This window comes from Thunnus thynnus, chromosome 8 (genome assembly GCF_963924715.1).
Source record: "Thunnus thynnus chromosome 8, fThuThy2.1, whole genome shotgun sequence".
Classification (NCBI taxonomy): Eukaryota; Metazoa; Chordata; class Actinopteri; order Scombriformes; family Scombridae; genus Thunnus; species Thunnus thynnus.
In genome coordinates, this window is record NC_089524.1 from 506,552 (window position 1) to 570,584 (window position 64,033).

The 64,033-nt window shown below is 43.4% G+C and overlaps 3 protein-coding genes across 5 annotated transcripts in view; all 3 read right to left on the reverse strand.

The window, feature by feature from the left end:
- The window catches only part of vcam1b (vascular cell adhesion molecule 1b), a 17,996-nt gene extending 10,033 nt beyond the window's left edge, over positions 1-7,963 (reverse strand). The window contains exons 1-5 of one of the 2 annotated variants that reach the window (XM_067595984.1): positions 7,617-7,963; positions 4,114-4,410; positions 3,478-3,780; positions 1,333-1,593; positions 849-1,118 (exon numbers count right to left, since the gene is read on the reverse strand). In XM_067595984.1, coding sequence (XP_067452085.1) covers positions 849-1,118; positions 1,333-1,593; positions 3,478-3,780; positions 4,114-4,410; positions 7,617-7,662 — 1,177 coding nt within the window. In that variant the 5' untranslated portion in view covers positions 7,663-7,963. The remainder of the gene's footprint in view (positions 1-848; positions 1,119-1,332; positions 1,594-3,477; positions 3,781-4,113; positions 4,411-7,616) is intronic. The other variant, XM_067595982.1, reaches the window with a different exon arrangement.
- A 3,309-nt stretch (positions 7,964-11,272) lies between these two features.
- Positions 11,273-25,646, reverse strand: LOC137188490 (uncharacterized). The gene is made up of 11 exons (XM_067598145.1): positions 25,357-25,646; positions 24,905-25,206; positions 24,143-24,403; positions 23,422-23,928; positions 18,465-18,623; positions 18,095-18,273; positions 17,053-17,962; positions 16,467-16,763; positions 15,831-16,133; positions 13,921-14,181; positions 11,273-13,706 (listed from the first exon to the last, which is right to left on the reverse strand). The coding sequence occupies exons 3-11, from the start codon at positions 24,360-24,362 to the stop codon at positions 13,198-13,200; spliced, it is 3,345 nt and encodes a 1,114-aa protein (XP_067454246.1). The 5' UTR covers positions 24,363-24,403; positions 24,905-25,206; positions 25,357-25,646; the 3' UTR covers positions 11,273-13,197.
- Positions 25,647-32,128: 6,482 nt separating this feature from the next.
- cdc14ab (cell division cycle 14Ab) lies at positions 32,129-60,111 on the reverse strand. 2 transcript variants are annotated; one of them, XM_067595985.1, is made up of 16 exons: positions 59,668-60,111; positions 57,111-57,201; positions 56,946-57,021; positions 53,357-53,449; positions 51,517-51,596; positions 46,845-46,911; positions 45,763-45,825; positions 45,067-45,154; positions 43,951-44,181; positions 41,885-42,023; positions 39,586-39,772; positions 37,409-37,509; positions 37,178-37,225; positions 36,884-37,012; positions 36,087-36,435; positions 32,129-32,327 (listed from the first exon to the last, which is right to left on the reverse strand). In XM_067595985.1, exons 1-16 carry the CDS (start codon positions 59,762-59,764, stop codon positions 32,298-32,300), a joined length of 1,869 nt encoding a protein of 622 aa, XP_067452086.1. In that variant the 5' UTR covers positions 59,765-60,111; the 3' UTR covers positions 32,129-32,297. The 2 variants fall into 2 exon arrangements, with proteins under 2 accessions (XP_067452086.1, XP_067452087.1); XM_067595986.1 differs by lacking the exon at positions 36,087-36,435 and having other exon boundaries at positions 59,668-60,110.
- Positions 60,112-64,033: the final 3,922 nt, after the last annotated feature.

The window sequence follows — 64,033 nt, forward strand, 5'->3', positions numbered from 1 at the left end:
GGGGTAGCTGATCATGAGAACAGTGTTCTAAACCACTGAGCCAAAAGACATTCCCAGTAATGAGAGGAAAAAATCTCCATTTTGATGATGAAAATGTATTTGTCTCAAACTAGAGCTAGTTTAACATGAGAATGAATGATATGTGTAAAAAGTGTTTGAAGGAAGAGAGAATCTATGTGAAGTCCTATGTGAAATGTATTTACATTGTGAGAGAGAGGAGGCTTGTGGCAACATACTGAGGCAAGATATGTGCTTGAGGAGTTAAAATTGTGGAAGTGATAGCTGTTCAGAAAAACATTTCTGGTCTAAAATTATCCGTGCTCTCCACTGTGCCTGATCACATGACACACTGCTGAGTCTGCAAAACCCCTGACTTTGGGCTTAAATTGCTGAAAAACTACAAAAGATATCACTATACAATCTGATAACTTTGAAAGTTCAAAGTTTTGTGAACATTTTACAGTTTGAATGGCGTCTGTACGATAAGGGACTTCCGAGCATTTGAGTGTCAAAGTGACCAAGGTTCCAACTCAGTTGGACGGTTCGTCTCATAGACTGCCATTATAAATTTTAATGTTTTAAAAAATTATATAAAATCGCTGAAACATGTTACATTTCGGAAAAATACAAGCACACATCTGCTGAATGAGTTGCACAGATTGACAGTTGAATGGTTTTTATAGCACAAAGTATGCAGCAGTTGAAACGCGGCAAAAAACGTACGGAAGACGGAATAAGAATAAAGACTGAGAAGAACAATGTGTGATTACTTCCAGCAATCACACAATAAACTATAAAACCTGAAAGCAAAAGTGTAAACATAGAAAATCCTTGTGGGCCTAACTGACCTCTGACAGTGATGGGTCTGGTTATCAGTTGGACTCCGTACTGGTTGGAGGCTTCACACTGGTAGTGGGCGGAGTCTTCCAGCTGGGCGGAGGAGAGGCTGAAGGAGAGCGAGGAGGAGGAGGGGTCGGTCCTCTGAAGCTCCACCCCCTCTCTCCTCAGCACCAGCGTGGTGGGTGGAGCTCCGTCTGAGCGGCAGGTAATCGTCACCTGCTGACCCTCCACCACCTCCTCACCTGGACTCACTGACATGGAGGTGTTGGTGGGCGGAGCTGTGGGAGCGACGGACAAACACAACAAAACGTTTAACTGTTGTTTATTTCTGCTGTTATATTTATATGTATATTTACTTCATAAAATGTACAAAACACCAGAGAGACAATAAGGACAATAAGACACCGTCAGGACTGTGGTTTGGTGCCTTGCTCAGCGGTCCTGTGGCAGCGACTGCAGAGATTGTAAATGAAACAGGAGCTTCACTCTCACCATGAACGGTGACCTCCAGCGCGGCGGTCTGGTTTCCCTCTGTGTTTGCTGCCTCGCAGTCGTACCAGCCGGCCTGCGACGGACTCACCGCCGTCAGGACGAGTTCTGGGCCTTGACCCCGCGTCAGAGACCCTCCGTCTGCCGTCCTGAAGCTCCAGGTGACGAGCGGCTCCGGGTTTCCCTCCGCTGAACAGTTGAGAGTGAGCGTCGAGCCGGCCATCACCGTCACAGAGTCTGATATCGCCGTGACAACAGGAGCATCTGCAGAGGATGATGATGATGATGATGATACAGTTCATTATATACAGACACCAACTCATCAAGAACATTTTCAGATTTTTTGCCAAAATTTCTGACTTTTTTCTGTGACGTTTGTTCGAGAGCGAAATGCCAAACAAAAATGAGCAAAAATGCAGAAATTTTAATGATTCCATGTTAACAACCATCTTGACCTCACATGATATAATTGATGATATTTTTGGGTGTTTTACTTTTTTGCTGTTTGGATAAAATATTTGAGGATGTCACCTTATAATCTGGGAAACTGTCCCTGTTTCCTGATGTTTTAACGATTAATTGATTAATCCAGAAAATGTTCCAGTCGGGTTCAACAAACTCTCTGATCAAACAAACTAAATCTCTGGTTTCAGTCTGATTATGTGTCGACTTTACTTCAGACCTGCAGACTGAGACTCGCTGATCTATCTAAAATGGGATCAGATTATATGGACTCATCAGCTGGTTTTGTGTTAATGTTTTTATGTTGTTGAGTCTGGTTGTTCCAGATGTGCACATATAAACACTTTATATGGACTGTAGGAACTGATGCTACTGCACTACATCTCAGAGGGAAATACTGTACTTTCTACTCCACTCTTCATAAAGATCTTCTTCATGTGGTGTTGTGATGATGATGATGATGATGATGGAGAGCGCTGTCTAACATGTCAGCTGGGTTGAGATCTGGTGACTGTGAAGGTCATAACATGTGATTCACATCATTTAATCCTCATCAAACCATCCTGGAAGAGACCACTCCCATCAGGATAGACATGTTTCAATATAGGATAAAGCTGATCACTCACAACTACTTTGTATTGATTAGCAGTGACCCTTCCCTCTAAGGGCACAAGTGGACCCAAACCATGCCAGCATAACAGAGCCCCCAGACCCCCTCACTGTAGGGGTCCAGCATTCAGACCTGGACCAGACCCCCTCACTGTAGGGGTCCAGCATTCAGACCTGGACCAGTTCTCTTGGTGGCGAATCAGGTGAAGGACTCATCTGATCATATCAGTGTGTTCCACGTCTCTGTAGACCAGAACCTGGACGGATTTTGTATATTCATCTTTGTAATGATACTATAATATCTCTCTATGTAAATATATTCTAGCTGACAGTCTGATCACGTCCTGCATCGACGCTCTCAGTCACATATCACACGTCATCACATGACCCTGTTTACTGACGTCTTTCCCGCAGATCTAAACGCAGACGTCACTTCAGTCACTGTTCTTATCGACAGACGAGCCAGCCGAGCGTCTTTGTGACTGAAGCTGCTGCCGTCCGCCCCAACAATCAACCCTCGTTCAGCCGCTCACATCTTTTCCTCTCGTCACCTCGATACCAGATCAGAATCAGCTGGATGTTTATACAAGTCACAGAGCATCACTGGATGTTCATAACTTCATTACTGGAGCAGCGCAGCTGTGTGGAAACATCTTCTACTCTCATTTATTCAGGTTTTTCTTTTAATTTGTCACCGTCTGCATATTAAGCTTATAAATAGAAGAAAGAGTTATAGATTAAACCAGCAGTTCCCAAACTGTTTGTCTTGTATCTCCTGTGTGTAGCTGAGGCTCTTTGTCACGTTATAGATGTTTGAGATGTTGAGCAGTTCCACCAAATAAATAACCGTCTGATGCCCAAAGAGGTCAAACTTCCCAATATTTCACAAAAAAACAAATTTACAGAAAACTCAATTAATCAGACTTTGTTTTTTCTTCTTTCCTCTCAGCTGGTTTCATGAATCCGTCACAGCGACGCCTTTCTGCAAAACCAGTAACTTTTACTGCTTTTAGTAAATTTAGCTGCTAAAACAAACTGTTTGTACTTTTACTTGTAATGGATTATTTCCAGACTCACAGAGCAGGTTCAGGGGGACGCTGGTCTCTCTGGTCTGGTCCTCAGGAGGTAGGTCCAGGCCCAGCGAGGCCCTGCAGGTGATGTTGGCTCCTGAGTCGGCTTTCAGAGGCCTGAATGTGTACATAGACCGGAACGAGCTGGAGCCAGACTCGTTCGTGTCGTCTTGCAGGACGGCGTCTCCTCGCAGCCAGCGGAGGGTCAGCAGGTCGGGGGGGTGAATATCAGGCACCTGGCAGCTCAGGGTCGACTCCGTCCCCAGCCTCAGGCGGTCCTGACCTGTGATCACCGGGGCTGATGGGAAAGCTGGACGCCACAGAGACACAGAGACATGCAGTGATTGGTCCAAAGGTCTTTCAGGTGTTTCAGGTGTGTTTCAGGTCTTTCAGGTGTTTCAGGTGTGTTTCAGGTCTTTCAGGTCTTTTCAGGTGTGTTTCAGGTGTGTTTTAGGTGTGTTTTAGGTGTGTCTCAGATGTTTTATGTGTTTCAGGTGTGTTTCAGGTGTTTTAGGTGTTTTTTAGGTGTGTTTCGGGTATTTCAGGTGTTTCAGGTGTGTTTCAGGTGTTTTTTAGGTGTGTTTTAGATGTTTCAGGTGTGTTTCAGGTGTTTTAGGTGTTTTAGGTGTGCGTATGAACTTACAGTAAACCTGTATGAACCTTCTGCTCTCTTTGTATTCTCCACAGTAGACTTTACACAGCAGATTTCCGCCATTTTCTATCATCACAGGGTCAAAGGTCACCACAGAGTGCGAACTGTTGGTGTTGATGGTGGCGGTGAGCGGTCGGTCCTCAAGCAGAGTCCAGGTGATGTGTGGTATCGTGGAACAGTCGTGAACCGCACAGACCAGCTGCTCACGCTCACCCAGCCTGAACAGAGGCCTTTTGGGAAAAATCTCAACACGTAGAGCCTGAACGCAACACGATGACATCAGCAGAGCTGTGGAGATAAACAACAACAACAAGACTGAGACTGCAGTAAACAACAACAACAACAGACGGAGGAGGGAAGTATTGACGACACGCTGCAGATAAATCTAGAATATTACAGAAAACTCAGATCTGTTTTGATCTGATTATTTTATTTAGCAAGAATCAATCAGACTGATCAGATTAATGATCAATGATACTCAAACCAGCAGCTGCTGATTCTGACAGTTCTGTTGTTTATTAATAATCATCATCATCATAACAACAACAACAAAAATCATAATAATGACAGAAAACACTTAACAGTGTTTCCCCTATAATAGTACAGGCCTGGCGGGCCACTGGCCAATGAGAACCCCCGCCAGGACAACAAGAACCCCCGCCAGGACAGCGAGAACCCCTGCCAGGACAGCAAGAACCCCAACCAGGACAGTGAGAACCCCAACCAGGACAACAAGAACCCCCGCCAGGACAACGAGAACCCCAACCAGGACAACGAGAACCCCCGCCAGGACAACGAGAACCCCAACCAGGACAACAAGAACCCCCGCCAGGACAACGAGAACCCCAACCAGGACAACGAGAACCCCCGCCAGGACAACGAGAACCCCAACCAGGACAACAAGAACCCCCGCCAGGACAACGAGAACCCCAACCAGGACAACGAGAACCCCCGCCAGGACAACGAGAACCCCAACCAGGACAACGAGAACCCCAACCAGGACAACGAGAACCCCCGCCAGGACAACGAGAACCCCCGCCAGGACAACAAGAACCCCCGCCAGGACAACGAGAACCCCAACCAGGACAACAAGAACCCCCGCCAGGACAACGAGAACCCCCGTCAGGACAACAAGAACCCCCGTCAGGACAGCGAGAACCCCCGCCAGGACAACAAGAACCCCAACCAGGACAATGAGAACCCCCGCCAGGACAATGAGAACCCCAACCAGGACAACAAGAACCCCTGCCAGGACAGCGAGAACCCCCGCCAGGACAACGAGAACCCCCGCCAGGACAGCGAGAACCCCAACCAGGACAACGAGAACCCCAACCAGGACAACGAGAACCCCCGTCAGGACAACAAGAACCCCCGTCAGGACAGCAAGAACCCCAACCAGGACAATGAGAACCTCCGTCAGGACAGCGAGAACCCCCGCCAGGACAGTGAGAACCCCCGCCAAGACAACGAGAACCTCCGCCAGGACAGCGAGAACCCCCGTCAGGACGGCGAGAACCCCCGCCAGGACAACGAGAACCCCCGCCAGGACAACGAGAACCTCTGCCAGGACAACGAGAACCCCCGCCAGGACAACGAGAACCCCAACCAGGACAACGAGAACCTCCGTCAGGACAGCGAGAACCCCCGCCAGGACAGTGAGAACCCCCGCCAAGACAACGAGAACCTCTGCCAGGACAGCGAGAACCCCCGTCAGGCCAACAAGAACCCCCGCCAGGACAACGAGAACCCCCGTCACGACAACAAGAACCCCCGTCAGGACAGAAAACACTTAACAGTGTTTCCCCTATAATAGTACAGGCCTGGCGGGCCGCTGGCCAATGAGAACCCCCGCCAGGACAACGAGAACCCCTGCCAGGCCGACGAGAACCTGCGCCAGGACGACGAGAACCTCCGTCAGGCCAACCAGAACCCCCATCAGGACGACGAGAACCCCCGCCAGGACGATGAGAACCCCTGCCAGGCCGACGAGAACCCCCATCAGGCCAGAAAATATTTTTTTAAATGCCAAAAATAACCTAAATAATCAAATATCCATTCATTCAGAAATAAATGGCGTTTGAAAACGCACTAAACCTCGGGGAAACACTGCTTAAAAACACAATAAAAATCAACAACAAATCAAATGTTCTTAAACAATAACAAACACTTCGAGGAGGATGAGTAGGAGGAGGAGGAGGAATAGGAGGAGGAGGAGGAGGAGGAGGAGGAGGAATAGGAGGAGGAGGAGGAGGAGGAGGAGGAGGAGGAATAGGAGGAAGAGGAGGAAGAGGAGGAAGAGGAGGAAGAGGAGGAGGAGGAGCATCTTGCTGAATCAAAGCCCGGTATTTCATAGGGGCCAAACTTTTTATACATTTTCAAACACCCTATTGGATAATTACATCATCTGTCACATGTATTGTTACCTGTTTGCGGCGCCATCTTGTGGTTAAATCAAAACAAATGAATCCAGCCAAGAGAACAAACAACAAATCAAATTCCAGTTTCATTTCCAACCAATTGTATCAAAGTTAAATAATAACAGTTAAACAGGTTCTTCAAACATGGTTTAACTAATCCAGGCTAACATGCTAACATGCTAACGTGCTGCTATCAGGCTAAAATAATCCTGTTAACTCTCCTGCAGCTAATTTGGTTCTTTGAAGGCAGTTTGAGGATTGATTATTGATCCTGGATGAAGTTATTTTGTATAAACCATGATCAGCATTCATATGATTGGCTGAATGCTGATCATGTGACTGCCATTAAACGAGGTTAGTGTGTTGGGAATCCTCCCAGCATGCACTGGGGCAACAGATTCATGGACAGAAGTCTGATTTTCTGTGTTCCTGCTTTTATTTTGTTCTACATTCAGCTCCACAATGTTTCCTCACTTTCATCACACACAATGAAACCTTTTAAACACTTAAAGTACGTTTAACTGTTTAAACGACCTTCAGCAAAGTGAGTTCTGCAGTTCATTATTAATAAGTTTTAAATTAAACGTCTGTAGGTCCTTTAACAGTCAGAATCTTTTTTTCAGGTTGCATTACTGCTGAACTCTTTACTGCAGGTTGTGTTACTGCATGAACAGCGAGCAGGTTTGAGGTTAACTGGGACTTCAGGGCGAATTCTCTCTAAAGAATCTAACAGATCTGCAGCTCTTTCAATCTGACAAAAGGTGAAAAACAAACAGTAAGAAATAAAATCCAGAGTTTCTCAGCCTGACATATTTATAATCAATACAAACTAAATGAGAAGGTTGTGAAATACAGACTCTGTCCTGTGCTGAAAGAATGTAAAAACACCTTTTTTTGTACATAAACAGTCTTTTTGTTTTGTTTTAATAAAGATCAGGTTTGTCTGATTATTATTATATAATGAGTCCAGCATGCAGCACATGTTCACGATGACAACATGACAGCAGAACATGTGAAGATCAATAACAGTAATAATAATAATAATAATAATAATAATAATAATAATAATAATCTTACCTGCGAGCAGCTGAATAAACGTCCTGCAGACAGACGGTAGAGACATTTTCAGCCCTCAGAGGATTAAAGGAATGAAAGATGAATAAATGAAAGATGAATAAATGAAGGATGAATAAATGAAGGATGAATAAAGGTCACAGCAGCGTTTTCTTTGTTTCTTTGCGTTTCAGTCTTTCAAGCAGAAAATCAGCTCGACACCAAAAACTGAGTCTGTGAATCCTCTGAAAGCAAAACGCCTCCTGATCTGTAACTGCTGGTCTGTCTCTCTTTATGTCTCTCTCTCTCTCTCTGTCTCTCTTTATGTCTCTCTCTCTCTCTCTGTTTCTCTTTATGTGTCTCTCTCTCTCTCTGTTTCTCTTTATGTCTCTCTCTCTGTGTGTCAGTCTGCAGACCACAGCGCCCTCTGCAGGACAGACACAACACCTCAGCAGGGGTTTGAGACTGCACTGTAAAACTCTTTCTTACTTTCTCTTTCATTCTTTATCATTTTCCATCTTCCTCTTTCATCATCTTTCTCTTTAGTTTCAGCTCCACACTGAAGGATCCTTTAAATCACATTAAACAACATTTAATGGAGCAGAAACATTTTTACATTTGGTCATTGGAGACTCAAAGAGCCGCAGTGCAAAGAAAAAGATTGTTAGACATCATGTTCTGTTGTTTGTTTTATATATATAATTATTAAAGAAAGAAACACTGAAAGTAGACAAGTGCAGAAGAAATATCATAAAAACAGAAACTAAAGATGAAAAGTTATAAGAATTAAAAGCAGAAAGACATCTGGAAACCACTGGTTTCATCTTTAACAATGTGTTGTATTTTAAAAGCTTGTTATATTATCCATTGTGTCAAATCTTCATCTGAAAAGTAACTAAAGCTGTCAAATAAATGTAGTGGAGTAGAAAGTACAATATTTCCCTCTGAAATGTAGAAAGTAGCATCACATGGAAATACTCAAGTAAAATACAAGTACCTCAAACTGTACCTGAGTGCAGTACTTAATTACTTTCCACCACTGATGATGAGTGAACGTGAGTTGTGGGTAAAAAACATTTGAACAGACCAGAAGACCTGAAAACAGCCTGACAGTCTACAGCTAACATGCTAACAGTTAGCTGTTAGCATGTTCTTCAGGTTTCTGAATCTTTGACCTCTGATTGGTTGTTTGTTTGATGGATTGATTGATTGATTAGTCTACAGAGTGTGTGATAACAGACTGAGTGACTCACAGTCTCTGTAAACTGTTATTGATCCTGATCTTATTGATCAGCTTGATGATGACATGATGACTCAGTGTCGGGTCACTGTGAGGTCAGACGCTGCCGATGGCATGGAGTCACGCGACCACCTTCACTGACAGATACAAACCGACTCCGACATCTCAGCCTGTGTGTGTTTTACCTGACGTTTCTCCTGACGACCTCAGATCTGCTGAATTTAAATACGTCTGTTCTTGAACCTGTTTAAAGGACGACTTCCCAGTGTTCCCAGTGTTCCCAGTGTGTTAAACCAGCAGTCAGGTGGCTGTAATCATTCCTCCTGTTCATACTGGATATTAAAAGATCCTTCAAATGTGCTTTCAATGGAAGTGATGGAGGATAAAATCCACAGTGTGTCCACACAGTCATTTAAAAGTCTGTGTGAAGCTTCTATTCAGCTTCAGCAGTCTGAGTTAGTCATATCAAGTGGATATCTGACACATTTACAGTCTTTTTAGCATCAAATTCCCTCTTTGTGTTTCCTCGGACAGTGTTTCCCTGTTGAGCTGCAGGTGGAAGTATAGTAACAAAAAGAGGAACTTTGGCACTAAAAAGACTGTAACGTTGAAAGATATCTACTTGATTTGACTCATTTGGACGCTGAAGCTTCATATTAGCTTCAGACTGTGGATTTTGTCCTCCATCACTTCCATTGTAAGGTCATTATGAAGGGATCTTCTAATGGTCAGTATGAACAGGAGGAATGATTACAGCAAGAAACACAGCTTTAATGTTCATTTGATGACTGACTGTTGGTTTAATGACACGCTTGATAAACTGTGAACTTGTACTTTAATCGTCCACATGCTCGTTCTGTTTTTATGATTTTATCCAAATGTTATTTATTTTATTCCAACATCTAGTATTTAGTATACTTAAGAATAAAACCCCTTCTAGAGAGTTACAGAAATAAAAGTATAGATGCAAACATCCATGAAGTCAGACAAACATTGATGCCATTGATGTCCGGGGTGCAGACACCCTCTCTATGTTTAAGAGTAGGCTGAAAACTTTCCTTTTTGATAAAGCTTATAGTTAGGGCCGACCAGGCTCGCCTTGGATCAGCCCTTAGTTATGCTGCTATAGGCCTAGACTGCTGGGGGACTTCCCATGATGCACTGAGGTCCTCTCTCCTCCTCCTCCTCTCCATCTGTATGCATTCATGTAACATCAATGCATGTCACTAACTTTGCTTCTTCCCCAGAGTTTTTTTGTGCTTTCTCATCTCACAGGAAACCCTGGGTTCTGGGCCGAGCCTTCGCGGTCCTGTTGGCGTCCTTCCCTGACTTCTGCTGTGTCATTGTTGTTATGATTGTTGTTATGATTGTTGTTATGATTGTTGCTATCCTGTCCCCCCCCCCTCTTTCTTTCTCTTTCTCAACCCAACCAGTCAAAGCAGATGGCCGCCCACGGTTCTCAGCCTTTAAGTGTTTCTGCTGACTGGTTTACGGTAGATTGTAGACTCAATAATACTGTTGTTTCCCTTGTAAAGTGTCAGATCTCAGAAATGAACAAAGGTTTCATGCTGTTCCATAGTGAAAGAAAGATAGTTAGTAGTAGAATTTATATATTTCAGAAAGTCAAACAGCTCCTCCGTCTCCTCCACAGACATCGTTAATACTCTGTATAACTGATTTATTCTTATAATGTTTAAAGTTTTGTGACTTTATAGATCAGATTCCTGTTTTTCATAGTTTCTTTATTGTCGTTGGATTATATTTCAGCTCTGATGTTGACAAAGATAACTTTCTGTTATATTACAGTTCAAACAACGTTAACCTCTGGTTTCATCACCTTCATCAGAAACAACCACAGACGATATGAAGAAACTTTCAGCCAAACTTCTTGATATGAAGTCATGATGTTCTTGTTCTTTATGTTGCTGTTAGTGCAGCAAACATCAGTCTGTATATAAACACTGTTACGCCCTCTCTGCCCAGTCTGCCCAGTCTGCCCAGTCTGCTGTCTGTTGTTCCTGCAGGTACTGGAGGTGAGTGAGGCAGCATCAGGAACACCTGGAGCTCTGGGTGCCTCTTCAAAAACCCTTTGTAGTGCAGTTGCTGGTCTCCTCCCTGAGACTCCTTTTGGCTTTTGGGTTGATATTTGACTTGTTTTTTTGCACCATACATCACTACATTCACACACTGTTCCAGTCATGCACTCACCTACACGACTGACCTCACTGACTACACACGCCATCGTTAGGTCGGGTTCTAGGTTACTTTCTTTTATTTAAATAAATTGGTTATTAATTGGCTGTGTTGTGTGCGTCTCCCTTCTTTGTCATGACTGTGCGGCCTGGTTCGTGACAACACACACACACACATACACACACACACACACACACACACACACACACACACATATATATAAATAATAAAACAACAAAACAAAGTGTGAGAAGAATCATTATTTTATTATATTTGTTGTTATTGCTCAGACAGAAACGTTCCGTCAGTTACAAGAAAATAATCTACAAGTTATTTTTTAACTTTTCCTTCAATAAAAGACTCAGTGAGACGTTAAATACACAAACAACAAATCAACAAGTTCACGAACATATTGATCACCTGGACGGACCTCTGATGATGCGTCTGAGGACAGAAACATTCAAACATGTTTAAGGCACTTCAGAGCACGTATGTTACTATGATACACGTGTTTATTCAAACATACATTCATTAAACTGCAGGAAGCCGCTCGACGTCTGCTGAAATATTTCAGTTTGATTTCTTCTGTTGGAGCAAAATAATGATTGATTCTGGTCCCTGCAGCTGTGATTGGTCTGTAAAAGCTCTGTGACACGTATGTGACATTATGACACATGTAATGTTACATACAGTACAGACCAAAAGTTTGGACACACCTTCTCATTCAATGAGTTTCCTTTCTTTTCATGACTATTGACATTGTAGATTCACACTGAAGGCATCAAAACTATGAATTAACACATGTGGAAATATGTACTTAACAAAAAAGTGTAAAACAACTGAAAATACGCCTTATATTCTAGTTTCTTCAAAGTAGCCACCTTTTGCTCTGATTACTGCTTTGCACACACTCTGCATTCTCTTGATGAGCTTCAAGAGGTAGTCACCTGAAATGGTTTTCACTTCACAGGTGTGCCCTGTCAGGTTTAATAAGTGGGATTTCTTGCCTTATAAATGGGGTTGGGACCATCAGTTGTGTTGTGCAGAAGTCAGGTGGATACACAGCTGATAGTCCTACTGAATAGACTGTTAGAATTTGTATTATGGCAAGAAAAAAGCAGCTAAGTAAAGAAAAACGAGTGGCCATCATTACTTTAAGAACTGAAGGTCAGTCAGTCCGAAAAATTGGGAAAACTTTGAAAGTGTCCCCAAGTGCAGTCGCAAAAACCATCAAGCGCTACAAAGAAACTGGCTCACATGAGGACCGCCCCAGGAAAGGAAGACCAAGAGTCACCTCTGCTGCGGAGGATAAGTTCATCCGAGTCACCAGCCTCAGACATCGCAGGTTAACAGCAGCTCAGATTAGAGACCAGGTCAATGCCACACAGAGTTCTAGCAGCAGACACATCTCTAGAACAACTGTTAAGAGGAGACTGTGTGAATCAGGCCTTCATGGTAGAATAGCTGCTAGGAAACCACTGCTAAGGACAGGCAACAAGCAGAAGAGACTTGTTTGGGCTAAAGAACACAAGGAATGGACATTAAACCAGTGGAAATCTGTGCTTTGGTCTGATGAGTCCAAATTTGAGATCTTTGGTTCCAACCACCGTGTCTTTGTGCGACGCAGAAAAGGTGAACAGATGGACTCTACATGTCTGGTTCCCACCGTGAAGCATGGAGGAGGAGGTGTGATGGTGTGGGGGTGCTTTGCTGGTGACACTGTTGGGGATTTATTCCAAATTGAAGGCATACTGAACCAGCATGGCTACCACAGCATCTTGCAGCGGCATGCTATTCCATCCGGTTTGGGTTTAGTTGGACCATCATTTATTTTTCAACAAGACAATGACCCCAAACACACCTCCAGGCTGTGTAAGGGCTATTTGACCAAGAAGGAGAGTGATGGGATGCTGCGCCAGATGACCTGGCCTCCACAGTCACCGGACCTGAACCCAATCGAGATGGTTTGGGGTGAGGTGGACCGCAGAGTGAAGGCAAAAGGGCCAACAAGTGCTAAGCATCTCTGGGAACTCCTTCAAGACTGTTGGAAGGACTTCCGAGCAGTTGAGTGTCAAAGTGACCAAGGTTCCAACTCAGTTGGACGGTTTGTCCCATAGACTGCCATTATAAATTTTAATGTTTTAAAAAATTATATAAAATCGCTGAAACATGTTACATTTCGGAAAAATACAAGCACACATCTGCCGAATGAGTTGCATAGATTGATGTTTGAATGGTTTTTATAGCACAAAGTATGCAGCAGTTGAAACATGGCAAAAAACGTATGGAAGACGGAATAAGAATAAAGACTGAGAAGAACAATGTGTGATTACTTCCAGCAATCACACAATAAACTATAAAACCTGAAAGCAAAAGTGTAAACATAGAAAATCCTTGTGGGCCTAACTGACCTCTGACAGTGACGGGTCTGGTCATCAGTTGGACTCCATACTGGTTGGAGGCTTCACACTGGTAGTGGGCGGAGTCTTCCAGCTGGGCGGAGGAGAGGCTGAAGGAGAGCGAGGAGGAGGAGGGGTCGGTCCTATGAAGCTCCGCTCCCTCTCTCCTCAGCACCAGCGTGGTGGGTGGAGCTCCGTCTGAGCGGCAGGTAATCGTCACCTGCTGACCCTCCACCACCTCCTCACCTGGACTCACTGACATGGAGGTGTTGGTGGGCGGAGCTGTGGGAGCGATGGACAAACACAACAAAACGTTTAACTGTTGTTTATTTCTGCTGTTATATTTATATATATATTTACTTCATAAAATGTACAAAACACCAGAGAGACAATAAGGATAATAAAACACCGTCAGGACTGTGGTTTGGTGCCTTGCTCAGCGGTCCTGTGGCAGCGACTGCAGAGATTGTAAATGAAACAGGAGCTTCACTCTCACCATGAACGGTGACCTCCAGCGCGGCGGTCTGGTTTCCCTCTGTGTTTGCTGCCTCGCAGTCGTACCAGCCGGCCTGCGACGGACTCACCGCCGTCAGGACGAGTTCTGGGCCTTGACCCCGCGTCAGAGACCCTCCGTCTGCCGTCCTGAAGCTCCAGGTGACGAGCGGCTCCGGGTTTCCCTCCGCTGAACAGTTGAGAGTGAGCGTCGAGCCGGCCATCACCGTCACAGAGTCTGATATCGCCCTGACAACAGGAGCATCTGCAGAGGATGATGATATTTGAGGATGTCACCTTATAATCTGGGAAACTGTCCCTGTTTCCTGATGTTTTAACGATTAATTGATTAATCCAGAAAATGTTCCAGTCGGGTTCAACAAACTCTCTGATCAAACAAACTAAATCTCTGGTTTCAGTCTGATTATGTGTCGACTTTACTTCAGACCTGCAGACTGAGACTCGCTGATCTATCTAAAATGGGATCAGATTATATGGACTCATCAGCTGGTTTTGTGTTAATGTTTTTATGTTGTTGAGTCTGGTTGTTCCAGATGTGCACATATAAACACTTTATATGGACTGTAGGAACTGATGCTACTGCACTACATCTCAGAGGGAAATACTGTACTTTCTACTCCACTCTTCATAAAGATCTTCTTCATGTGGTGTTGTGATGATGATGATGATGATGATGGAGAGCACTGTCTAACATGTCAGCTGGGTTGAGATCTGGTGACTGTGAAGGTCATAACATGTGATTCACATCATTTAATCCTCATCAAACCATCCTGGAAGAGACCACTCCCATCAGGATAGACATGTTTCATCATAGGATAAAGCTGATCACTCACAACTACTTTGTATTGATTAGCAGTGACCCTTCCCTCTAAGGGCACAAGTGGACCCAAACCATGCCAGCATAACAGAGCCCCCAGACCCCCTCACTGTAGGGGTCCAGCATTCAGACCTGGACCAGACCCCCTCACTGTAGGGGTCCAGCATTCAGACCTGGACCAGTTCTCTTGGTGGCGAATCAGGTGAAGGACTCATCTGATCATATCAGTGTGTTCCACGTCTCTGTAGACCAGAACCTGGACGGATTTTGTATATTCATCTTTGTAATGATACTATAATATCTCTCTATGTAAATATATTCTAGCTGACAGTCTGATCACGTCCTGCATCGACGCTCTCAGTCACATATCACACGTCATCACATGACCCTGTTTACTGACGTCTTTCCCGCAGATCTAAACGCAGACGTCACTTCAGTCACTGTTCTTATCGACAGACGAGCCAGCCGAGCGTCTTTGTGACTGAAGCTGCTGCCGTCCGCCCCAACAATCAACCCTCGTTCAGCCGCTCACATCTTTTCCTCTCGTCACCTCGATACCAGATCAGAATCAGCTGGATGTTTATACAAGTCACAGAGCATCACTGGATGTTCATAACTTCATTACTGGAGCAGCGCAGCTGTGTGGAAACATCTTCTACTCTCATTTATTCAGGTTTTTCTTTTAATTTGTCACCGTCTGCATATTAAGCTTATAAATAGAAGAAAGAGTTATAGATTAAACCAGCAGTTCCCAAACTGTTTGTCTTGTATCTCCTGTGTGTAGCTGAGGCTCTTTGTCACGTTATAGATGTTTGAGATGTTGAGCAGTTCCACCAAATAAATAACCGTCTGATGCCCAAAGAGGTCAAACTTCCCAATATTTCACAAAAAAACAAATTTACAGAAAACTCAATTAATCAGACTTTGTTTTTTCTTCTTTCCTCTCAGCTGGTTTCATGAATCCGTCACAGCGACGCCTTTCTGCAAAACCAGTAACTTTTACTGCTTTTAGTAAATTTAGCTGCTAAAACAAACTGTTTGTACTTTTACTTGTAATGGATTATTTCCAGACTCACAGAGCAGGTTCAGGGGGACGCTGGTCTCTCTGGTCTGGTCCTCAGGAGGTAGGTCCAGGCCCAGCGAGGCCCTGCAGGTGATGTTGGCTCCTGAGTCGGCTTTCAGAGGCCTGAATGTGTACATAGACCGGAACGAGCTGGAGCCAGACTCGTTCGTGTCGTCTTGCAGGACGGCGTCTCCTCGCAGCCAGCGGAGGGTCAGCAGGTCGGGGGGGTGAATATCAGGCACCTGGCAGCTCAGGGTCGACTCCGTCCCCAGCCTCAGGCGGTCCTGACCTGTGATCACCGGGGCTGATGGGAAAGCTGGACGCCACAGAGACACAGAGACATGCAGTGATTGGTCCAAAGGTCTTTCAGGTGTTTCAGGTGTGTTTCAGGTCTTTCAGGTGTTTCAGGTGTGTTTCAGGTCTTTCAGGTCTTTTCAGGTGTGTTTCAGGTGTGTTTTAGGTGTGTTTTAGGTGTGTCTCAGATGTTTTATGTGTTTCAGGTGTGTTTCAGGTGTTTTAGGTGTTTTTTAGGTGTGTTTCGGGTATTTCAGGTGTTTCAGGTGTGTTTCAGGTGTTTTTTAGGTGTGTTTTAGATGTTTCAGGTGTGTTTCAGGTGTTTTAGGTGTTTTAGGTGTACGTATGAACTTACAGTAAACCTGTATGAACCTTCTGCTCTCTTTGTATTCTCCACAGTAGACTTTACACAGCAGATTTCCGCCATTTTCTATCATCACAGGGTCAAAGGTCACCACAGAGTGCGAACTGTTGGTGTTGATGGTGGCGGTGAGCGGTCGGTCCTCAAGCAGAGTCCAGGTGATGTGTGGTATCGTGGAACAGTCGTGAACCGCACAGACCAGCTGCTCACGCTCACCCAGCCTGAACAGAGGCCTTTTGGGAAAAATCTCAACACGTAGAGCCTGAACGCAACACGATGACATCAGCAGAGCTGTGGAGATAAACAACAACAACAAGACTGAGACTGCAGTAAACAACAACAACAACAGACGGAGGAGGGAAGTATTGACGACACGCTGCAGATAAATCTAGAATATTACAGAAAACTCAGATCTGTTTTGATCTGATTATTTTATTTAGCAAGAATCAATCAGACTGATCAGATTAATGATCAATGATACTCAAACCAGCAGCTGCTGATTCTGACAGTTCTGTTGTTTATTAATAATCATCATCATCATAACAACAACAACAAAAATCATAATAATGACAGAAAACACTTAACAGTGGCCGCTGGCCAATGAGAACCCCCGCCAGGACAACAAGAACCCCAACCAGGACAGCGAGAACCCCTGCCAGGACAGCAAGAACCCCAACCAGGACAGTGAGAACCCCAACCAGGACAACAAGAACCCCCGCCAGGACAACGAGAACCCCAACCAGGACAACGAGAACCCCCGCCAGGACAACGAGAACCCCAACCAGGACAACAAGAACCCCCGCCAGGACAACGAGAACCCCAACCAGGACAACGAGAACCCCCGCCAGGACAACGAGAACCCCAACCAGGACAACGAGAACCCCCGCCAGGACAACGAGAACCCCAACCAGGACAACGAGAACCCCAACCAGGACAACGAGAACCCCAACCAGGACAACAAGAACCCCCGCCAGGACAACGAGAACCCCCGCCAGGACAACAAGAACCCCCGCCAGGACAACGAGAACCCCAACCAGGACAACAAGAACCCCCGCCAGGACAACGAGAACCCCCGTCAGGACAACAAGAACCCCCGTCAGGACAGCGAGAACCCCAACTAGGACAATGAGAACCCCCGCCAGGACAATGAGAACCCCAACCAGGACAACAAGAACCCCTGCCAGGACAACAAGAACCCCCGTCAGGACAGCAAGAACCCCAACCAGGACAACGAGAACCCCTGCCAGGACAGCGAGAACCCCAACCAGGACAACAAGAACCCCTGCCAGGACAGCGAGAACCCCCGTCAGGACGGCGAGAACCCCCGCCAGGACAACGAGAACCCCCGCCAGGACAACGAGAACCTCTGCCAGGACAACGAGAACCCCCGCCAGGACAACGAGAACCCCAACCAGGACAACGAGAACCTCCGTCAGGACAGCAAGAACCCCCGCCAGGACAGTGAGAACCCCCGCCAAGACAACGAGAACCTCTGCCAGGACAGCGAGAACCCCCGTCAGGCCAACAAGAACCCCCGCCAGGACAACGAGAACCCCCGTCACGACAACAAGAACCCCCGTCAGGACAGAAAACACTTAACAGTGTTTCCCCTATAATAGTACAGGCCTGGCGGGCCGCTGGCCAATGAGAACCCCCGCCAGGACGACGAGAACCTCCGTCAGGCCAACCAGAACCCCCATCAGGACGACGAGAACCCCCGCCAGGACGATGAGAACCCCTGCCAGGACGACGAGAACCCCCGCCAGGACGACGAGAACCCCCGCCAGGACGATGAGAACCCCTGCCAGGCCGACGAGAACCCCCATCAGGCCAGAAAATATTTTTTTAAATGCCAAAAATAACCTAAATAATCAAATATCCATTCATTCAGAAATAAATGGCGTTTGAAAACGCACTAAACCTCGGGGAAACACTGCTTAAAAACACAATAAAAATCAACAACAAATCAAATGTTCTTAAACAATAACAAACACTTCGAGGAGGATGAGTAGGAGGAGGAGGAGGAATAGGAGGAGGAGGAGGAGGAGGAGGAGGAGGAGGAATAGGAGGAGGAGGAGGAGGAGGAGGAGGAGGAGGAGGAATAGGAGGAAGAGGAGGAAGAGGAGGAAGAGGAGGAGGAGTAGCATCTTGCTGAATCAAAGCCCGGTATTTCATAGGGGCCAAACTTTTTATACATTTTCAAACACCCTATTGGATAATTACATCATCTGTCACATGTATTGTTACCTGTTTGCGGCGCCATCTTGTGGTTAAATCAAAACAAATGAATCCAGCCAAGAGAACAAACAACAAATCAAATTCCAGTTTCATTTCCAACCAATTGTATCAAAGTTAAATAATAACAGTTAAACAGGTTCTTCAAACATGGTTTAACTAATCCAGGCTAACATGCTAACATGCTAACGTGCTGCTATCAGGCTAAAATAATCCTGTTAACTCTCCTGCAGCTAATTTGGTTCTTTGAAGGCAGTTTGAGGATTGATTATTGATCCTGGATGAAGTTATTTTGTATAAACCATGATCAGCATTCATATGATTGGCTGAATGCTGATCATGTGACTGCCATTAAACGAGGTTAGTGTGTTGGGAATCCTCCCAGCATGCACTGGGGCAACAGATTCATGGACAGAAGTCTGATTTTCTGTGTTCCTGCTGTTATTTTGTTCTACATTCAGCTCCACAATGTTTCCTCACTTTGATCACACACAATGAAACCTTTTAAACACTTAAAGTACGTTTAACTGTTTAAACGACCTTCAGCAAAGTGAGTTCTGCAGTTCATTATTAATAAGTTTTAAATTAAACGTCTGTAGGTGCTTTAACAGTCAGAATCTTTTTTTCAGGTTGCATTACTGCTGAACTCTTTACTGCAGGTTGTGTTACTGCATGAACAGCGAGCAGGTTTGAGGTTAACTGGGACTTCAGGGCGAATTCTCTCTAAAGAATCTAACAGATCTGCAGCTCTTTCAATCTGACAAAAGGTGAAAAACAAACAGTAAGAAATAAAATCCAGAGTTTCTCAGCCTGACATATTTATAATCAATACAAACTAAATGAGAAGGTTGTGAAATACAGACTCTGTCCTGTGCTGAAAGAATGTAAAAACACCTTTTTTTGTACATAAACAGTCTTTTTGTTTTGTTTTAATAAAGATCAGGTTTGTCTGATTATTATTATATAATGAGTCCAGCATGCAGCACATGTTCACGATGACAACATGACAGCAGAACATGTGAAGATCAATAACAGTAATAATAATAATAATAATAATAATAATAATAATAATAATAATAATAATAATAATAATAATAATCTTACCTGCGAGCAGCTGAATAAACGTCCTGCAGACAGACGGTAGAGACATTTTCAGCCCTCAGAGGATTAAAGGAATGAAAGATGAATAAATGAAAGATGAATAAATATAAAGGATGAATAAATGAAGGATGAATAAAGGTCACAGCAGCGTTTTCTTTGTTTCTTTGTGTTTCAGTCTTTCAAGCAGAAAATCAGCTCGACACCAAAAACTGAGTCTGTGAATCCTCTGAAAGCAAAACGCCTCCTGATCTGTAACTGCTGGTCTGTCTCTCTTTATGTCTCTCTCTCTCTCTCTCTGTTTCTCTTTATGTGTCTCTCTCTCTCTCTGTTTCTCTTTATGTGTCTCTCTCTCTCTCTGTTTCTCTTTATGTCTCTCTCTATCTCTGTCTCTCTTTATGTCTCTCTCTCTCTCTCTGTTTCTCTTTATGTGTCTCTCTCTCTCTCTGTTTCTCTTTATGTGTCTCTCTCTCTCTCTGTTTCTCTTTATGTCTCTCTCTCTCTCTGTCTCTCTTTATGTCTCTCTCTCTCTCTCTCTGTTTCTCTTTATGTGTCTCTCTCTCTCTCTGTTTCTCTTTATGTCTCTCTCTCTGTGTGTCAGTCTGCAGACCACAGCGCCCTCTGCAGGACAGACACAACACCTCAGCAGGGGTTTGAGACTGCACTGTAAAACTCTTTCTTACTTTCTCTTTCATTCTTTATCATTTTCCATCTTCCTCTTTCATCATCTTTCTCTTTAGTTTCAGCTCCACACTGAAGGATCCTTTAAATCACATTAAACAACATTTAATGGAGCAGAAACATTTTCACATTTGGTCATTGGAGACTCAAAGAGCCGTAGTGCAAAGAAAAAGATTGTTAGACATCATGTTCTGTTGTTTGTTTTATATATATAATTATTAAAGAAAGAAACACTGAAAGTAGACAAGTGCAGAAGAAATATCATAAAAACAGAAACTAAAGATGAAAAGTTATAAGAATTAAAAGCAGAAAGACATCTGGAAACCACTGGTTTCATCTTTAACAATGTGTTGTATTTGAAAAGCTTGTTATATTATCCATTGTGTCAAATCTTCATCTGAAAAGTAACTAAAGCTGTCAAATAAATGTAGTGGAGTAGAAAGTACAATATTTCCCTCTGACATGTAGAAAGTAGCATCACATGGAAATACTCAAGTAAAGTACAAGTACCTCAAACTGTACCTGAGTGCAGTACTTAATTACTTTCCACCACTGATGATGAGTGAACGTGAGTTGTGGGTAAAAAACATTTGAACAGACCAGAAGACCTGAAAACAGCCTGACAGTCTACAGCTAACATGCTAACAGTTAGCTGTTAGCATGTTCTTCAGGTTTCTGAATCTTTGACCTCTGATTGGTTGTTTGTTTGATTGATTGATTGATTGATTAGTCTACAGAGTGTTTGATAACAGACTGAGTGACTCACAGTCTCTGTAAACTGTTATTGATCCTGATCTTATTGATCAGCTTGATGATGACACGCCATCGTTAGGTCGGGTTCTAGGTTACTTTCTTTTATTTAAATAAATTGGTTATTAATTGGCTGTGTTGTGTGCGTCTCCCTTCTTTGTCATGACTGTGCGGCCTGGTTCGTGACAACACACACACACACACACACACACACACACACACATATATATATAAATAATAAAACAACAAAACAAATTGTGAGAAGAATCATTATTTTATTATATTTGTTGTTATTGCTCAGACAGAAACGTTCCGTCAGTTACAAGAAAATAATCTACAAGTTATTTTCTAACTTTTCCTTCAATAAAAGACTCAGTGAGACGTTAAATACACAAACAACAAATCAACAAGTTCATGAACATATTGATCACCTGGACGGCCCTCTGATGATGCGTCTGAGGACAGAAACATTCAAACATGTTTAAGGCACTTCAGAGCACGTATGTTACTATGATACACGTGTTTATTCAAACATACATTCATTAAACTGCAGGAAGCCGCTCGACGTCTGCTGAAATATTTCAGTTTGATTTCTTCTGTTGGAGCAAAATAATGATTGATTCTGGTCCCTGCAGCTGTGATTGGTCTGTAAAAGCTCTGTGACACGTATGTGACATTATGACACATGTAATGTTACATACAGTACAGACCAAAAGTTTGGACACACCTTCTCATTCAATGAGTTTCCTTTCTTTTCATGACTATTGACATTGTAGATTCACACTGAAGGCATCAAAACTATGAATTAACACATGTGGAAATATGTACTTAACAAAAAAGTGTAAAACAACTGAAAATACGCCTTATATTCTAGTTTCTTCAAAGTAGCCACCTTTTGCTCTGATTACTGCTTTGCACACACTCTGCATTCTCTTGATGAGCTTCAAGAGGTAGTCACCTGAAATGGTTTTCACTTAACAGGTGTGCCCTGTCAGGTTTAATAAGTGGGATTTCTTGCCTTATAAATGGGGTTGGGACCATCAGTTGTGTTGTGCAGAAGTCAGGTGGATACACAGCTGATAGTCCTACTGAATAGACTGTTAGAATTTGTATTATGGCAAGAAAAAAGCAGCTAAGTAAAGAAAAACGAGTGGCCATCATTACTTTAAGAACTGAAGGTCAGTCAGTCCGAAAAATTGGGAAAACTTTGAAAGTGTCCCCAAGTGCAGTCGCAAAAACCATCAAGCGCTACAAAGAAACTGGCTCACATGAGGACCGCCCCAGGAAAGGAAGACCAAGAGTCACCTCTGCTGCGGAGGATAAGTTCATCCGAGTCACCAGCCTCAGACATCGCATGTTAACAGCAACTCAGATTAGAGACCAGGTCAATGCCACACAGAGTTCTAGCAGCAGACACATCTCTAGAACAACTGTTAAGAGGAGACTGTGTGAATCAGGCCTTCATGGTAGAATAGCTGCTAGGAAACCACTGCTAAGGACAGGCAACAAGCAGAAGAGACTTGTTTGGGCTAAAGAACACAAGGAATGGACATTAAACCAGTGGAAATCTGTGCTTTGGTCTGATGAGTCCAAATTTGAGATCTTTGGTTCCAACCACCGTGTCTTTGTGCGACGCAGAAAAGGTGAACGGATGGACTCTACATGCCTGGTTCCCACTGTGAAGCATGGAGGAGGAGGTGTGATGGTGTGGGGGTGCTTTGCTGGTGACACTGTTGGGGATTTATTCCAAATTAAAGGCATACTGAACCAGCTTGGCTACCACAGCATCTTGCAGCGGCATGCTATTCCATCCGGTTTGGGTTTAGTTGGACCATCATTTATTTTTCAACAAGACAATGACCCCAAACACACCTCCAGGCTGTGTAAGGGCTATTTGACCAAGAAGGAGAGTGATGGGATGCTGCGCCAGATGACCTGGCCTCCACAGTCACCGGACCTGAACCCAATCGAGATGGTTTGGGGTGAGGTGGACCGCAGAGTGAAGGCAAAAGGGCCAACAAGTGCTAAGCATCTCTGGGAACTCCTTCAAGACTGTTGGAAGGACTTCCGAGCAGTTGAGTGTCAAAGTGACCAAGGTTCCAACTCAGTTGGACGGTTCGTCCCATAGACTGCCATTATAAATTTTAATGTTTTAAAAAATTATATAAAATCGCTGAAACATGTTACATTTCGGAAAAATACAAGCACACATCTGCCGAATGAGTTGCATAGATTGATGTTTGAATGGTTTTTATAGCACAAAGTATGCAGCAGTTGAAACATGGCAAAAAACGTACGGAAGACGGAATAAGAATAAAGACTGAGAAGAACAATGTGTGATTACTTCCAGCAATCACACAATAAACTATAAAACCTGAAAGCAAAAGTGTAAACATAGAAAATCCTTGTGGGCCTAACTGACCTCTGACAGTGACGGGTCTGGTCATCAGTTGGACTCCATACTGGTTGGAGGCTTCACACTGGTAGTGGGCGGAGTCTTCCAGCTGGGCGGAGGAGAGGCTGAAGGAGAGCGAGGAGGAGGAGGGGTCGGTCCTATGAAGCTCCGCCCCCTCTCTCCTCAGCACCAGCGTGGTGGGTGGAGCTCCGTCTGAGCGGCAGGTAATCGTCACCTGCTGACCCTCCACCACCTCCTCACCTGGACTCACTGACATGGAGGTGTTGGTGGGCGGAGCTGTGGGAGCGACGGACAAACACAACAAAACGTTTAACTGTTGTTTATTTCTGCTGTTATATTTATATGTATATTTACTTAATAAAATGTACAAAACACCAGAGAGACAATAAGGACAATAAGACACCGTCAGGACTGTGGTTTGGTGCCTTGCTCAGCGGTCCTGTGGCAGCGACTGCAGAGATTGTAAATGAAACAGGAGCTTCACTCTCACCATAAACGGTGACCTCCAGCGCGGCGGTCTGGTTTCCCTCTGTGTTTGCTGCCTCGCAGTCGTACCAGCCGGCCTGCGACGGACTCACCGCCGTCAGGACGAGTTCTGGGCCTTGACCCCGCGTCAGAGACCCTCCGTCTGCCGTCCTGAAGCTCCAGGTGACGAGCGGCTCCGGGTTTCCCTCCGCTGAACAGTTGAGAGTGAGCGTCGAGCCGGCCATCACCGTCACAGAGTCTGATATCGCCGTGACAACAGGAGCATCTGCAGAGGATGATGATATTTGAGGATGTCACCTTATAATCTGGGAAACTGTCCCTGTTTCCTGATGTTTTAACGATTAATTGATTAATCCAGAAAATGTTCCAGTCGGGTTCAACAAACTCTCTGATCAAACAAACTAAATCTCTGGTTTCAGTCTGATTATGTGTCGACTTTACTTCAGACCTGCAGACTGAGACTCGCTGATCTATCTAAAATGGGATCAGATTATATGGACTCATCAGCTGGTTTTGTGTTAATGTTTTTATGTTGTTGAGTCTGGTTGTTCCAGATGTGCACATATAAACACTTTATATGGACTGTAGGAACTGATGCTACTGCACTACATCTCAGAGGGAAATACTGTACTTTCTACTCCACTCTTCATAAAGATCTTCTTCATGTGGTGTTGTGATGATGATGATGATGATGGAGAGCGCTGTCTAACGTGTGTCAGTGTGTCTGTTTGTACTTTTACTTGTAATTAATTATTTCCAGACTCACAGAGCAGGTTCAGGGGGACGCTGGTCTCTCTGGTCTGGTCCTCAGCAGGTAGGCCCAGGTCCAGCGAGGCCTGCAGGTGATGTTGGCTCCTGAGTCAGCTTTCAGAGGCCTGAATGTGTACATAGACCGGAACCAGCTGTAGCCAGACTCTTCCGTGACGTCTTGCAGGACGGCGTCTCCTCGCAGCCAGCTGAGGGTCAGCAGGTGGGGGGGGTAAATATCAGACACCTGGCAGCTCAGGGTCGACTCCGTCCCCAGCCTCAGGCGGTCCTGACCTGTGATCACTGGGGCTGATGGGAAAGCTGGACGCCACAGAGACACAGAGACATGCAGTGATTGGTCCAAAGGTCTTTCAGGTGTTTCAGGTGTGTTTTAGGTGTGTCTCAGATGTTTTACGTGTTTCAGGTGTGTTTCAGGTGTTTCAGGTGTTTTAGGTGTGCGTATGAACTTACAGTAAACCTGTATGAACCTTCTGCTCTGTTTCTGTTCGTCTCCTCCACAGTAGACTTTACACAGCAGATTTACTTCATGTTCCATCATCACAGGGTCAAAGGTCACCACAGAGTGCGAACTGTTGGTGTTGATGGTGGCGGTGAGCGGTCGGTCCCCAAGCAGAGTCCAGGTGATGCGCGGTATCGTGGAACAGTCGTGAACCGCACAGACCAGCTGCTGACGCTCACCCAGCCTGAACAGAGGCCTTCTTGAAAAATCTCAACACGTAGAGCCTGAACGCAACACGATGACATCAGCAGAGCTGTGGAGATAAACAACAACAACAAGACTGAGACTGCAGTAAACAACAACAACAACAGACGGAGGAGGGAAGTATTGACGACACGCTGCAGATAAATCTAGAATATTACAGAAAATTCAGATCTGTTTTGATCTGATTATTTTATTTAGCAAGAATCAATCAGACTGATCAGATTAATGAACAATGATACTCAAACCAGCAGCTGCTGATTCTGACAGTTCTGTTGTTTATTAATAATCATCATCATCATAACAACAACAACAAAAATCATAATAATGACAGAAAACACTTAACAGTGTTTCCTCTATAATAATACAGGCCTGGCGGGCCGCTGGCCAATGAGAACCCCCGCCAGGACAGCGAGAACCCCCGCCAGGACAACGAGAACCCCCGCAAGGACAACAAGAACCCCAACCAGGACAGCGAGAACCCCAACCAGGACAACAAGAACCCCCGCCAGGACAACAAGAACCCCAACCAGGACAACGAGAACCCCTGCCAGGACAGCGAGAACCCCAACCAGGACAACGAGAACCCCAACCAGGACAACGAGAACCCCTGCCAGGACAGCGAGAACCCCAACCAGGACAACGAGAACCCCAACCAGGACAACGAGAACCCCTGCCAGGACAGCGAGAACCCCAACCAGGACAACGAGAACCCCCGCCAGGACAACTAGAACCCCAACCAGGACAATGAGAACCCCCGTCAGGACAACAAGAATCCCCACCAGGACAGCGAGAACCCAAACCAGTTTAACTGTTTAAACGACCTTCAGCAAAGTGAGTTCTGCAGTTCATTATTAATAAGTTTTAAATTAAACGTCTGTAGGTGCTTTAACAGTCAGAATCTTTTTTTCAGGTTGCATTACTGCTGAACTCTTTACTGCAGGTTGTGTTACTGCATGAACAGCGAGCAGGTTTGAGGTTAACTGGGACTTCAGGGCGAATTCTCTCTAAAGAATCTAACAGATCTGCAGCTCTTTCAATCTGACATCTGCTGAAAGAATGTAAAAACACATTTTTTTATATGATGACTCAGTGTAGGGTCACTGTGAGGTCAGACGCTGCCGATGGCGTGGAGTCACGTGACCACCTTCACTGACAGATACAAACCGACTCCGACATGTCAGCCTGTGTGTGTTTTACCTGACGTTTCTCCTGACGACCTCAGATCTGCTGAATTTAAATACGTCTGTTCTTGAACCTGTTTAAAGGACGACTTCCCAGTGTTCCCAGTGTTTCCAGTGTGTTAAACCAGCAGTCAGGTGTCTGTAATCATTCCTCCTGTTCATACTGGATATTAAAGATCCTTCAAATGTGCTTTCAATGGAAGTGATGGAGGCCAAAATCCACAGTGTGTCCACACAGTCATTTAAAAGTCTGTGTGAAGCTTCTATTCAGCGTCAGCTGTCTGAGTTAGTCATATCAAGTGGATATCTGACACATTTACAGTCTTTTTAGCATCAAATTCCCTCTTTGTGTTTCCTCGGACAGTGTTTCCCTGTTGAGCTGCAGGTGGAAGTATAGTAACAAAAAGAGGAACTTTGGCACTAAAAAGACTGTAACGTTGAAAGATATCTACTTGATTTGACTCATTTGGACGCTGAAGCTTCATATTAGCTTCAGACTGTGGATTTTGTCCTCCATCACTTCCATTGTAAGGTCATTATGAAGGGATCTTCTAATGGTCAGTATGAACAGGAGGAATGATTACAGCAAGAAACACAGCTTTAATGTTCATTTGATGACTGACTGTTGGTTTAATGACACGCTTGATAAACTGTGAACTTGTACTTTAATCGTCCACATGCTCGTTCTGTTTTTATGATTTTATCCAAATGTTATTTATTTTATTCCAACATCTAGTATTTAGTATACTTAAGAATAAAACCCCTTCTAGAGAGTTACAGAAATAAAAGTATAGATGCAAACATCCATGAAGTCAGACAAACATTGATGCCATTGATGTCCGGGGTGCGGACACCCTCTCTATGTTTAAGAGTAGGCTTCAAACTTTCCTTTTTGATAAAGCTTATAGTTAGGGCCGACCAGGCTCGCCTTGGATCAGCCCTTAGTTATGCTGCTATAGGCCTAGACTGCTGGGGGACTTCCCATGATGCACTGAGGTCCTCTCTCCTCCTCCTCCTCTCCATCTGTATGCATTCATGTAACATCAATGCATGTCACTAACTTTGCTTCTTCCCCAGAGTTTTTTTGTGCTTTCTCATCTCACAGGAAACCCTGGGTTCTGGGCCGAGCCTTCGCGGTCCTGTTGGCGTCCTTCCCTGACTTCTGCTGTGTCATTGTTGTTATGATTGTTGTTATGATTGTTGTTATGATTGTTGCTATCCTGTCCCCCCCCCCTCTTTCTTTCTCTTTCTCAACCCAACCGGTCAAAGCAGATGGCCGCCCACGGTTCTCAGCCTTTAAGTGTTTCTGCTGACTGGTTTACGGTAGATTGTAGACTCAGTAATACTGTTGTTTCCCTTGTAAAGTGTCAGATCTCAGAAATGAACAAAGGTTTCATGCTGTTCCATAGTGAAAGAAAGATAGTTAGTAGTAGAATTTATATATTTCAGAAAGTCAAACAGCTCCTCCGTCTCCTCCACAGACATCGTTAATACTCTGTATAACTGATTTATTCTTATAATGTTTAAAGTTTTGTGACTTTATAGATCAGATTCCTGTTTTTCATAGTTTCTTTATTGTCGTTGGATTATATTTCAGCTCTGATGTTGACAAAGATAACTTTCTGTTATATTACAGTTCAAACAACGTTAACCTCTGGTTTCATCACCTTCATCAGAAACAACCACAGACGATATGAAGAAACTTTCAGCCAAACTTCTTGATATGAAGTCATGATGTTCTTGTTCTTTATGTTGCTGTTAGTGCAGCAAACATCAGTCTGTATATAAACACTGTTACGCCCTCTCTGCCCAGTCTGCCCAGTCTGCCCAGTCTGCTGTCTGTTGTTCCTGCAGGTACTGGAGGTGAGTGAGGCAGCATCAGGAACACCTGGAGCTCTGGGTGCCTCTTCAAAAACCCTTTGTAGTGCAGTTGCTGGTCTCCTCCCTGAGACTCCTTTTGGCTTTTGGGTTGATATTTGACTTGTTTTTTTGCACCATACATCACTACATTCACACACTGTTCCAGTCATGCACTCACCTACACGACTGACCTCACTGACTACACACGCCATCGTTAGGTCGGGTTCTAGGTTACTTTCTTTTATTTAAATAAATTGGTTATTAATTGGCTGTGTTGTGTGCGTCTCCCTTCTTTGTCATGACTGTGCGGCCTGGTTCGTGACAACACACACACACACACACACACACACACACACACACACATATATATATATAAATAATAAAACAACGAAACAAAGTGTGAGAAGAATCATTATTTTTATTATATTTGTTGTTATTGCTCAGACAGAAACGTTCCGTCAGTTACAAGAAAATAATCTACAAGTTATTTTCTAACTTTTCCTTCAATAAAAGACTCAGTGAGACGTTAAATACACAAACAACAAATCAACAAGTTCATGAACATATTGATCACCTGGACGGCCCTCTGATGATGCGTCTGAGGACAGAAACATTCAAACATGTTTAAGGCACTTCAGAGCACGTATGTTACTATGATACACGTGTTTATTCAAACATACATTCATTAAACTGCAGGAAGCCGCTCGACGTCTGCTGAAATATTTCAGTTTGATTTCTTCTGTTGGAGCAAAATAATGATTGATTCTGGTCCCTGCAGCTGTGATTGGTCTGTAAAAGCTCTGTGACACGTATGTGACATTATGACACATGTACTGTTACATACATGTCACATACGTGTCATAATGTCACATACATGTCACATACGTGTCACATACGTGTCACATACGTGTCATAATGTCACATACATGTCACATACATGTCACATACGTGTCACATACATGTCACATACATGTCACATACGTGTCATAATGTCACATACATGTCACATACGTGTTACATACATGTCACATACGTGTCATAATGTCACATACATGTTACATACGTGTCACATACGTGTCACATACGTGTTACATACGTGTCATAATGTCACATACGTGTCATAATGTCACATACGTGTCACATACGTGTCATAATGTCACATACATGTCACATACATGTCACATACGTGTCACATACGTGTCACATACGTGTCACATACATGTCACATACGTGTCATAATGTCACATACATGTCACATACGTGTCACATACGTGTCATAATGTCACATACATGTCACATACGTGTCATAATGTCACATACGTGTCACATACGTGTCATAATGTCACATACATGTCACATACGTGTCACATACATGTCACATACGTGTCATAATGTCACATACATGTCACATACGTGTCATAATGTCACATACTTGTAACATACGTGTCATAATGTCACATACGTGTCACATACATGTCACATACATGTCACATACATGTCATAATGTCACATACATGTCACATACGTGGCACATACATGTCACATACATATCATAATGTCACATACATGTCACATACGTGTCATAATGTCACATACATGTCACATACATGTCACATACATGTCACATACATGTCATAATGTCACATACATGTCACATACGTGTCACATACATGTCACATACATATCATAATGTCACATACATGTCACATACGTGTCATAATGTCACATACATGTTACATACGTGTCACATACGTGTCACATACGTGTTACATACGTGTCATAATGTCACATACATGTCACATACGTGTCATATACGTGTGACACATATGTGACATTATGACACATATGTATGTATGTAACACGTATGCAACACATATGTAACATGTATGTGACACTTCTGTGACACACGTGACATTATGACACATGTAACACATATGTGACACGTATGTGACATTATGACACGTATCTAACACGTATGTGACACGTATGTGACATTATGACACGTATCTAACACGTATGTGACACGTATGTGACACGTATGTGACACGTATGTAACATGTATGTGACATTATGACACGTATGTAACATATGTATGTACGTATGTGACCTTTGAACCCTTTGTAATCTCTTACTAATAAAACAGAAACCATCATGATGATGTCATCAGAGGTAGAAGACTGAATCATTGATCTGACCAATCAATCGATCGATCAATATCCTTCATTTGAACATAGAAACAGTCTCGAAGCGTTGAACAGTCAGCAGGTGAATCAGATCAGCTAATCAGCAGACAGCCGATCAGCTGATAGAAACGGACGGTCCTGTTCACTTCCTCCAGGAAACTAAAACTATTGATTTACCTTCAATAATGATTCATTAAAACGTGACGACCCTTCTTCATTTATACCTTAAACAAAAACTTTATTTTATATTCAAAGCTTTTTACATTTAAAGGTTTTATCCCTTAAAATTCTACTGATTGACCCTTTAATAAGAAGATATTATTATTATTATTGGATTATCGGACAGTTTAAGATTTTTAAACTGTAAAACTCATTTCTTTATTCATACCTTAAAATAAAACTATTTTTAATAAGGTGAAACTTCAGAGATGATGTCATGACGTTTGGTGTTTTTCCCTTCTGAATGTCTAATAATCAATAATCACTTTATCTATTAATTAACCAGAATATGAGTCTAGATGTTGATGTTCCTCTAAACAGACTCAGTGAAATTAAATCTTCAGCGTTTGACTGTTTGATGTTTTCTGTCGGATTAATGAACCTTCTGTGTTTTCAGGGAGAAATTTAAACTATTTGGATCTTCAGACTGAAAACCAGAAGAATCCAGAATGTTTTTGAAGAAATGTGTTTGGTGGAATGTTTTTACTACGGTCAGTGAACGCATCGTCGACTGTAAACATTCATTAATGAACTAACGAGGAGCCGGACGCTTAACGACGTCCGTCAGCGCCTCCTACAGGCTGCCTGAAGCTCCGTCTGTTCTTACAGCTAAACATGTTCTTTAATGTGTTGCATGTTAATTACCTATTGATCAACTAACTGATTGATGACTGATCAGGTGTCGGTGTATTGATCTGCCGGAGACACGAGGTCGTCTGTTGTGACTTTACAACTAAACTGATGAACACGATGATCCAACAGAGAGTTTCTTTAAGGCTGAGTGGGCGTCGACTGCTGCTGGCTCCGCCCCCCCATCACACACACACACACACACACACACCCTGAGTTTGGTATCTGACATTCTGTGCTCGGCGCCCTTCTTCTCCTTCTTGTTATTAATATTAATAATAAAATAGTTATTGATGCTGATTAGATTCCACATCATCAGGTCAGATGTGAGAAGTAAACACTGTAACCATGACGACGGAGCGAGTCGTCGTCGTCAACTGATCCTTCAGTTTATCAAAAAAAGAAAAAAAATCTTTAAAAACAAAAATATGTTCTTCTTTCACAAATAAGAAATATAAAATCTTTATCTAAATAAATCTTCTTCAAACACACGACGTGATTATTTACAGACAGTGAAGAGCGACGCTGCTCGTTAGCTTCCCTTCCAGCGTCCGACGCAGAGGGGATTGTGGGTAACGTAGGCTCCGCGTGTGTGTTCAGGGCCGGTCTGTAGTTCTAGTACTGGATGTAGTCGGACTGAAGAGACTGAAAGAGAAAAAACACGACAACATCACAGTCAGAGACAAACGTCTGAGGAAGCAGCTTCATCATCTGCATCATCACCCAAACATGATGACATCATCCAAAGACTCGACGGTCAAAGTTTCCATCTGAACACAGAACTATTTCACCAAGTAAAACCACAGAAGAAAATGTTTGACTGTCGGGTGAATATTAACTGCTGCCGACTGCAGTAAAGCAGAAGAAGACGTGATGAAAGTCAGAGCTGAAGCCATGGAAACGTGACATCACCTCATGAGTTTAATGAAGGTCAACAGATTAATGGATGTTATTAATATTGATAATAGTAATTATTGATGGATCAGCTGCTGCACATTGATCAGCGTCAATAAGCTTGTGAGTGTTTGAACTGATCAAAGGTCCTCAGACAGACAGACGCTCCGCTCTGCAGAGAAACATCAGCTGATCTGCGCTCAGTTAGAAACCTTCACTTCAACGATGACGTCACGCTGAGCAGCGTCACATGACCCTGTTTATGTCCTGAATGATGATGTCACAGCGGTGACTCAGCGTCCACACAACACACATACACACACAACACAACACACATACACAACACAACACACAACACACATACACAACATACACATACACAACACACATACACACACACACACACACAACACACACACAAATACACATACACACATACACAACACAACACACAACACACACACACACATACACAACACACACACACACACACACAACACACACACACACATACACAACACACATACACAACACACATACACAACACACATACACAACATACACATACACAACAAACACATACACAACACACATACACACATACACAACATACACATACACAACACACATACACACACACAAATACACATACACACATACGCAACACACACAACACACACACACAACACAACACACACACATACACAACACACATACACAACACACATACACAACATACACACACACATACACAACACACACACACACATACACAACACACATACACAACACACATACACAACATACACACACACACACACAACACACACACACACATACACAACACACATACACAACACACATACACAACACACATACACAACATACACATACACAACAAACACATACACAACACACATACACACATACACAACATACACATACACAACACACATACACACACACAAATACACATACACACATACGCAACACACACAACACACACACACAACACAACACACACACATACACAACACACATACACAACACACATACACAACACACATACACACATACACAACACAACACACACACACACACACACAACACACATACACAACACAACACACACATACACAACACACATACACACATACACACACAACACACATACACAACACAACACACACACACACATACACAACACACATACACACATACACACACAACACACACATACACACACAACACACACACATACACAACACACATACACACATACACACACAACACACACACACACACAACACAACACACACACACACATACACAACACACATACACAACACACACACACAACACACATACACAACACACATACACAACACACACACATACACACATACACAACACACATACACAACACAACACACACACACACACACACACAACACACACACATACACATACACAACACACATACACAACACACACAACACACATACACAACACACATACACAACACACACAACACAACACACATACACATACACATACACAACACACATACACACATACACATACACAACACACATACACAACACACATACACAACACACATACACAACACAACACACATACACACATACACAACACACACACACAACACACATACACATACACATACACAACACACATACACAACACACATACACAACACAACACACATACACACATACACAACACACACACACATACACATACACATACACATACACATACACAACACACATACACAACACACATACACAACACACATACACAACACAACACACATACACACATACACAACACACACACACAACACACATACACATACACATACACAACACACATACACAACACACACAACACACACAACACAACACACATACACACATACACACATACACATACACAACACAACACACACACATACACAACACACATACACAACACAACACACATACACACATACACAACACACACAACACAACACACACAACACACATACACAACACAACACACATACACACATACACATACACAACACACACATACACATACACACACACAACACAACACACATACACAACACACACATACACAACACAACACACATACACACATACACATACACAACACACACACACACACACACACACACACACACACACACACACACACTGTATTTTATTTACTGTTTATGTTATTGTTTCCATTTTGCATCTATTTTCTTATGTTTTTCTCCTTTTTATATGAAATGTGAAATATAAATAAAGTTTTATTGTTATTATCAGTAAAACCAGCTGGACAGAGTCAGTGTGGAGCAGCGTCATTGATCAGCTGATCAGCTGATGATGTGAGGGAGGATGAAGGTCTGCAGGGTTTAACGTCAGCTGGTTCCTCAGATCACTGAAAGAAACTTCATCACGTCAACACACGACAGACGCACTGAACATGTTCAAGAGTCACATGACCAAGTGTCTCCGTGTTAAACATGATAACTGTATGTTTGTGATGTGGTGACACCTCGTCATGTGACCTCGTCATGTGACTCAGAGCAGAAACCACGGATGTATTATAAGAGCTGGATATAAATGGCTCCTGCAGGAAGTGCTCGCCTGGCGCATCTAGCTTCCGCGTTGTGCGGCTCATTGAATATGAGCAGTAGTGTTTCCCCCGCTGGCCCCGCCCACGAGCTCCTGCTCCGCCCACAGACTTTACACTGTGATGACGTCACAGCTGGAGGGAAGTTTTACAAACATAAAACCTCCGTGGATCAAAAGTTGATGATAGAAAGAGTCATCATGGATGTTCTGAGGTTCCTGTCAGCAGGTTGACGGGCGTCTCTGTTACAGCGGCGGTCTGAGAGGAAAATGACCAGCGGGAGAAACTGGCTGCACGCTGTTATTATACATCCATGACAGAAACACAGCGAGACAGCGGAGAGCTGTTAATGCACCTGCAGCTGCTTTTAAAACATCAGAATATTTGTTGTTTTGTGCAAAAATCTGAAATTATTGAATTTTCCAAGTGAACTAAAAGCAGGAAGCACTTTAATCTCTCTGACTGATGATGAAGAGCAGCAGTAAAACTCTTCGTCGCTGTTCTATCAGTTTAATGTGGGCGGCTGCTCTGAGGTGCGCTTGATTGTTGTGTAACTGTGGTAACCGGGCGGAGACAAGAGGCCGAAATGAAGAAACAGGAAGTAATCAGTCGTTTACTTTAAAAAACTAATAAAAATCGATTTTTTTTGTAATTTAGTTCCTCAAACTTCACTTCATGAACACAAACAAATATGAAATCGTTCCTACTTATTGATCAGCTGATTGACAAACTGAATGATTGATTGATCAGGTTTTGTGTTTAATATAAAACAGCGTCGGTGCTTTAAAGACGTCCAGCGTGTTTATGATGTCAGAGCAGAGGGGGGGGGGGGCTGAGCTGCTGCTGTGTCAGAGGACTTACAGGTATGGAGCGGCTCAGGTAGCGTCCTGACGGGCCCTTCAGAGCGCTGTAGGACCCGGGGCCCCGATACAGGCTGAAGTCCTGAGGCCCCGGCCGGCCGAGGACCGCCGCGGAGCCGGCGTATGGATCGCTGTTGTTGTTGACCTCGTGCTGCATGCTGCGAGGGATGTTACCATAGCGACACAATGAGGGCGGGGCCAGAGGGGAGGGGGCGGGGCTGAGGGACACAGAAGAGGAGGAGGAAGAGGAGGAGGGAGGAAGAGAGGCGTACGGAGTCTTCCGGTCCTCCTCCACATCAGTGGCGTACAGGTCACTGAGAGAGCTGGCCAATCGGGAGCTGAGGGCGGAGCTGGGGGGGCGGGGCAGGACACACACACACACACACACACACACACACACACACACACACACACACACACACACACACACACACACACACACACACACACTACAGCTAATGATGGCTGATAAACAAAAACAACAACATCCTGATCCTGGACCAGATCAGCTGATCTAAACTGCTGAGTCAACGAGGTCACCTGCTGTGATGTCACCTGCTGTGATGTCACCTGCTGTGATGTCACCTGACTGCAGGGTTCATTTCATCAATGAAAACGAGACTAAAACTAAATAAAGTCTGAAAACAGAAGTGATGAAACTGATTAAAGTATTACTGCAACACTCTGTAGCTCCTGATTGGTCAAACAGTCTCCTCCAGCAGCCAATCACAGCTGTTTGACCTGTTGCTCGGCCGCCAATAAGATGTTAAATCAGACAGGAAGTCAGGTGACACTGACCTCCTCACGTTGGACGCCGATGACGACGGACTTCTTCCGATCCTCTTGGCTGCAGCAGAAGCAGAGGATGCTGGGAACTTGGAGGACTTGAGGGGGGAGGCGGGTCCCTGACCGACCCCCATCGACAACCTGAACAAAGAGAGACAAAAATCCTGATCAATACATGTATTGATTATTGTTCTCAGACCGTAAACTGATGAGGAAAGTGATGAGAAATGAGTTTGACACTGATTTAATGTCGTTATTATATTTATATATTTATTATATTTATTATTCAGTGACAGATATTCGTACCTGAGCGGCTGAGACGCCGACCTGCTGTGCATCTTCATCTCCTCCACTCTGAAACACAAACATCACGTCAGACAGTTTCCCGCCTCCACCTGCTTCACCTCCAGATCATCATCCAGAGTGTCTGAACCAGCATCACTGAAACCTGACAGACTCCACCCTGACACCCAGACCAAAGGTCAAAGGTCAAAGGTCAAAGGTCAAAGGTCAAAGGTCTGGTTGTGGTTGTGGTACCTGAGAGCTCCGGTGGTGGCCGGTCTGGGGGGCCGTCGGCTCTTTAAGGCTCTCAGTTTGTCTCCCTGAGTCAGAGCCAGTCCGCTGTCTGCTGCCTCGCTCTGGAGGAGAAAACAAACGCACCCAAAACCCCCGATACAGTTACACACTGACTACACCGCGTGTGTGTGTTATAGTGTGTGTGTGTGTTATAGTGTGTATATGAGTGTGTATATATGTGTGTGTGTGTTACAGTGTGTATATAAGTGTGTGTGTTATAGTGTGTGTGTGTGTGTGTGTTATAGTGTGTATATAAGTGTGTGTGTTACAGTGTGTATATGTGTGTGTGTTACAGTGTGTATATAAGTGTGTGTGTTATAGTGTGTGTGTGTGTGTGTGTTATAGTGTGTATATAAGTGTGTGTGTTATAGTGTGTGTGTGTGTGTGTTATAGTGTGTGTGTGTGTGTGTTATAGTGTGTATATGAGTGTGTGTGTTATAGTGTGTGTGTGTGTGTGTTATAGTGTGTATATGAGTGTGTGTGTTATAGTGTGTATATGAGTGTGTGTGTTACAGTGTGTATATGAGTGTGTGTGTTATAGTGTGTATATGAGTGTGTGTGTGTGTTACAGTGTGTATATGAGTGTGTGTGTTATAGTGTGTGTGTGTGTGTTATAGTGTGTGTATGTTATAGTGTGTGTGTGTGTTAAAGTGTGTATATGTGTGTGTATATATGTGTGTGTGTGTTATAGTGTGTATATGAGTGTGTGTGTGTGTTACAGTGTGTATATGAGTGTGTGTGTTATAGTGTGTGTGTGTGTGTGTTATAGTGTGTGTGTGTTATAGTGTGTGTGTGTGTGTTATAGTGTGTATATGTGTGTGTATATATGTGTGTGTGTGTTATAGTGTGTATATGAGTGTGTGTGTTACAGTGTGTATATGAGTGTGTGTGTTACAGTGTGTATATGAGTGTGTGTGTTATAGTGTGTATATGAGTGTGTGTGTTACAGTGTGTATATGAGTGTGTGTGTTATAGTGTGTATATGAGTGTGTGTGTTACAGTGTGTATATGAATGTGTGTGTTATAGTGTATATATATGTGTGTGTGTTACAGTGTGTATGTGTGTGTGTTACAGTGTGTATATGAGTGTGTGTGTTATAGTGTGTGTGTGTTATAGTGTGTATATGAGTGTGTGTGTTATAGTGTATATATATGTGTGTGTGTTACAGTGTGTATATGAGTGTGTGTGTTATAGTGTGTATATGAGTGTGTGTGTTATAGTGTGTGTGTGTTATAGTGTGTATATGAGTGTGTGTGTGTGTTATAGTGTGTGTGTGTTATAGTGTGTATATGAGTGTGTGTGTGTGTTATAGTGTGTATATGAGTGTGTGTGTTACAGTGTGTATATATGAGTGTGTGTTACAGTGTGTATATGAGTGTGTGTGTGTGTTATAGTGTGTATATGAGTGTGTGTGTTACAGTGTGTATATATGAGTGTGTGTTACAGTGTGTATATATGAGTGTGTGTGTGTTATAGTGTGTATATGAGTGTGTGTGTGTTATAGTGTGTATATGTACGTGTGTAAATGTGTGTGTGTGTTACAGTGTGTATATGAGTGTGTGTGTGTTATAGTGTGTATATATGAGTGTGTGTGTTATAGTGTATATATGAGTGTGTGTGTGTTATAGTGTGTATATGAGTGTGTGTGTGTTATAGCGTGTATATGAGTGTGTGTGTGTTATAGTGTGTATATGAGTGTGTGTGTGTTATAGTGTGTATATATGAGTGTGTGTTACAGTGTGTATATATGAGTGTGTGTGTGTTATAGTGTGTATATGAGTGTGTGTGTGTTATAGTGTGTATATATGAGTGTGTGTGTGTTATAGTGTGTATATGTACGTGTGTAAATGTGTGTGTGTGTTACAGTGTGTATATGAGTGTGTGTGTGTTATAGTGTGTATATATGAGTGTGTGTGTTATAGTGTATATATGAGTGTGTGTGTGTTATAGTGTGTATATGAGTGTGTGTGTGTTACAGTGTGTATATGAGTGTGTGTGTGTTATAGTGTGTATATGAGTGTGCGTGTTACAGTGTGTATATGAGTGTGTGTGTTATAGTGTGTATATGAGTGTGTGTGTGTTATAGTGTGTGTGTGTGTTACAGTGTGTATATGTACGTGTGTAAATGTGTGTGTACCTCCTGCAGATGGTCGGAGCTCAGGGTTCTGTTGATGTTGCTGTTGTGGGCGGGGTTTGTGAAGTTGTGGGCGGGGTTTAAGGTGAGGTCGTCCATGCTGGTGATGAGGCGGGACGCCGCCCTCTCCTCCAGCTTGGCCCTCTGGGAACGCTGACTGTCTCCTAGCAACCACAGCGACGCCCGCTTCCTGTAAAAACACACAAACACTTGAAGTGTTTTCCTCAGCGACGTGTCCACAACATCTGAACCTGCCCGCTGCCCAGCGAGTCGACAAACATCAGTCTGATATCTGAGACACTACAGAGGCAGAGAGAGACAGACGGGCTCAAAAACACACAAACACTTGAATTGTTTTCCTCAGGATGCAGCGACGTGTCCACAACATCTGAACCTCTCAGTTCGCTGCCCAGCGAGTCGACAAACATCAGTCTCTGATATCTGAGTCACTACAGAGGCAGAGAGAGACAGACGAGCCCAGAGACCTGAGCCCAGAGCCCAGAGCCCAGAGACCTGAGCCCAGAGCCCAGAGACCAGAGCCCAGAGACCAGAGCCCTGAGCCCAGAGACCTGAGCCCAGAGACCTGAGCCCAGAGACCAGAGCCCTGAGCCCAGAGACCTGAGCCCAGAGACCAGAGACCTGAGCCCAGAGCCCAGAGCCCAGAGACCTGAGCCCAGAGCCCAGAGACCAGAGCCCAGACACCAGAGCCCTGAGCCCAGAGACCTGAGCCCAGAGACCAGAGCCCTGAGCCCAGAGACCAGAGCCCAGAGCCCAGAGACCAGAGCCCAGAGACCTGAGCCCAGAGCCCAGAGACCAGAGCCCAGAGACCAGAGCCCTGAGCCCAGAGACCTGAGCCCAGAGACCTGAGCCCAGAGACCAGAGCCCTGAGCCCAGAGACCTGAGCCCAGAGACCAGAGACCTGAGCCCAGAGACCAGAGACCAGAGACCAGAGACCAGAGCCCAGAGCCCAGAGCCCAGAGACCAGAGCCAAGCCCGCTCCCTGTAAAAACACACAAACTCAAAGCCCAGAGACCAGAGACCAGAGACCAGAGACCAGAGACCTGCTTTCAGTGTTTGAGGCCAAAACAAACACAAACACTGCCATAGCATGGAAAAATGTTCAGAGATATAACCTTCACACACACACACAAACACACACACACACACAGCTGTCCAGTTTTCCAACATTTCACACCATCGATGTTGCTGATTCATATTTCCTTGTTTTTAATAAAAACAGGAAGGTTTCCTGAGATAATATTGATCGGAATCGTCTGTTGCAGAAGCTTCATGCAGTAAATCAGCTGATTGTGTTTCTGCAGTAAAAACAGTGTTTTCACATCACACGAGCCTCACAATCTCCTGCAGCTTAAACTACGCTTATAAAACTGACAGAGTCACTAGCCTAGCAACATAAATGCTACAAACAACCCAGAATGCATCACTCTCGATGCCCTTTCGGAGATCTGATGACGTGAACACGCAACTGTCTCGTCCTCCGATATAAAGACCAACGACACTTTTTCAGAATAATAAATGATCAATATGATATTTGTCTTTCATGGTGCAGCTTCGTGTTCTGATCAGTATTGATCCTCTAATATCAGTATCAGTCTGTGATACAGCAGCAGCCTGATGCTCTATCAATTCATCTGATTAATTAACAAGCAGCTGTATTATAATAATAAAACCCTCAGAACATGTTTATATGCTTCAAACACAGATTTATAACAATAAAACCTTCAGTAGCCAACTAACAATGTTCTAACCTGTTCATTCTTGATTTTATTTAATATCAATTACTGATACATTTTATATCTGCAGATAATCCCAAAATCCATTTAACAGCATGAATCGACTGATGTTTGTCTTCAGTTTCCTCGTCTGTGTCGAGTGTTTCTAACAGGAGCAACCAGCTGATGTTCTGGTTGGTTTTACTCTCATTGGTTCTTTTTCCTTTGACTTGTTTTTCACGTTGATTCACTTCACAGTTTCCCTGCAGTGATCACATGATCAGAGCCGATACTGCGGACACGCGGCTCCGCTGTCGGACGTTCAGACCTGAGACCAGACATCAGAGTCTGTGATGGTATCAGATGCTCTCAAAACACTAAACTTCACTTTTTTTTTTTAAAACTTTGTCTCCTTCCGTCTCCGTCTCTTTATCTGTGAAAATAAAATATTAAAAGAAAACAAAAGCAACAGAAAGCTGATAGGTGTGTGGGCGTGGCTTGTGTCAGGACACCTGTTCAATTCATACAGTGATCAAATTGAACATGTTCTTATTAGAAAACAGACTCACTCTTCCAGGAAGTGCTGCTGTGGTCCAATCACAGAGCCCGGTCTGCAGATCCTGATCCAGGCGATGGCCTCACCTGCCGTGAAGCGGTAATGTTTCATCAGGTAACAGCCTATCAGAGAGCCCGTCCTGCCGAGACCGGCTGCAGCACACAGAGACACCGAGGTTAGTTTCTGAGTCAGCAGAGCAGAAACACTGAAGCTACGACACAAACACTGAAGCTGTGACACAAACACTGAAGCTGTGACACAAACGCTGAAGCTGTGACACAAACGCTGAAGCTGTGACACAAACACTGAAGCTGTGACACAAACACTGAAGCTGTGACACAAACACTGAAGCTGTGACACAAACGCTGAAGCTACGACACAAACGCTGAAGCTGTGACACAAACGCTGAAGCTGTGACACAAACACTGAAGCTGTGACACAAACGCTGAAGCTACGACACAAACACTGAAGCTACAACACAAACGCTGAAGCTGTGACACAAACGCTGAAGCTGTGACACAAACACTGAAGCTGTGACACAAACGCTGAAGCACCGACACAAACACTGAAGCTGTGACACAAACACTGAAGCTACGACACAAACACTGAAGCTACGACACAAACACTGAAGCTGTGACACAAACACTGAAGCTGTGACACAAACACTGAAGCTGTGACACAAACACTGAAGCTACGACACAAACACTGAAGCTGTGACACAAACACTGAAGCTGTGACACAAACACTGAAGCTGTGACACAAACACTGAAGCTGTGACACAAACACTGAAGCTACGACACAAACACTGAAGCTGTGACACAAACACTGAAGCTGTGACACAAACACTGAAGCTGTGACACAAACACTGAAGCTGTGACACAAACACAGAAGCTGTGACACAAACACTGAAGCTACGACACAAACACTGAAGCTGTGACACAAACACTGAAGCTACGACACAAACACTGAAGCTACGACACAAACACTGAAGCTACAACACAAACACTGAAGCTGTGACACAAACACTGAAGCACCGACACAAACACTGAAGCTGTGACACAAACACTGAAGCTGTGACACAAACACTGAAGCTGTGACACAAACACTGAAGCTACGACACAAACACTGAAGCACCGACACAAACACTGAAGCTGTGACACAAACACTGAAGCTACGACACAAACACTGAAGCTACGACACAAACACTGAAGCTGTGACACAAACACTGAAGCACTGACACAAACACTGAAGCTACGACACAAACACTGAAGCTGTGACACAAACACTGAGCAGAGCTGCAGATAAACTGTCGGGTCCGTTTGACCTGATTCACTGAAAACTGCAAACACAGTGTGACGCTGTGCTGACTCTGGTTTTATCCTTTCTGCACAAACACAACCCAAGAGTTTAATTCTCACACTGAACATTACAGGAACTCCCGGTCTGTCTGTCCTGTGACTGTTCCAATAAAGTTCATTCAGACAAGAAGATGTTGACAAAAAGACAGAAAGGCAGCGTTAATATTCAATTAGATCAAATACAATCACATCATGTCTCTGAAGCACAGCTGACCTACAGGATGTTCTGTTCATGTAGACAAGCTTCACATCCAACATGATTCTATAGAGAGAAACTAAAATCATTTGTATTTTCTAGACACTAAAGTTCTGGATCTGTTGTGTTTTGTTATGTGGTTTGTAGCTGTGACACAATAGTGTTTAAATATCTTCAGAATGACTTTACTGCGTCTGTGTGAGCTGATCAATCACCAGCAGGTAGAAGCAGTAAAGAGTCACACTGCCCTCTGCTGGACTCACAGCTGTCACTACAACTCACTGAAACCTTCTGTCTGCTCCTCACAAACCATACAGACGATACAGTCGTCTTCTGTTATGATTCAGATTGTTTACTGTTTGTTGTTTTGCAGCGATACACGTTTTAGGAAACTAAACAAAAGAAAAGGACGGGACGAGGACGGGACGAGGACGTTATACAGGACACGCCAGAGAACAACGAGACATCACAGCAGGACTGACGGGACAGGACGTCACGGCGAAGGACAGGACAGGAAGTGGTTACCCTTGCAGTGGACGGCCACGGCTCCGTCGGTGCTCTCACAGACGTGCAGGAAGCGGCGTGTGATGATGTCACTGGGCGTGCTGCCGTCTAAGAAGAAGAGGTCGTAGTGGTCGAAGCCGGCGTCGGTGAAGCGTTTGGAGTCGTAGATCTTCTTGTTGAGACGGATGACGGTGGTCACGTTGTGTTTCCTAAAGTACGGGAAGTACGCCTCGGGGGCGTGGAGAGGGTAACCTGCAGGGGGCGGAGCAACAACCAGGCAGGTTAAAAAACAACAGCAAAAAGGTCATCCTGACTGGAAGCTGTAAGATCTGCCTCCAAGCAGAATAAACATGAACAGGAGACTTCCTGAGGACTGAGACACGAGACAAGCAGCTTTATGGTCGTTGGTAAAGACAAAGACATAATGACATCATGAGCAGGCGTCATGAGGTGTAGACTGAGTCCAAGTCCACAGGAAGGACAGGAGGGACATTTCAGGACAGGACAGGACAGGATGGACATTACAGGACAGGACAGGAAGGACGTGACAGGAGGGACGTGACAGGACAGGACAGGACGTGACAGGATGGACATTACAGGACAGGAAGGACGTGACAGGACAGGACAGGACAGGACAGGACAGGACAGGACGTGACAGGACAGGACAGGACAGGACGTGACAGGACAGGACAGGACAGGACGTGACAGGAAAGGACAGGACAGGACAGGACAGGACAGGACGTGACAGGACAGGACAGGACAGGACGTGACAGGACAGGACAGGACAGGACGTGACAGGACAGGACATTACGGGACAGGACGTGACAGGACAGGACAGGACAGGAAGGACATTAAGAATGACAGAGCAGCAGTGAGTCAGAGGTTTTTACTGTATCAGCAGCAGAGAATCATTCTGCTGTTTAAACATCATCAGACTGACTCTTCTGTATTTTAATTAAAGTTTCATTTCTTTAACTGTATTTACATTTTAAATCAGAACAAGTTACTTTAACTTTAAGGTTATGACCACACGTCAAACTTGTTTATTATTATTATTATTATTATTATTATTGTTATTATATGATCTGTAACGTAGTAAGAAGTTTCCTGCAGGTTTGTTTCTGTCTGTTCACTCACCGTTCTCTATCTTAGTTTTAGGATGAGGTCCGCTGAAGGCCAGGAACTTCCCCGGGACGATCCAGTTCAGGTCTCCGTTCTCCACCCGCTGAGGACAGAGACGCAGGTTCAATCCCCCGAAACAAACTACACACGTCTGAACGCGTCTGAACGCAGGACAGGACGCTTCACTATCAGACTGCAGCCTTCAGACAACATGACAACAAGTCTCTACATCAAAACTACTTTATTGTCCACATTTGCATCACTATCACTATAAGATATATCGATATTAGATGCAACTAAGCTGCTAAAAACAATGTGAAATAAGTTGACGTTGAGTTGAGGTAAAGTGCAGGTTTACAGGATTCAGAACCATACTGGTACGTCCATTAATTACCAGTTGTTGCTATACTGCGTTGTCATGGTGATGAACTAACGAGTGTTAATCTCCGAGGCTCCAAAGACAAATAATTACTGCTGAAGTTCTTTGTGAGAAACGTCTGATGTACAACAAGCTGTAAACTGAACCGTGTTCCTGCACATGCTCAGTAGCGTCCGCCTCACACAGAACCACCGCTCTCATGATGCTAACGAGACCAAACTCTTCATGATGAAGGAACATGTGACCCAGAGCAGCGCTGTGACTCACTGACGTGTTTTTAATCAGATATTGTTAGTAGATCAGGGTTAGGGTTGTCTGCTTTTAGTTTTTACCTCGTAGTGTTCGTACTCGTCCACGTCGAAGGTCTCGAAGTTGAAGAAGCCGTGCTGCAGAGCCTGAAACACACAAACAACAAACCAGACTGTAAACAGGTTCAACTCAACGATCCGCAGATTATTTTAAAACGTGTTAAATATTTGGAATAATAATTTGATATAGTTCAGTTTCACTGCTGGACTCCAGATGTTTCACTGCAGGATCACACTGGTGGAGGTTTTATACTGGACCACGACTGGCTCCCAGCCAGCTGTGATGTCATGAACCCTGCAGGTGCGTCCAGGTGTGAAACTCACACTGAAGCTCAGAGAAACTTTGAGACTCGATTCGTTGTTTCAATTATTTTTTAAGCAGAAACAGATTTGATAAAGTGAATCTATTTGTTTTCTGAACAATCGAATGTGTCACATTGGCCTGAAAATTGATTATTTAATTAACTGACTGATTAATTGATTAATCAACTAATCGCTGCAGCTCTACGTCCAACACATACTGCTGCTCTCTGATTGGCTGCCTTCACTCTGACAGTACAACAGCTCCTTGTCCTGCTTCACACACACACACACACACACACACACACACACACACACACACACACACACACACACACACACACACTCTGAGCTGTTATATAACAGTAATCTGCTGTAAACTGGAGACTCTGTCATCAGTCTGCAGCTGAATCTGCTTCATTCAGTTCAGTTAAAAACATTAAGACTCACTGAAACAACAGGATAATCAATCAATCAATCAATCAATCAATCAATCAATCAATCAATCAACCAAAAATTATTGGCAGTTTTGATAATTATTAAGTTTTCAGGTCATTTACCAGTAAAATCACTTTTAACTGAAAATCTCTGAGTTTTGACGTTTGAAGACGTTTCATTGAGAAGATAATCAATGATTAAAACGACTGTTAATTGATCAGATTGTGTTATTAAAGCCTGTAGTGGTGATTAATAATAAATATAATTATATCAGTATAAATGAGTCCCACACGTTACCTGTTTATTTAGCCCCTCCCCCTACATCCTGAAAGTGTGACATCACACACATTCAGCCAATCAGAACTCACCTTCCTGATGCCCTGCAGACAGTCCAGCACGGTGAGGTTGTAGGTGCAATTCCCAAAGGACGCATCCCTGCAGACACACACACACACACAGCCGGTCGTCAATAACATCAATACATCTGACAGGTGATCAGTTTGTCCCCCGAGCAGCTGCACACTGATTATTGATCATCTAATCATTCTTCTTCTTCTTCTCTGTATTTGTTCACATCAACGCTTCTTCTTCTGTTTTATTGACGACACGTCAGCGACTGTTTGGCCGCCAAGTATCCCAGAATGCATTTCACACCAAACGGCAGCGATGGCGGACGTTTTCAGGTTAAAGGCTGTTGTGATCTTTGCTGCAGGACTGAAAATACGTCACTTCATTGATTAACATTAAGATTCCCAGCATGTGATCATGTGATCATGTGATCATGTTTGTAAACCTGCTGCAACGTTTCAGAGCCGCTGGTGGTGAGATCAGCTGATCATCTCAGCCGCTGCCAGCCCGACTCTGAGACGATCTACCTGATCTACCTGATCGACCTGATCGATCTGATCGATCTGATCGATCTGATCGACCTGATCGATCTGAATGTAAATGAAGCTTCAGGTTTTTACTGGACAGAACAGCAGCGCTGCCTCCTGAATAAACAACACCAGTCAAAGGTCTGGACCAGGAACTGGACTAGGAACTGGACCAGGAACTGGACCAGGAACCGGTCTAGGAACTGGTCTAGGAACTGGACCAGGAACTGGTCTAGGAACTGGACTAGGAACTGGACAAGGAACTGGACCAGGAACCGGTCTAGGAACTGGTCTAGGAACTGGACCAGGAACTGGTCTAGGAACTGGACTAGGAACTGGACTAGGAATGCAACCATTACAGATTTTAATAATCTGATTATAATCTGAGGAAAAGAGAATCAGGGTTTCATGATTATTATTATTAATTATATATAATATATTATAATTATTTAGAGGTTTTATTGTCTTTGTTGGATTTTGTTTATTATTAATATTAAAATAACTTGACATGCGGCCTGATAACTTCCTGTCTATGATTGTTTTTATTAATGATGTCATTAATTAGATCTCATGGTGTAGAGCTGGAAGTCTGTCAGATCTACCAGCCGTACCAGTGTTTACTGGTTCTACTGGAAGCAGCAGGATGTAAATGGTCACACCACATGTTGTTGTGATGAGTGTTCATGTATAAACGGTGTGATGCTCCTTTTCCTGCTTTGTTGCTGTTGGTTTACGTTGAACGCGTCACTACTCTGTTGATGGTGCCGTTTTTATATTTAAATCCAACCAACTCAACGTTTCATTAAGTAACTAAAGTAATGTTTTTAACTTAGTTATTACTGAGTGTTTTACCTTCTCTGGAGCATCATAGCTGGGTGGTGATCTCCAAGATGTTGCATTAAGCTTTAGCAGCAAACTTTTACAAATGTAATAATCCGTCTTCTTGAACGAGCTCCTGTCCGTTCTTTATGTCTCCTAAATATTCCACACTGACACTTTGAGAAACTGATGTTTTAAAACACAGTTAATAGTGAAATCTGTTAATCGCTGCGTCCTACTTTGGACTCTTCAATCAGAAAGTGTATTAAAATTAATATATTAGAGATGATTTAGTCTCGGTTCACTCAGGTAGCTGAACTTCCAAAGTCTGATCTTGGTGACACACTGACACACACACACACACACACTCACACACACACACACACACACACACACACACACACACACTCACACACACACTCACACACTCTCACACACTCTCACACACACATACTCTCACACACACACACACACACTCACACACACACACTCACACACACACACTCACACACACACACACACTCACACACACACACTCACACACACTCACACACACTCTCACACACACACACTCACACACACACTCACACACACTCACACACACTCACACACACACTCACACACACACACTCACACACTCTCACACACACACACACACACACTCACACACACTCACACACACTCACACACACTCACACACTCACACACACACACACACACTCACACACACTCACACACACTCACACACACACACACTCTCACACACACACACACACACACACACACACACACACACTCTCACACACACTCACACACACTCACACACACACACACTCTCACACACACACACACACACACACCTGCGGCTGACAGTTGCAGCTCTGTCAGCTGCAGCGTGTGTTGCTACGGTTACGGTTTAACCCTAAACAGAGCTTTTTCTAAAACATTCTCCAGAGTGTATAAATCTGAACTTAACGGTGACGTCAGCTGCTCCGTGTGTTAACGAGACGACGTCCGTCAGCTCTGACTCTCTCTGTGATCGATCGTTTTAAATAATCACACAGAGCAGCTGTTGTTAATAAACCCGATTAACGTCATGACGACAGAATCAGGAAAACCTGTGAATGGAAACGACTGTATGATGAATTCAGAGTCAGCACATCACGGCGGACGATGAGCTGTGAGGACGTCAGCGTTCATTATCACGGCGGCGTTACAGACTCTCACTGAGCTGCCATCATTATCTCAGCGGTGACACATACCTGCGTATCTAAACATAACAAGTCATATTGAAGAAGGTGATGAGCCGCTTCATGAACCTGCAGCTGTAGTTTAAACACATCTGACCTTCGTCTCACAGATACCAGCTGATCAGACACTAATCACACTTATCAATACACAGATTTACCAGGTTCAGACTCTAGAGGACGCACTTCAACTGTCTGCAGCTGTACTGCACTGTGACATCATCATCATCATCATCATCATCAAGTGACACTCGGTGATTCAAAAAACAACCAACCAATCAGAGCTTCGTAGGCGGGATTAATCAATAAATAATATTCAGACTGTAAAATAAACTGTCTGAGCAGAGAAAGCTTCCAGAGTAAAACCTGTTTCTGTTATTTTGTCAGACAGTGAACGCATCACTGTGTGGGCGGGGCCTCTTCGTGGTCATGTTTAATCCATCGGCAGCCTGCAGACAGAAGAACAGAGTCCTCGTCCATCCAGCACCACCCTGCTGTTACATAACCAGAGTGTTCAACAACAAACAGCCCTTTATCCTCCCTCACACACACACACACACACACACACACACACACACACACACACACACACACACACACACACACACAGTTTGTGTGTATTTGTGTGTCAGTGATGACACAACAAACTGACCATCTAACTTTATTCCTCTTGTTTTCAGCTCAACACAGGTGCACAAATTCAACTTTAACAGTGACCAAACATTTTGTTTTGTTTGTGCCACTAAATTAAAAACATCAAAGTTTATAATAAGAACAACAGAATAACAGAATAACAGAATAACAGAGCGTCACTTCAACATACAGCAACAGACTGACTTCACTGACCCAGAACAACAACTAGAGAAGGAATCAACGAGCTTCATTAATGTTATAAATAAGACGACTCTAAAGTTCAAGCAGACACAAACCAGAGACGCTGCAGTTCATTGTGCAGCCGGCACTTCAAACTCTTGGACCACCAGGACGCCGTCATGCAGCCGTCAGTCCTGAAACAGTTTCTACACTAACAACCCGAAAAGAAACCATCTGCGTCTCCGAGCATCTCAGAGGAAAAACCAGACCAACAGATCCGACATGACTGTAAAAACATCACAACTGACGAACTGAACTCTGCTGCGTCACACAGTCGACACAAACACAGCAGAGACCTGACGGTTAAAAGAGCTCATTACTTAATACTGTAATAGTCCTGTAATAGTCCTGTAATAGTCCTGTAATAGTCCTGTAGTAGTCCTGTAATAGTCCTACAGTAGTCCTGTAATAGTCCTACAGTAGTCCAGTAATAGTCCTACAGTAGTCCTGTAATAGTCCTATAGTAGTCTTGTAGTAGTCCTATAGTAGTCCTGTAATAGTCCTACAGTAGTCCTGTAATAGTCCTATAGTAGTCTTGTAATAGTCCTATACTAGTCCTGTAATAGTCCTACAGTAGTCCTATAATAGTCCTATAGTAGTCCTGTAATAGTCCTACAGTAGTCCTGTAATAGTCCTATAGTAGTCCTGTAATAGTCCTACAGTAGTCCAGTAATAGTCCTACAGTAGTCCTGTAATAGTCCTATAGTAGTCTTGTAGTAGTCCTATAGTAGTCCTGTAATAGTCCTACAGTAGTCCTGTAATAGTCCTACAGTAGTCCTGTAGTAGTCCTACAGTAGTCCTGTAATAGTCCTATAGTAGTCTTGTAGTAGTCCTATAGTAGTCCTGTAATAGTCCTATAGTAGTCCAGTAATAGTCCTACAGTAGTCCTGTAATAGTCCTACAGTAGTCCTGTAATAGTCCTATAGTAGTCCTGTAATAGTCCTGTAATAGTCCTACAGTAGTCTTGTAATAGTCCTACAGTAGTCCTGTAATAGTCCTGTAATAGTCCTATAGTAGTCTTGTAGTAGTCCTGTAATAGTCCTACAGTAGTCCTGTAATAGTCCTATAGTAGTCTTGTAGTAGTCCTGTAATAGTCCTACAGTAGTCCTATAGTAGTCCTGTAATAGTCCTGTAGTAGTCCTGTAGTAGTCCTGTAGTAGTCCTGTAGTAGTCCTGTAATAGTCCTACAGTAGTCCTGTAGTAGTCCTGTAGTGGACCAGACTGACCTGAAGGGCAGGTAGGAGGCGTTGGAGCCAGAGATCAGAGCTCTATAAGCTTCTTCTGGAGTTTTCTTCAGGTAGATCACCTGAGACAGAGACACACAGTTAGAGAAACTCAAACTGACAACATGGAAACCAGATACACTTAATGCTAGCAGGTGGATTTATTTTGTCTTTTGATGGAGCTACGCTAACAGCTCCCATCTGCTTCCAGTCTTTGTGCTAAGCTAGGCTAACAGTTTCCCTCTGCTCCCAGTCTTTGTGCTAAGCTAGGCTAACAGTTTCCATCAGCTTCCAGTCTTTGTGCTAAGCTAGGCTAACAGTTTCCCTCTGCTTCCAGTCTTTGTGCTAAGCTAGGCTAACAGTTTCCCTCTGCTCCCAGTCTTTGTGCTAAGCTAGGCTAACAGTTTCCCTCTGCTTCCAGTTTTTGTGCTAAGCTAGGCTAACAGTTTCCATCAGCTTCCAGTCTTTGTGCTAAGCTAGGCTAACAGTTTCCCTCTGCTTCCAGTCTTTGTGCTAAGCTAGGTTTAGGCTTTGTTTATACCCAATTCAACAAATATTGTTTGTCCCAAATTCCCGCTGAGATGAGGAGGAGACACCGGGGCCGGAGCCAAATGAAGACCAAGGAGTAGAAAGTATAAACCGTTTCTTCCCTCTGCTGTCATTTGAAACGTGAGTTCCCTGGTGAATAAGACGGACGAGCTCAGCGGGAATATCGGGAACGCAGTATTATGTGCTTTACTGAGACATGGCTGCAGGAACATATTCCAGACTCCACCGTCAGCGCTGCAGGCAGAGCGGGGAGAAGAAAGGACTGCAGTGCTTGTGAACAATAAATAGTGTAATCACAGACATGTTACTGTGAAGGAACGTCTTACTTTTTGGTGCATTACAGTGTTTTTAGGGAAAGTTTTTGTTGGTGTGTTACAGTCACCAGCAGGTTGTAGAGGTCTGAAACTCCACACAGAAGCTTTAACTGAGCGCATTGCACATGATTTTACACGTTACACAGTTTAGCTCAGCGTGTTCGTAACTACTGTAAGCAGGTATTTATTTAGTCAGTCAGTTGTTGCAGCAGGTCAGTTAATCAGTCAGTGTTCAGTGTGTCAGTAGGTCTGATTCCATCACAGCCTGAAGCTTCTCAGTCCACACAATCACCTTTTGTTTCAACACCATCAAATATTCAACACATACAAAGCTCTGTGTGTGTGTGTTACAGTGTGTGTGTGTCTCTGTGTGTATGTGTTACAGTGTGTGTGTGTGTGTGTGTGTTACAGTGTGTGTGTGTCTCTGTGTGTGTGTGTGTTACAGTGTGTGTGTGTCTGTGTGTGTGTGTGTTACAGTGTGTGTGTGTGTATCATATATCAGGTTCGACCTGCACAGATATAGATTTAGACTGCAGTGAATATGTCACATGTACAGAATGATAACAATAACAATAACAATAATAATAATAATAACAATAATAATAATAATAATAAGTGAAAATGTTTGATTGTAATACAATAAAACATTAACAGTGATAATGATGCTAATAAAGTTACTCCAATGATCATATGTGTATTTTCACATTGATCACAGGAAGAGGAGTCAGTGTTTAAAGATCCCAACAAACAAACAAACAAACAAAAACATCCTCTACTGTTGTCGGTGTGTCAGCTGATGTCAGATAATAAATAAACTGTTTCTTTTCTTTCTGTGTGTCTGGTTTCCTCTCAAACTTTTCTCTCCATCATCACCTGTGTGTGTGTGTGTGTGTGCGTGTGCGTGTGCGTGTGCGTGTGCGTGTGCGTGTGTGTGTGTGTGTGTGTGTCCTCTGTGATAGGTCAGCTGGTCCTGTACTCACAGCATATCCTCCGATCAGCACGGCGGCGTTGGATCTCTTCTTCTGGTCGAAGCTGGTGTAGTGAACGATCCGTTTCCTGGTCAGAGTGAACGACTGCAGAGAAGAACAGGAGACGCGTCACATGACACGATTCTGATCAGATCATCATCAGAAAACTGATCAACAAGTTTGATGATAAACGGAAGGTTTTTTATTTTTAAAGACGTCACCTTTCACTCTGAGAAACCGGATTAGATTCCTCAATGTTTGGTGAAATTCTAATCGATTAAACGATTAATTGAAAACAATTCTGACAAGTTAATTGATGATGTAGAAAATATCAGCTTCAACTGCAGTCAGACGACGAGCTGCAGATTCTCACACTGAAGCAGAAAACCTCTGTTTGCTAATTAATAACAAACTGCTGAACAGCTGACAGCATGAGAGAGAGAGTGTGTGTGAGAGAGTGTGAGTGTGTGTGAGTGAGTGTGAGAGTGAGTGTGTGTGTGTGTGAGTGAGAGTGTGTGTGTGAGTGTGTGAGAGTGAGTGTGTGTGTGAGTGAGTGTGTGAGTGTGTGTGTGTGTGTGAGAGTGAGTGTGTGTGTGAGTGAGTGTGTGTTCGCACAACTTCCATACACAGTTTCACTCCATTCCTTTTTATTGATTTATTGATTATTTATCCATCCATCCATGATCAATAGTAGAGATGTGTTGGTATCAGTCACTGAGAGTATAAATATGACGGTAATCAGAGTATTGGTGCAGATATATTGATCCTCTTTGTTTGACTTGTAATAATTAACATCAATGAAAAATAAACGCAGCTCAGTGTCTCTTCACACATTCATGTTTTCTTGATGAAATTGATCGATTGATTTCTGGAGGGCGAGACCTTTGTAGTCAGTGTTATCTGCTCGGTTTTATTTTGAAAGGCTCAGACCAGCAGGCGGCTGCATCACTGACCAACAGCAGAGCTGAGGAAGACCAGTGAAGAAGATCATGATGATTGATCTTCAGGCAGGACGTCTGTCAGTGTCTCTAACACCTGAAAACCAGCCGCTCTTCAGCGTGTTGACGGCTGCTCTGTGTTCTCGCCGTCCTCTGAGAACTACGAGGATCACGGTAACGGACGGTCGGTGGTGTTTACACCGTCACAATCTGACTGTTGCTGCTGCTGCCGTCCATCACATCACCGACACTGACTGATCATAGTCTGATACTGGGAACAGGATGTATGATGTGTAGATATACGTCCTCTTTAACCTGCAGCTGGTTGAACTGGAGCAAATGGTTTCTACCGTCTGACCGACAGCCTGAAACTGAGATTCAGTTTCTCCACCAGTGTAACCAGTAACCAGTCTGACTGTAACCAGCAGCTCCAGTAAAGCCTGTTATATGTCTAAAATAAACTCATCCAGACACAGTGTGTGAATCCAGACCGTCCAGTCGGCCCGTCGTCATGACGAATGACAACAGTCGATCGGAGGAATGTCGTCACCGCGGCAACATAACAACACAAAAACACAGACGATGCAGGTTTCATCCTCCGAAGGATCTGAAACACCAAAACAACCTGCAGCTCCAATGACTGAATGAATGTGTTGTGACTGGATGACTGTTGTGACTGAATGAATGTGTTGTGATTGGATGAATGTGTTGTGACTGGATGACTGTTGTGACTGAATGAATGTGTTGTGACTGGATGAATCAGTGTGACTGGATGAATGTGTTGTGACTGGATGAATGTGTTGTGACTGGATGAATGTGTTGTGACTGAATGAATGTGTGGTGACTGGATGAATGTGTGGTGACTGGATGACTGTAGTGACTGGATGAATGTGTTGTGACTGGATGAATGTGTGGTGACTGAATGAATGTGTGGTGACTGGATGAATGTGTGGTGACTGGATGACTGTAGTGACTGGATGAATGTGTTGTGACTGGATGAATGTGTGGTGACTGAATGAATGTGTGGTGACTGGATGAATCAGTGTGACTGGATGAATGTGTGGTGACTGAATGAATGTGTGGTGACTGGATGAATCAGTGTGACTGGATGAATGTGTGGTGACTGAATGAATGTGTGGTGACTGGATGAATGTGTGGTGACTGGATGAATGTGTAGTGACTGGATGAATGTGTGGTGACTGGGTGAATGTGTAGTGACTGGATGAATGTGTGGTGACTGGATGAATGTGCGGTGACTGGGTGAATGTGTAGTGACTGGATGAATGTGTGGTGACTGGATGAATGTGTGGTGACTGGATGAATGTGCTGTGACTGGATGAATGTGTGGTGACTGGATGACTGTTGTGACTGAATGAATGTGCTGTGATTGGATGAATGTGTGGTGACTGGATGAATGTGTGGTGACTGGATGAATGTGTGGTGACTGGATGACTGTTGTGACTGAATGAATGTGCTGTGACTGGATGAATGTTTTGTGACTGGATGAATGTGTAGTGACTGGGTGAATGTGTGGTGACTGGATGAATCAGTGTGACTGGATGAATGTGTGGTGACTGAATGAATGTGTGGTGACTGGATGAATGTGTGGTGACTGGATGAATGTGTAGTGACTGGATGAATGTGTGGTGACTGGATGAATGTGTGGTGACTGGATGAATGTGTAGTGACTGGATGAATGTGTGGTGACTGGGTGAATGTGTAGTGACTGGATGAATGTGCGGTGACTGGATGAATGTGCGGTGACTGGGTGAATGTGTAGTGACTGGATGAATGTGCTGTGACTGGATGAATGTGTGGTGACTGGATGACTGTTGTGACTGAATGAATGTGCTGTGACTGGATGAATGTGTGGTGACTGGATGAATGTGTGGTGACTGGATGAATGTGTGGTGACTGGATGAATGTGTGGTGACTGGATGACTGTTGTGACTGAATGAATGTGCTGTGACTGGATGAATGTGTTGTGACTGGATGAATGTGTAGTGACTGGGTGAATGTGTGGTGACTGGATGAATGTGTGGTGACTGGGTGTATGTGTGGTGACTGGATGAATGTGTGGTGACTGGATGAATGTGTGGTGACTGGGTGAATGTGTTGTGACTGGATGAATGTGTTGTGACTGGATGAATGTGTAGTGACTGGATGAATGTGTGGTGACTGGGTGAATGTGTGGTGACTGGATGAATGTGTGGTGACTGGATGAAAGTGTGACTGGATGAATGTGTGGTGACTGGATGAATGTGTTGTGACTGGATGAATGTGTGGTGACTGGGTGAATGTGTTATAACTGGGTGAATGTGTGGTGACTGGGTGAATGTGTTGTGACTGGATGAATGTGTTGTGACTGGATGAATGTGTAGTGACTGGATGAATGTGTGGTGACTGGGTGAATGTGTGGTGACTGGGTGAATGTGTTATAACTGGGTGAATGTGTGGTGACTGGATGAATGTGTGGTGACTGGATGAATGTGTGGTGACTGGGTGAATGTGTTATAACTGGGTGAATGTGTGGTGACTGGATGAATGTGTGGTGACTGGGTGAATCAGCTGAGCGGCAGCAGGGTGTTGCGTAACGCTGCGTGTCCTGCTGCATTCTGCAGATTCCTGCTCTGGGAAGGTTCCCTGCAGCAGCAGAAACTCACCTTCAGCTTCTTGTTGAGTTTGCAGCAGTATCGGTACAACATGGCCAAGTTCAGAGGACCGAAGTCTGCGTAGAAACTGCAGAAGAACGAGAAGCGGCCCGTTAACGCAGAGCTCACACAGTCTGACTTTCATTTATTGATCCTTTTAACATCTGATCAACTTACTTTTCGTAGACGAACTCGTCGTCGGTGCAGAAGTAGTGCGTGTTGGCCGTGCTTTTGGGTTTGCTGCGTAACGTGGCGAAGTACAGACGTTCTGTTAGAGAGAAACAACAAGAGTTAAACCTGAACACACACCAGTACAACACTGACAGACCAGTACAACACTGACAGACCAGTACAACTCTCACAGACCAGTACAACTCTCACAGACCAGTACAACTCTCACAGACCAGTACAACTCTCACAGACCAGTACAACATTGACAGACCAGTACAACTCTCACAGACCAGTAAAACACTGACAGACCAGTACAACACTGACAGACCAGTACAACTCTCACAGAGCAGTACAACTCTCACAGACCAGTACAACACTGACAGACCAGTACAACACTGACAGACCAGTACAACTCTTAAACTGGTGAGGATTATATTGTGTTGTAGGAAATATAAACAGAATGTTTTTATTGATTATAACTTGTGATGAGTTTAAATCCACCAGTTAGAAACCAGCGATGATGAAGAATCACAACAACAAACATCAAGTTAAATCATGTTTTTATTTTAATGTTTCATTTATGAACAATATAAACAACAACACAAACAAATCTGCTGATAAACAACAACAACAGAAAACAACAATAAATCTTAAAAAGTCTGCAGCTGTTTGTAGATTCAATCAATCGATTACTTTCTGATTGATCGATCAGTCGTTGTCTCTCCATCCGACCAAAAGTCCAAAACTCAAAGATATTTAATTTACTATCACAGACAAACAGAACCGATCAATATTCACTGTTTACAAGACGGAGATCATTGATCATCTGATTGATTATCAAAACTAATTATTTCAGCTCTACTTGTGATCAATACATTTTCTATAGATTGATTAATCCATAAACATGAACAAACAGCTGTCGTTGTCGTGGATCAGCTGGTAAATCACAGATATTGATTGATATTGATTATCATCCATCTATCATATCAATTGATTATCACAAACTGGAGATTTGTGATCAATTCAAAGTTTCGTCTGAATTTTAGAACACTGATCATCAAATATTTCTGTTTGTTTCTTTAAAAACAAACAAAAAAGAAAACAGACGGTTACCATGGCGATCCTCTTAAATGAACCTGATCACCTGATCAATAACTGATGTTGTTTATTTTGTGCATCAACTGATTTATTCACACGTTCATTTACATTTAATTTAACTTTAACTTGATTCAACTGTTTGTCTTTAATGAAATGTTTCTTTAAATCTCACAGGTGGTTACCATGGTGATCCTGTCAATGATTGATCAGTGATAAGCTGCTGATCAGAGGCTGCTGTGAACTTTATAATAACATATTAATTAATATAATACAGGTCACACCTTCACATTCTAATGAAGAGATTTTAATTTTACTGTTTACAACTGCCTGACGGTAACCATGGCGATCCTCTTCAATCACCCAAACTATCCAATCAATAACTGATAACCTGCTGACAAACTTTAATGAATATATTAATTTTACTTTATTAAAAGTAAATGAACCTGTTTATGAAACCTGTTTTTACATTTAATAGTCTTAAAATCTATTTTTAAAACTCTTTATTAAACATTTTTGACCTTTGAGTCAGTTTTTATTTTACTCTTTTTACCTTTAATAAACTATTTATTAAACTTTACATTTGATGAACTCTTTATACCTTTAAAAATGTCTTCGATAAAATGTTTTTAATAAACTCTGGTGAATCTTTTATAAACACTTTTCACTTGTTAAAACACATTAATTCACTTTTTTAACTTTAACTCTGATAAACTCTTTCATCCCTGAAGTATAAGTTCACATTTTCCAAGTGTGTCCTTAAACCACCAGTCAGTCATCAAATGAACATTAAAGCTGTTTATCTGTCTGTAATCATTCCTCCTGTTCATACTGACCATTAGAAGATCCCTTCATAATGACCTTACAATGGAAGTGATGGAGGACAAAATCCACAGTCTGAAGCTAATATGAAGCCAAATGAGTCAAATCAAGTAGATATCTTTCAACGTTACAGTCTTTTTAGTGCCAAAGTTCCTCTTTTTGTTACTATACTTCCACCTGCAGCTCAACAGGGAAACACTGTCCGAGGAAACACAAAGAGGGAATTTGATGCTAAAAAGACTGTAAATGTGTCAGATATCCACTTGATATGACTAACTCAGACTGCTGAAGCTGAATAGAAGCTTCACACAGACTTTAAATGACTGTGTGGACACACTGTGGATTTTATCCTCCATCACTTCCATTAAAGCACATTTGAAGGATCTTTTAATATCCAGTATGAACAGGAGGAATGATTACAGACACCTGACTGCTGGTTTAACATACTGGGAACACTGGGGACCTGCTTTACACTAACTCTTTGATAAACTCCTTATTATTATTTTCACCTTTAATAAACTTTATATTAACTCTTTGTTTTCATCAACTCTGTGTCTTCTGTCATCTCTAGGTTAACTCTTGGAGAAACTATTTTAAGCACTGTATTTTTATCTTTAATAAACTCTGTTAAACTCTTTATTTTTACCTTTGATAAAGTCTGCGGCTCCCAGCAGCTCCGGGTCCTCTGCCCCCCTGAACAGGGCGGACAGGATCGGGGAGTGCCGCACTCCCTCCACCGTCATGGCTCCGTCTAATCCCCGGACTCTGGCTCCGTCCAAACCGGTTCACACCTCCAGCAGTTTCGGAAACTTTTTAAACTGCTAGCCGCTCGGTTAGCCGTTAGCAGGCTAGCAGCAGAGCTAGCTGGCAGCCGAGCGAAAACTGTTGAAAAGTTAAAAAGTTCCTCCTCAGTTTCCCATCAGTCTCCGCGGCTGCTCTCCGCTCACGGCGGGTTCTTTTCTACCGTTTCCGCTGTTTACTTTCACGATTTTTAACTGGTAAATATTCCCGGGTTAGCATGTTAGCATATTAACACGGCGGCTCGGAGTGTCTGAAACTCTGATTGACCAAATCCTCCTTAAGACACGTTACCATGGCAACCGGAGCCGCGCCCATAGCAACCGCACCCAATCAGCACACAGCAGACTGTGCTGCCTTCACGGCCCGCTGTAACCTATGTCCGTAACGCACACGCAATGAAGCGTTCACGTGTCGACGGAAGAGAAGAAACCCGCGACGGGACTGAACGAACATATCAGTCAGTCGCAGATGTTTTTCTGAAATAAAAGTCAATAGATGTGAACCAACTTCACCTGTTCTCAGGTCAGTTTGTGTTGTGAGTCTGAATGAAGCAAAATGCTGCACTAAAGAGAAAAATAAGATGATAAACTGACTGAACAGAGCAGCTGACTCTGAAACAAGTTGATATGAGTTGGTGACACAGGCTTCACAAATCCTTTAATTGTTCTGGAAAGTTCCTTATACAGCTTTAACCTTGACTTTAACTCATGAAGTTCCTAAGTGACAGCTACTGGTGCAGTCATGTGACAATATGTGAATTTTGTACCCATGACATCATTTCCAAAATGGTTGTATGCGTGGTTAGCATATGTGACGTAACTAGCTAATTTTAAAAAGCTTGTTTTTTGTTACTAAAGGTAAGATTCAACCCATTTAATAATTGAAATGCTTTAATAACGTGTCCTATATTACATTAACCTGAACACATTTCTTCAACAAATTGATATAAAACAAGTTAGGAAAATATTGTTGTGACATATATGCTAAATCAGGCTTTTAAACTTTAAAATAGTCACAGAAAATGCCACGTGACAATAAGAAAAACGATAATGAGCTGCTCAATTAATTTAACTGATTCAATTATTTTGAATATTTTCTGTTGTTTGATTCAAAACATATTTGAACAATGTTCAACAGTTTAAATGTAAACATCAAAAATAATGTCAAATTAATTAAATTATTAATGAAATGTATTATGAAAGTATTTTTGCATATCAGTACTGAAACTGTCTTGGTAAATAAACAAACAAGCTCTTACTGCACTGGAGATCATCACTGACAGAAAAACAATTTTCTTAGACAAAGAAACCTCTGAAAGCCACGAGTGCACACTCAAAGGACAGAGTGTCACACCTCCAGACAACCTTCATTCTCTCCTGGAGTATTTCAGAGAGTTCATAACAGAGTTAATGAAGGAACAAACAGTCACAGCAATGTTAACACCACTGTTAAAGATCTGGAAATATTGACTGGCCTCTACCTGCACATGGGTCTTGCCAAATGCCGGGACATCGTGCATACTGAGAAAATGACAGGAAGTGTCCCACGGTGGCAGACAACATGTCACACAACTGTTTTCAGACCCTGCTGCCATCGCTACATTTCACTGACAACACTGATTTGTCAAACAGGCAAGTAAGCAAGTAGAGGATAAGTGCTGGACGATCCGTCCATGGCTTGATATTTTTCACAAATAATGCCTGGATATCACCCAGAGGACACAATTCTGTTGATGAGCAAATGATGTTCTTCAGAAGGACACGGAGCCCAATAAGGCAGGATGTGAAGGGTAAGCTCCGTCCTTGGGGACTGAAACTTTGGGGCCATTGCTCTTCCTCTGAATCCTCTGTGACTTTGTGGTCTATGAAGATGGTTCTGGGAAAAAAAACCTTACTTGGCATGGGAGGTGCCGTTGTGGTCAAGCTGTGTGAAACTCTCCCATCAGACCAAAACTACAAAGTATCTGCAGACAGTTTTTTCCTTTTCAGGACTGCCGGTGCTCAAGCTTCTTCAGCGACAGGAACACTCCGGAGCAACGCTTGGCTGGTTGTCAGCTTGAAGATGAGAAAAGTCTTGCCAAGAGAGGCAGTGGATCTGTTGATGCCTGAACACGGTCATTGTCAAGTGGTACGACAACAAATCTGTTACTCTGATCTCATCCTACTGTGCAACTGAACCTCAACATAAAACTCGACACTGGAGCAAAATTAAACCTTTGTAGAGGTCGACAGGCCACAGATTGTGAAGGAGAACAACACATCCATGGGGGGAAAGACCTCCTTGATGCATGCGTCGCAAGGTACAAGTATCACATGTGGAACCTTGTTAATGTGAGGTCGATCTACCGCCGTGACTGTAGACTACTTGGTGTCCAAAAGCCACTGAAACAAAGGAAGGAGCTTCCCGGCTGTAGTTGCCACTAGTCTGATTCTTTTACATTCACAAAGAAGTTGCCCAACACTTAAGGCCACATCTCCACCACCCAAGAGAGTTCCTGTCGGAGTTCCACATGATGTTCGCACCAACCAGACTGCACACTGGCCTGTGAAATGTGACAAGTGTGGACGCTGCAAATTCTGTGAAGTCAATGCAAACACACTCTGTGAGAAATGTGATGTGAGTCTTTGCTTCGCTGAGGAAAGAAATACTTTCATATGTTTTCATTTGGCCTCGACTAAAATACCAAAAATGCTTAACAGATGTAAGAACTGATAACAACGGTTCAAACATAAAAGTCCTGCATTTAAAATAAGTAAAAGTACAAACAGTTCATATTAGCAGCTAAATTTACTAAAAGCAGTAAAAGTTACTGGTTTTGCAGAAAGGCGTCGCTGTGACAGATTTATGAAACAATCCGGGAGGAAAGAAGAAAAAACAGAGTCTGATTAATTTTTCAGAGTTTTCTCAAAACTTTGCTTTTTTGTGAAGTATTGGGAAGTTATTGATAACTATTATTTATAGTTATTTATTTGGTGGAACTGCTCAACAACTCAAACGTCTATAACATGACAAAGAGCCTCAACTACACACAGGAGACACAAGACAAACAGTTCAGGAACTGCTGGTTTCATCTATAACTCTTTCTTCTATTTATAAGTTTATTGCAAATTATTTGACCTGAAAAGTAACTAAAGCTGTCAAATAAATGTAGTTTAGTGAAAGTATAAAGTAGCATCACACGGAAATACTCAATTAAAATACAAGTACCTCAGAGATGTACTTCAGTACTTGAGTAAATGTACTTAGTTACTGTCCAACGCTGCACCTGATTGGCTGCTTTAGGAGGACTCAGGTATCAGATCCCAGATTAGTCCTTCAATGTCTGTTTATATCAGAGTGATGACGTCACAGTCTCACCTGCGATCAGAGAGATCCACACACGGTTTGGAGCCGGTCCTGGTCCTGGTCCTGGTCCTGATCCCGGTCCCAGTCCTGGAGGGGGTGGTTGGAGGATCCGGGGGCCGTCCTGGTGCGTCCTCCAGGCCCTGGCGTCTGCCATGCTGCAGGGCGGCGAGCAGACTGCGAGGACAGGGCCGGGCAGAGCTGAGGCGGTGTCAGGTGACCCGGATCGGGTTACACCTGGTTCCAGAGGGGACAGAGGTGTGAGTTTACAGACTCCTCAGGTTTCAACACACGCAGGTCTGAGCTGGACTTCCTGCTGTACACACTGTACATCAGCTCACCTGCTGCAGGTGAGTAAACGAGGTCAGAGGGACAGACGACGTCACGGAAACAAGATGGCGTCCACAGGAAGTCAGACACAGCTCAGCTGTCCTCATCCTGCAGGGACACACACACCTGGACACCCGGAGACCAAACCACAATACCCAGAATGCAACACACTCACATCAAAACTCAATTTATAACAAAACTTTAAACCGTTGAGGCCGTTTGCATCAGGAGAGGAAATGATCCTGATAGATGAACTCACCTTAAACCTCAGTTTAACACCTGGACGTACCTGCAGGGTTTATGACATCACCACTAGTTCAGAGCCAATGGTGATCCAGTATACAGCTGACACAAGTGTGATGTGGAGACTTGAAGCCTCCAGTGAACAAACACTGAGACTTCACAGTGAAGGAGGAAACATCTGGAGTCCAACAGGAAACTAATGAAATGAAAAATATTTACAGATTCTAGATTTTTACATAAAGGAGGAAACGATGTTTTAAGATGTTTTTCGGGTATTTTATATTTTCTAAAACATG

Excerpts from the sequence above, each read along its gene's own strand:
- LOC137188490 (XM_067598145.1), bottom strand. The coding sequence starts at position 24,362 with ATGGCCGGCTCGACGCTCACTCTCAACTGTTCAGCGGAGGGAAACCCG. Across the intron at positions 18,624-23,421 it reads CTTGTATTTTTCCGAAATGT|CAAGATGCTACTCCTCCTCC; the intron begins AACATGTTTCAG and ends GCTTTGATTCAG. Across the intron at positions 13,707-13,920 it reads GCTGGAGGTCACCGTTCATG|CTCCGCCCACCAACACCTCC; the intron begins GTGAGAGTGAAG and ends TCGCTCCCACAG.
- cdc14ab (XM_067595985.1), bottom strand. The coding sequence starts at position 59,764 with ATGACGGTGGAGGGAGTGCGGCACTCCCCGATCCTGTCCGCCCTGTTC. Across the intron at positions 57,202-59,667 it reads AGCCGCAGACTTTATCAAAG|AACGTCTGTACTTCGCCACG; the intron begins GTAAAAATAAAG and ends TCTCTCTAACAG. Across the intron at positions 36,436-36,883 it reads TCGGCGTCCAACGTGAGGAG|CTCCGCCCTCAGCTCCCGAT; the intron begins GTCAGTGTCACC and ends CCGCCCCCCCAG.